The sequence below is a fragment of the Gorilla gorilla genome, chromosome 9 (assembly GCF_029281585.2).
Source record: "Gorilla gorilla gorilla isolate KB3781 chromosome 9, NHGRI_mGorGor1-v2.1_pri, whole genome shotgun sequence".
Taxonomy (NCBI): domain Eukaryota; kingdom Metazoa; phylum Chordata; class Mammalia; order Primates; family Hominidae; genus Gorilla; species Gorilla gorilla.
The window spans coordinates 147,697,533-147,769,621 of NC_073233.2; positions in this window are offsets into that span (position 1 = coordinate 147,697,533).

Consider the following 72,089-nt stretch of genomic DNA (forward strand, 5'->3'; position numbering starts at 1 on the left):
GATAGCGGTGTAGATATTTCCATGTTTATACAGATAGCAGTGTAGATATTTCCATGTTTATAGAGATAGTGCTGTAGATAATTTCAATTTTATACAGAAAGCAGTGTAGATATTTGCAAGTTCATACAGATAGAGGTGTAGATATTTCCACGTTTATACAGATGGTGGTGTAGATATTTCCATGTTCATACAGATGGCGGTGTAGATATTTCCATGTTTATAGGGATGGCGGTGTAGATATTTTCATGTTTACACAGATGGCGGTGTAGATATTTCCATGTTTACACAGATAGCGGTGTAGACATTTCCATGTTTACACAGATAGCGGTGTGGATATTTCCATGTTTATGCAGATAGCAGTGTAGATATTTCCATGTTTATTCAGATAGCGGTGTGGATATTTCCATGTTTATACAGATAGGTGGGCAGATATTTCCATGTTTATACAGATAGCGGTGAAGATATTTCCATCTTAATACAGATGGCGGTGTAGATATGTCCATATTCGTACAGACGGCGGTGTAGATATTTCCATGTTCATACAGATGGCGGTGCAGATATTTCGAAGTTTATAGAGATAGCGCTGTAGTTATTTCCATATTTATACAGAAAACTGTGTAGATATTTCCATGTATATTCACATAGCTGTGTAGATATTTCCATGTTCATGCAGATAGCGGTGAAGATATTTCCATGTTCATCCAGGTGCCGGTGTACATATATCCAAGTTCATACAGATGGCGGTGAAGATATTTCCATGTTCATACAGATGGCGGTGTAGATATTTCCATGTTTATGCAGATAGCGGTATAGATATTTCCATATTTATACAGATGGTGGTGTAGATATATCCATGTTTATTGAGATGGCGTTGTAGATATTTCCATGTTCGTATAAATGGCAGTGTAGATATTTCCATGTTCATACAGGTGGCGGTGTAGATATTTCCATGTTTATACAGATAGCAGTGTAGTTATTTACATGTTTATATAGATAGCTGTGTACATATTTCCAATGATATACAGATAGCTGTGTAGATATTTGCATGTTCATACAGATAGCGGTGTAGATATTTCCATGTTTGTACAGATAGCGGTGTAGATATTTCCATGTTCATACAAAGGGCGGTGTAGATATTTCCATGTTCATAGAGATGGCGGTGTAGATATTTCCAGGTTCATACAAATGGCGGTGTAGATATTTCCATGTTCATAGAGACGGCGGTGTCGATATTTCCATGTTTATACAGATAGCAGTGTAGTTATTTCCATGTTTATAGAGATAGCAGTGTGGATATTTCCATTGATGTACAGATAGCTGTGTAGATATTTGCCTGTTCATACAGATAGCGGTGTAGATATTTCCATGTTCATACAGATAGCGGTGTAGATATTTCCATGTTCATACAGATAGCGGTGTAGATATTTCCATATTCGTACAGATAGCGGTGTAGATATTTCCATGTTCATACAGATGGCGGTGTAGATATTTCCATGTTCATACAGATGGCGGTGTAGATATTTCCATGTTCATACAGATGGCGGTGTAGATATTTCCATGTTCATACAGAGAGCGGGGTAGATATTTCCATGTTCATACAGTTAGTGATGTATATATTTCCATGTTCATACAGATGGCGGTGTAGATATTTCCATGTTTATGCAGATGGCAGTATAGATATTTCCATGTTCGTACAGATGGCGCTGTAGATATTTCCATGTTCATAGAGATGGCGGTGTAGATATTTCCATGTTTATGCAGATAGCGGTATAGATATTTCCATATTTATACAGATGGTGGTGTAGATATATCCATGTTTATTGAGATGGCGTTGTAGATATTTCCATGTTCGTATAAATGGCAGTGTAGATATTTCCATGTTCATACAGGTGGCGGTGTAGATATTTCCATGTTTATACAGATAGCAGTGTAGTTATTTACATGTTTATATAGATAGCTGTGTACATATTTCCAATGATATACAGATAGCTGTGTAGATATTTGCATGTTCATACAGATAGCGGTGTAGATATTTCCATGTTTGTACAGATAGCGGTGTAGATATTTCCATGTTCATACAGATGGCGTTGTAGATATTTCCATGTTCATACAAAAGGCGGTTTAGATATTTCCATTTTCATAGAGATGGGGGTGTAGATATTTCCATGTTTATAGAGATAGCAATGTAGTTATTTCCATGTTTATAGAGATAGCGGTGTAGATATTTCCTTTGATATACAGATAGCTCTGTAAATATGTGCATGTTCATACAGATAGCGGTGTAGAGATTTCCATGTTTGTACAGATAGCGGTGTAGATAATTCCATGTTCATACAGATAGCAGTGTAGATATTTCCATGTTCATACAGATAGCGGTGTAGATAATTCCATGTTCATACAGATAGCGGTGTAGATATTTCCATGTTCAAACAGTTAGCGGTGTTGATATTTCCATGTTCATACAGATGGCGGTGTAGATATTTACATGTTCATACAGATGGCGGTGTAGATATTTCCATGTTGGTACAGATGGCGGTGTAGATATTTCCATGTTCATAGAGATGTCGGTGTAGACATTTCCATTTTTATGCAGATAGCGGTATAGATATTTCCATGTTTATACAGATGGTGGTGTAGGTATTTCCATGTTTATAGAGATGGCTTTCTAGATATTTGCATGTTTATTGAGATAGTGGTGTAGTTATTGCCAAGTTTATAGAGACATCGTTGTAGATATTTCCATGTTTATACAGATAGAGGTGTAGATATTTCCATCTTAATACAAATGGCGGTGTAGATATGTTCATGTTCGTACAGATGACGGTGTAGACATTTCCATGTTCATACAGATGGCGGTGTAGATATTTTGAAGTTTATAGAGATAGCACTGTAGTTATTTCCATACTTATAGAAAAACCTGTGTAGATATTTCCATGTATATTCAGATAGCTGTGTAGATATTTCCATGTTCATTCAGATAGCGGTGTAGATATTTCCATGTTCATCCAGATGCCGGTGTACATATATCCATGTTCATAGAGATGGCGATGAAGATATTTCCAAGTTCATACAGATGGCGTTGTAGATATTTCCATGTTCATACATATGCTGGTGTAGATATTTCCCTGTTCATAGAGATGGCGGTGTAGATATTTCCATGTTCATACAAATAGCGGCGTAGATATTTCCATGTTCATAGAGATGGCGGTGTAGATATTTCCATGTTTATACAGATAGCAGTGTAGTTATTTCCATGTTTATAGAGATAGCAGTGTAGATATTTCCACTGATATAAAGATAGCTGTGTAGATATTTGCATGTTCATACAGATAGCGGTGTGGATATTTCCATGTTCATACAGATAGCGGTGTAGATATTTCCATGTTCATACAGACAGCGGTGTAGATATTTCCATGTTCATACAGATAGCGGTGAAGATATTTCCATGTTCATACAGATAGCGGTGTAGATATTTCCATGTTCATACAGTTAGCGGTGTAGATATTTCCATGTTCATACAGATGGTGGTGTAGATATTTGCATTTTCATACAGATGGCGGTGTAGATATTTCCATGTTCGTACGGATGGCAGTGTAGATATTTCCATGTTCGTACAGACAGCGGTGTAGATATTTCCATGCTCATAGAGATGGCGGTGTAGATATTTCCATGTTTATGCAGATAGCGGTATAGATATTTCCATGTTAATAGAGATGGTGGTGTAGGTATTTCCTTGTTTATAGAGATGGCGGTCTAGATATTTCCATGTTTATAGAGATAGAGGTGTAGTTATTTCCAAGTTTATAGAGACAGCGTTGTAGATATTTCCATGTTTATACAGATAGCGGTGAAGATATTTCCATGTTTATACAGAGAGCGGTGCAGATATTTCCATTTTTGTACAGATAACAGTGTAGATATTTCCATGTTTATACAGATAGTGGTGTAGATAATTTCAATTTTATACAGATAGCGGTGTAGATATTTCCAAGTTCATACAGATAGCGGTGTAGATATTTCCACGTTTATAGTGATGGCGGTGTAGATATTTGCATGTTCATACAGATGGCGGTGTAGATATTTCCATGTTCGTACGGATGGCAGTGTAGATATTTCCATGTTCGTACAGACAGCGTTGTAGATATTTCCATGCTCATAGAGATGGCGGTGTAGATATTTCCATGTTTACACAGATAGCGGTGTAGACATTTCCATGTTTACACAGATATCGGTGTGGATATTTCCATGTTTATGCAGATAGCGGTGTAGATATTTCCATGTTTATACAGATAGCGGTGCGGATATTTCCATGTTTATACAAATGGGCAGATATTTCCATGTTTATACAGGTAGCGGTGTAGATATTTCCTTCTTAATACAGATGGCGGTGTAAATATGTCTATGTTGGTACAGATGGCGGTGTAGGTATTTCCATGTTCATACAGATGGCGGTGTAGATATTTCGAAGTTTATAGAGATAGCGCTGTAGTTATTTCCATATTTATTGAGAAATCTGTGTAGATATTTCCATGTATATGCAGATAGCTGTGTAGATATTTCCATGTTCATGCAGATAGCGGTGTAGATATTTCCATGTTCATCCAGATGCCGGTGTAGATATATCCATGTTCATACAAATAGCGGTGAAGATATTTCCATGTTCATACACATGGCGTTTTAGATATTTCCATGTTCATACAGATGGCGGTGTAGATATTTCCATGTTCATACAAATGGCGGTGTAGATAATTCCATGTTCATAGAGATGGCGGTGTAAATATTTCCATGTTTATACAGATAGCAGTGTAGTTATTTCCATGTTTATAGAGATAGTGGTGTAGATAATTTCAATTTTATACAGATAGCTGTGTAGATATTTCCATGTTCGTACAGATAGCGGTGTAGATGTTTCCATATTCGTACAGATAGCGGTGTAGATATTTCCATGTTCATACAGATAGCGGTGTAGATATTTCCCTGTTCATACAGTTAGCGGAGTAGATATTTCCATGTTCATACAGATGGCGGTGTAGATATTTACATGTTCATACAGATGGCGGTGTAGATATTTCCATGTTCGTACAGATGGCGGTGTAGATATTTCCATGTTCATAGAGATGGCGGTGTACATATTTCCATGTTTATGCAGATAGCGGTATAAATATTTCCATGTTTATACAGATGGTGGGGTAGGTATTTCCATGTTTATAGAGATGGCAGTCTAGATATTTCCATGTTTATAGAGATAGTGGTGTAGTTATTTCCAAGTTTATAGAGACAGCTTTGTAGATATTTCCATGTTTATACAGATAGCGGTGAAGATATTTTCATGTTTATACAGATAGCGGTGTAGATATTAACATGTTTATACAGATAGCGGTGTAGATATTTCCATGTTTATAGAGATAGTGGTGTAGATAATTCCAATTTTATACAGTTAGCAGTGCAGATATTTCCAAGTTCATACAGATAGCGGTGTAGATATTTCCACGTTTATAGAGATGGCGGTGTAGATATTTCCATGTTCATACAGATAGCGGTGTAGATATTTCAATGTTCATACAGATAGCGGTGTAGATATTTTCATGTCCATACAGTTAGCGGTGTAGATATTACCATGTTCATGCAGATGGCGGTGTAGATATTTCCATGCTCATAGAGATGGCGGTGTAGATATTTCCATGTTTACACAGATAGCGGTGTAGACATTTCCATGTTTACACAGATATCGGTGTGGATATTTCCATGTTTATGCAGATAGCGGTGTAGATATTTCCATGTTTATACAGATAGCGGTGCGGATATTTCCATGTTTATACAAATGGGCAGATATTTCCATGTTTATACAGGTAGCGGTGTAGATATTTCCTTCTTAATACAGATGGCGGTGTAAATATGTCTATGTTCGTACAGATGGCGGTGTAGGTATTTCCATGTTCATACAGATGGCGGTGTAGATATTTCGAAGTTTATAGAGATAGCGCTGTAGTTATTTCCATATTTATTGAGAAATCTGTGTAGATATTTCCATGTATATGCAGATAGCTGTGTAGATATTTCCATGTTCATGCAGATAGCGGTGTAGATATTTCCATGTTCATCCAGATGCCGGTGTAGATATATCCATGTTCATACAAATAGCGGTGAAGATATTTCCATGTTCATACACATGGCGTTTTAGATATTTCCATGTTCATACAGATGGCGGTGTAGATATTTCCATGTTCATACAAATGGCGGTGTAGATAATTCCATGTTCATAGAGATGGCGGTGTAAATATTTCCATGTTTATACAGATAGCAGTGTAGTTATTTCCATGTTTATAGAGATAGTGGTGTAGATAATTTCAATTTTATACAGATAGCTGTGTAGATATTTCCATGTTCGTACAGATAGCGGTGTAGATGTTTCCATATTCGTACAGATAGCGGTGTAGATATTTCCATGTTCATACAGATAGCGGTGTAGATATTTCCCTGTTCATACAGTTAGCGGAGTAGATATTTCCATGTTCATACAGATGGCGGTGTAGATATTTCCATGTTCGTACAGATGGCGGTGTAGATATTTCCATGTTCATAGAGATGGCGGTGTACATATTTCCATGTTTATGCAGATAGCGGTATAAATATTTCCATGTTTATACAGATGGTGGGGTAGGTATTTCCATGTTTATAGAGATGGCAGTCTAGATATTTCCATGTTTATAGAGATAGTGGTGTAGTTATTTCCAAGTTTATAGAGACAGCTTTGTAGATATTTCCATGTTTATACAGATAGCGGTGAAGATATTTTCATGTTTATACAGATAGCGGTGTAGATATTAACATGTTTATACAGATAGCGGTGTAGATATTTCCATGTTTATAGAGATAGTGGTGTAGATAATTCCAATTTTATACAGTTAGCAGTGCAGATATTTCCAAGTTCATACAGATAGCGGTGTAGATATTTCCACGTTTATAGAGATGGCGGTGTAGATATTTCCATGTTCATACAGATAGCGGTGTAGATATTTCAATGTTCATACAGATAGCGGTGTAGATATTTTCATGTCCATACAGTTAGCGGTGTAGATATTACCATGTTCATGCAGATGGCGGTGTAGAAATTTCCATGTTCATTCAGATGGCGGTGTAGATATTTTGAAGTTTATAGAGATAGCGCTGTAGTTATTTCCATATTTATAGAGAAATCTGTGTAGATATTTCCATGTATATGCAGATAGCTGTGTAGATATTTCCAAGTTCATGCAGATAGCGGTGTAGATATTTCCATGTTCATCCAGATGCCGGTGTAGATATATCCGTGTTCATACAGATGGCGGTGAAGATATATCCATGTTCATACAGATGGCGGTGTAGATATTTCCATGTTCATACAAATGGCGGTGTAGATATTTCCATGTTCATAGAGATGGCGGTGTAGATATTTCCATGTTCATACAAATTGTGGTGTAGGTATTTCCATGTTCATAGAGATGGCTGTGTAGATATTTCCATTTTTATACAGATAGCAGTGTAGATATTTCCATGTTTATAGAGATAGTGGTGTAGATAATTTCAATTTTATACAGATAGCTGTGTACATATTCGCATGTTCATACAGATAGCGGTGTAGATATTTCCATGTTCATACAGATAGCGGTGTAGATATTTCCACGTTTAGAGAGATGGTGGTGTAGATATTTCCATGTTCATACAGATATCGGTGTAGATATTTCCACGTTTAGAGAGATGGTGGTGTAGATATTTCCATGTTTATACAGATAGCAGTGTAGTTATTTCCATGTTTTTAGAGATAGCAGTGTAGATATTTCCATTGATATACAGATAGCTGTGTAGATATTTGCATGTTCATACAGATAGCGGTGTGGATATTTCCATGTTCATACAGAGAGCGGTGTAGATATTTCCATGTTCATACAGATAGCGGTGTAGATATTTCCATGTTCATACAGATAGCGGTGTAGATATTTCCATCTTCATACAGATAGCGGTGTAGATATTTCCATGTTCATACAGTTAGCGGTGTAGATATTTCCATGTTCATACAGATAGCGGTGTAGATATTTCCATGTTCATACAGATGGCGGTGTAGGTATTTCCATGTTCATACAGATAGCGGTGTAGATATTTCCATGTTCATACAGATGGCGGTGTAGATATTTCCATGTTCATACAGATAGCGGTGTAGATATTTCCATGTTCATGCAGATAGCGGTGTAGATATTTCCAAATTCATACCAATAGCAGTGTAGATATTTCCATGTCCATACAGTTAGCAGTGTAGATATTTCCATGTTTATACAGATAATTGGGCCGATATTTCCATGTGTATGCAGAAAGCGGTGTAGATATTTCCATCTTAATACAGATGGCGGTGAAGATATGTCCATGTTCGTATAGATGGCGCTGTACATATTTCCATGTTCATACAGATGGTGGTGTAGATATTTCGACATTTATAGAGATAGCGCTGTAGTTTTTTCCATATTTATAGAGAAATCTGTGTAGATATGTCCATGTATATGCAGATAACTGTGTAGATATTTCCATGTTCATGCAGATGCCGGTGTAGATATATCCATGTTCATACAGATGGCGGTGAAGATATTTCCATGTTCATACAGATGGCGGTGTAGATATTTCCATGTTCATACAAATGGCGGTGTAGGTATTTCCATGTTCATAGAGATGGCGGTGTAGATATTTCCATGTTCATACAAATGGCGGTGTAGTTATTTACATGTACATGGAGATGGCGGTGTAGATATTTCCATGTTTATACAGATAGTAGTGTAGTTATTTCCATGTTTATAGAGATAGCATTGTAGATATTTCCATTGATATACAGACAGCTGTGTAGATATTTGCATGTTCATACAGATAGCGGTGTAGATATTTCCATGTTCATACAGATAGCGGTGTAGATATTTGCATGTTTATAGAGATAGTGGTTTAGATAATTCCAAATTTATACTGATAGTAGTGTAGATATTTCCAAGTTCATACATATAGCGGTGTAGATATTTCCACGTTTATAGAGATGGCCGTGTAGATATTTCCATGTTCATACAGATTGCAGTGTAGATATTTCCATGTTCATAGAGGTGGCGGTGTAGATATTTCCCTGTTTATACAGATAGCAGTGTAGTTATTTCCTTGTTTATAGAGATAGCAGTGTAGATATTTCCATTGATATACACATAGCTGTGTAGATATTTGCATGTTCATACAGATAGCGGTGTAGATATTTCCATGTTCGTACAGATAGCAGTGTAGATATTTCCATGTTCATACAGATTGCGGTGTAGATATTTCCATGTTCATACAGATAACGGTGTAGGTATTTCCATGTTCATACAGATAGCGGTGTAGATATTTCCCTGTTCATACAGTTAGCGGAGTAGATATTTCCATGTTCATACAGATGGCGGTGTAGATATTTACAAGTTCATACAGATGGCGGTGTAGATATTTCCATGTTCGTACAGATGGCGGTGTAGATATTTCCATGTTCATAGAGATGGCGGTGTACATATTTCCATGTTTATGCAGATAGTGGTATAGATATTTCCATGTTTATACAGATAGCAGTGTAGTTATTTCCTTGTTTATAGAGATAGCAGTGTAGATATTTCCATTGATATAAAGATAGCTGTGTAGATATTTGCATGTTCATGCAGATAGCAGTATAGATATTTCCATGTTCGTATAGATAGCGGTGTAGATATTTCCATGTTCATACAGACAGCGGTGTAGATATTTCCATGTTCGTACAGATGGCGGTGTAGATATTTCCATGTTCATAGAGATGGCGGTGTACATATTTCCATGTTTATGCAGATACCGGTATAGATATTTCCATGTTTATACAGATGGTGGTGTAGGTATTTCCATGTTTATAGAGATGGCGGTCTAGATATTTCCATGTTTATAGAGATAGAGGTGTAGTTATTTCCAAGTTTATAGAGACAGCGTTGTAGATATTTCCATGTTTATACAGATAGCGGTGAAGATATTTCCATGTTTATACAGATAGCGGTGTAGATATTTCCATGTTTAAACAGATAACAGTGTAGATATTTCCATGTTTATAGAGATAGTGGTGTAGATAATTCCAATTTTATACAGATAGCAGTGCAGATATTTCCAAGTTCATACAGATAGCGGTGTAGATATTTCCACGTTTATAGAGATGGCGGTGTTGATATTTCCAGGTTCATATAGATGGCGGTGTAGATATTTCCATGTTTATAGAGATGGCGGTGTAGATATTTTCATGTTTACACAGATGGCGGTGAAGATATTTCCATGTTTACACAGAAAGCGGTGTAGACCTTTCCATGTTTACACAGATAGCGGTGTGGATATTTCCATGTTTATGCAGATAGCGGTGTAGATATTTCCATGCTTATACAGATAGCGGTGCGGATATTTCCATGTTTATACAGATGGGCAGATATTTGCATGTTTATACAGATAGCGGTGTAGATATTTCCATCTTAAAACAGATGGCGGTGTAGATATGTCCATATTCGTACAGATGGCGGTGTAGATATTTCCATGTTCATACAGATGGCGGTGTAGATATTTTGAAGTTTATAGAGATAACGCTGTAATTATTTCCATATTTATAGAGAAATCTGTGTAGATATTTCCATGTATATGCAGATAGCTGTGTAGAAATTTCCATGTTCATGCAGATAGCGGTGTAGATATTTCCATGTTCATCCAGATGCCGGTGTAGATATATCCGTGTTCATACAGATGGCGGTGAAGATATATCCATGTTCATACAGATGGCGGTGTAGATATTTCCATGTTCATACAAATGGCGGTGTAGATATTTCCATGTTCATAGAGATGGCGGTGTAGATATTTCCATGTTCATACAAATGGTGGTGTAGATATTTCCATGTTCATAGAGATGGCTGTGTAGATATTTCCATGTTTAGACAGATAGCAGTGTAGTTATTTCCATGTTTATAGAGATAGTGGTGTAGATAATATCAATTTTATACAGATAGCTGTGTACATATTTGCATGTTCATACAGATAGCGGTGTAGATATTTCCATGTTCATACAGATAGCGGTGTAGATATTTCCACGTTTATAGAGATGGAGGTGTAGATATTTCCATGTTTATAGAGATAGCAGTGTAGTTATTTCCCTGTTTATAGAGATAGCATTGTAGATGTTTCCATTTATATACAGATAGCTGTGTAGATATTTGCATGTTCATACAGATAGCGGTGTAGATATTTCCATGTTTATAGAGATAGTGGTGTAGATAATTCCAATTTTATACTGATAGCAGTGTAGATATTTCCAAGTTCATACAGATAGCGGTATAGATATTTCCACGTTTATAGAGATGGCGGTGTAGATATTTCCATATTCATACAGATGGCGGTGTAGATATTTCCATGTTCATACAGGTGGCGGTGTAGATATTTCCATGTTTATACAGATAGCAGTGTAGTTATTTCCTTGTTTATAGAGATAGCAGTGTAGATAATTCCATTGATATACAGATAGCTGTGTAGATATTTGCATGTTCATTCTGATAGCGGTGTAGATATTTCCATGTTCGTACAGATAGCGGTGTAGATATTTCCATGTTCATACAGATAGCGGTGTAGATATTTCCGTGTTCATACAGATAACGGTGTAGATATTTCCATGTTCATACAGATAGCGGTGTAGATATTTCCCTGTTCATACAGTTAGCGGAGTAGATATTTCCATGTTCATACAGATGGGGGTGTAGATATTTACATGTTCATACAGATGGCGGTGTAGATATTTCCATGTTCGTACAGATGGCGGTCTAGATATTTCCATGTTCATAGAGATGGCGGTGTACATATTTCCATGTTTATGCAGATAGCGGTATAGATATTTCCATGTTTATACAGATGGTGTTGTAGGTATTTCCATGTTTTTAGAGATGGCGGTCTAGATATTTCCATGTTTATAGAGATAGTGGTGTAGTTATTTCCAAGTTTATAGAGACAGCTTTGTAGATATTTCCATGTTTATACTGATAGCGGTGAAGATATTTCCATGTCTATACAGATAGCGGTGTAGATATTAACATGTTTATACAGATAGCGGTGTAGATATTTCCATGTTTATAGAGATAGTGGTGTGGATAATTCCAATTTTATACAGATAGCAGTGCAGATATTTCCAAGTTCATACAGATAGCGGTGTAGATATTTCCACGTTTATAGAGATGGCGGTGTAGATATTTCCATGTTCATACAGATGGCGGTGTAGATATTTCCATGTTTATAGAGATGGCAGTGTAGATATTTTCATGTTTACACAGATGGCGGTTTAGATATTTCCATGTTTACACAGATAGCGGTGTAGACATTTCCATGTTTACACAGATAGCGGTGTGGATATTTCCATGTTTATGCAGATAGCGGTGTAGATATTTCCATGCTTATACAGATAGCGGTGCGGATATTTCCATGTTTATACAGATGGGCAGATATTTCCATGTTTATACAGATAGCGGTGAAGATATTTCCATCTTAATACAGATGGCGTTGTAGATATGTCCATGTTCGTACAGATGGCGGTGTAGATATTTCCATGTTCATACAGATGGCGGTGTAGTTATTTTGAAGTTTATAGAGATAGCACTGTAGTTATTTCCATATTTATAGAGAAATCTGTGTAGATATTTCCATGTATATGCAGATAGCTGTGTAGATATTTCCATGTTCATGCACATAGCGGTTTAGATATTTCCATGTTCATCCAGATGCCGGTGTAGATATATCCATGTTCATACAGATGGCGGTGAAGATATATCCATGTTCATACAGATAGCGGTGTAGATATTTCCATGTTCATACAAATGGCGGTGTAGATATTTCCATGTTCATAGAGATGGCGGTGTAGATATTTCCATGTTCATACAAATGGCGGTGTAGATATTTCCATGTTCATAGAGATGGCGGTGTAGATATTTCCATGTTTATACAGATAGCAGTGTAGTTATTTACATGATTATAGAGATAGTGGTGTAGATAATTTCAATTTTATACAGATAGCTGTGTAGATATTTGCATGTTCATACAGATAGCGGTGTAGATATTTCCATGTTTATACAGATAGCAGTGTAGATATTTCCAAGTTTATAGAGATGGCGGTGTAGATATTTCCATGTTCATACAGATAGCGGTGTAGATATTTCCATGTTCATACAGATAGCGGTGTAGATATTTCCATGTCCATACAGTTAGAGGTGTAGATATTACCATGTTCATACAGATGGCGGTGTAGATATTTCCATGTTCTTGCAGACGGCGGTGTAGATATTTCCATGTTCGTGCGGATGGCAGTGTAGATATTTCCATGTTCATACAGGTGGCAGTGTAGATATTTCCATGTTTATACAGATAGCAGTGTAGTTATTTCCATGTTTACAGAGATAGCAGTGTAGATATTTCCATTGATATACAGATAGCTGTGTAGATATTTGCATGTTCATACAGATAGCGGTGTAGATATTTCCATGTTCGTAAAGATAGCGATGTAGATATTTCCATGTTCATACAGATAGCCGTGTAGATATTTCCATGTTCATACATATAACGGTGTAGATATTTCCATGTTCATACAGATAGCGGTGTAGATATTTCCATGTTCATACAGTTAGCGGTGTAGATATTTCCATGTTCATACAGATGGCGGTTTAGATATTTCCATGTTCATACAGATAGCGGTGTAGATATTTCCATGTTCATACAGGTAGCGGTGTAGATATTTCCATGTTCATGCAGATAGCGGTGTAGATATTTCCATGTTCATACCAATAGCGGTGTAGATATTTCCATGTCCATACAGTTAGCGTTGTAGATATTTCCATGTTCATACAGGTGGCGGTGTAGATATTTACATGTTCATACAGATGGCGGTGTAGATATTTCCATGTTCGTACAGATGGCGGTGTAGTTATTTCCATGTTCATAGAGATGGCGGTGTAGATATTTCCATGTTTATGCAGATAGCGGTATAGATATTTCCAAGTTTATACAGATGGTTGTGTAGATATTTCCATGTTTATAGAGATGGCGGTCTAGATATTCCCATGTTTATACAGATAGCGGTGAAGGTATTTCCATGTTCATACAGTTAGCGGTGTAGATATTTCCATGTTCATACAGATGGCGGTTTAGATATTTCCATGTTCATACAGATAGCGGTGTAGATATTTCCATGTTCATACAGGTAGCGGTGTAGATATTTCCATGTTCATGCAGATAGCGGTGTAGATATTTCCATGTTCATACCAATAGCGGTGTAGATATTTCCATGTCCATACAGTTAGCGTTGTAGATATTTCCATGTTCATACAGATGGCGGTGTAGATATTTTGAAGTTTATAGAGATAGCACTGTAGTTATTTCCATATTTATAGAGAAATCTGTGTAGATATTTCCATGTTCATGCAGATAGCGGTGTAGATATTTCCATGTTCATACCAATAGCGGTGTAGATATTTCCATGTCCATACAGTTAGCGTTGTAGATATTTCCATGTTCATACAGGTGGCGGTGTAGATATTTACATGTTCATACAGATGGCGGTGGAGATATTTCCATGTTCGTACAGATGGCGGTGTAGATATTTCCATGTTCATACAGATAGCGGTGTAGATATTTCCATGTTCATACACATAACGGTGTAGATATTTCCATGTTCATACAGATAGCGGTGTATATATTTCCATGTTCATACAGTTAGCGGTGTAGATATTTCCATGTTCATACAGATGGCGGTGTAGATATTTACATGTTCATACAGATGGCGGTGTAGATATTTCCATGTTCGTACAGATGACCGTGTAGATATTTCCATGTTCATAGAGATGGCGGTGTGGATATTTCCATGTTAATGCAGATAGCGGTATAGATATTTCCATGTTTATACAGATCGCGGTGTAGACATCTCCATGTTTATGCAGATAGCGGTGTGGATATTTCCATGTTTATGCAGATAGCGGTGTAGATATTTAAATGTTTATACAGATAGCGGTGCGGATATTTCCATGTTTATACAGATAGTTGGGCAGATATTTCCATGTTTATACAGATAGCAGTATAGATATTTCAATCTTAATACAGATGGCGGTGTAGATATGTCCATGTTCGTACAGATGGCGGTGTAGATATGTCCATGTTCGTACAGATGGCGGTGTAGATATTTCCATGTTCATACAGATGGCGGTGTAGATATTTCAAAGTTTATAGAGATAGCGCTGTAGTTATTTCCATATTTATAGAGAAATCTGTGTAGATATTTCCATGTATATGCAGATAGCTGTGTAGATATTTCCATGTTCATGCCGATAGCGGTGTAGATATTTCCATGTTCATTCTGATGCCGGTTTAGATATATCCATGTTCATACAGATGGCAGTGAAGATATATCCATGTTCATACAGATGGCGGTGTAGATATTTCCATGTTCATACAAATGGCGGTGTAGATATTTCCATGTTCATAGAGATGGCGGTGTAGATATTTCCATGTTCATACAGATGGCGGTGTAGATATTTCCATGTTCATAGAGATGGCGGTGTAGATATTTCTATGTTTATACAGATAGCAGTGTAGTTATTTCCATGTTTATAGAGATAGTGGTGTAGATATTTTCAATTTTATACAGATAGCTGTGTACATATTTGCATGTTCATACAGATAGCGGTGTAGATATTTCCATGTTCATACAGATAGCGGTGTAGATATTTCCACGTTTATAGAGATGGCGGTGTAGATATTTCCACGTTCATACAGATAGCGGTGTAGATATTTCCATGTTCATACAGATAGCGGTGTAGATATTTCCATGTCCATACATTTAGCGGTGTAGATATTACCATGTTCATACAGATGGCGGTGTAGAAATTTCCATGTTCATACAGATGGCGGTGTAGATATTTCGAAGTTTATAGAGATAGCACTGTGCTTATTTCCATACTTATAGAGAAATCTGTGTAGATATTTCCATGTATATTCTGATAGCTGTGTAGATATTTCCATGTTCATGCAGATAGCGGTATAGATATTTCCATGTTCATCCAGATGCCGGTGTACATATATCCATGTTCATACAATTGGCGATGAAGATATTTCCAAGTTCATACAGATGGCGTTGTAGATATTTCCATGTTCATACAAATGCCGGTGTAGTTATTTCCCTGTTCATAGAGATGGCGGTGTAGATATTTGCATGTTCATACAAATAGCGGTATAGATATTTCCGTGTTCATAGAGGTGGCGGTGTAGATATTTCCATGTTTATACAGATAGCAGTGTAGTTATTTCCATGTTTATAGAGATAGCAGTGTAGATATTTCCATTGATATACAGATAGCTGTGTAGATATTTGCATGTTCATACAGATAGCGGTGTAGATATTTCCATGTTCATACAGATAGCGGTGTAGATATTTCCATGTTCATACAGATAGCGGTGTAGATATTTCCATGTTCATACAGATAGCGATGTAGATGTTTCCATGTCCATACAGTTAGCGGTGTAGATATTTCCATGTTCATACAGATGGCGGTGTAGATATTTCCATGTTCATACAGATAGCCGTGTAGATATTTCCATGTTCATACAGATGGCAGTGTAGATATTTCCATGTTCATACAGATGGCGGTGTAGACATTTCCATGTTCATACAGATGGCGGTGTAGATATTTCCATGTTCATACAGATAGCGGTGTAGATATTTCCATGTTCATGCAGATAGCGGTGTAGATATTTCCATGTTCATACCGATAGCATTGTAGGTATTTCCATGTCCATACAGATAGCGGTGTAGATATTTCCATGTTTATACAGATAGTTGGGCCGATATTTCCGTGTGTATACAGATAGCGGTGTAGATATTTCCATCTTAATACAGATGGCGGTGTAGATATGTCCATGTTCGTACAGATGGCGTTGTACATATTTCCATGTTCATACAGATGGTGGTGTACATATTTCGAAGTTTATAGAGATAGCGCTGTAGTTATTTCCATATTTATAGAGAAATCTGTGTAGATATTTCCATGTATATGCAGATAACTGTGTTGATATTTCCATGTTCATTCAGATAGCGGTGTAGATATTTCCATGTTCATCCAGATGCTGGTGTAGATATATCCATGTTCATACAGATGGCGGTGAATATATTTCCATGTTCATACAGATGGCGGTGTAGATATTTCCATGTTCATACAAATGGCGGTGTAGGTATTTCCATGTTCATAGAGATGGCGGTGTAGATATTTCCATGTTCATGTAAATGGCGGTGTAGATATTTACATGTACATAGAGATGGCGTTGTGGATATTTCCATGTTTATACAGATAGCAGTGTAGTTATTTCCATGTTTATAGAGATAGCATTGTAGATATTTCCATTGATATACAGATAGCTGTGTAGATATTTGCATGTTCAGACAGATAGCGGTGTAGATATTTCCATGTTCATACACATAGCAGTGTAGATATTTCTATGTTTATAGAGATAGTGGTGTAGATAATTCCAATTTTATACTGATAGCAGTGTAGATATTTCCAAGTTCATACAGATAGCAGTGTAGATATTTCCACGTTTATAGAGATGGCAGTGTAGATATTTCCATGTTCATACAGATTGCGGTGTACATATTTCCATGTTCATACAGGTGGCGGTGTAGATATTTCCCTGTTGATACAGATAGCAGTGTAGTTATTTCCTTGTTTATAGAGATAGCAGTGTAGATATTTCCATTGATATACAGATAGCTGTGTAGATATTTGCATGTTCATACAGATAGCGGTGTAGATATTTCCATGTTCGGACAGATAGCAGTGTAGATGTTTCCATGTTCGTACAGATAACGGTGTAGATATTTCCATGTTCATACAGATAACGGTGTAGATATTTCCATGTTCATACAGATAGCGGTGTAGATATTTCCATGTTCATAGAGATGGCGGTGTACATATTTCCATGTTTATGAAGATAGCGGTATAGATATTTCCATGTTTGTACAGATGGTGGTGTTGGTATTTCCATGTTTATAGAGATGGCGGTCTAGATATTTCCATCTTTATAGAGATAGTGGTGTAGTTATTTCCAAGTTTATAGAGACAGCGTTGTAGACATTTCCATGTTTATGCAGATAGCGGTGAAGATATTTCCATGTTTATACAGATAGCGGTGTAGATATTTCCATGTTTATACAGATAGCGGTGTAGATATTTCCATGTTTATAGAGATAGCGGTGTAGATAATTCCAATTTTATACAGATAGCAGTGCAGATATTTCCAAGTTCATACAGATAGCGGTGTAGATATTTCCACGTTTATAGAGATGGCGGTGTAGATATTTCCATGTTCATACAGATGGCGGTGTAGATATTTCCATGTTTATAGAGATGGAGGTGTAGATATTTTCATGTTTACACAGATGGCGGTGTAGATATTTCCATGTTTACACAGATAGCGGTGCAGACATTTCCATGTTTACACAGATATCGGTGTGGATATTTCCATGTTTCTGCAGATAGCGGTGTAGATATTTCTATGCTTATACGTATAACGGTGCGGATATTTCCATGTTTATACAGATGGGCAGATATTTCCATGTTTATACAGATTGCGGTGTAGATATTTCCATCTTAATACAGATGGCGGTGTAGATATGTCCATGTTCGTACAGATGGCGGTGTAGATATTTCCATGTTCATACAGATGGTGGTGTAGATATTTTGAAGTTTATAGAGATAGCGCTGTAGTTATTTCCATATTTATAGAGAAATCTGTGTAGATATTTCCATGTATATGCAGATAGCAGTGTAGATATTTCCATGTTCATGCAGATAGCGGTGTAGATAATTCCATGTTCATCCAGATGCCGGTGTAGATATATCCATGTTCATACAGATGGCGGTGAAGATATATCCATGTTCATACAGATGGCTTTGTAGATATTTCCATGTTCATACAAATGGCGGTGTAGATATTTCCATGTTCATAGAGATGGCGGTGTAGATATTTCCATGTTCATACAAATGGCGGTGTAGATATTTCCATGTTCATAGAGATGGCGGTGTAGATATTTCCATGTTTGTACAGATAGCAGTATAGTTATTTCCATCTTTACAGAGATAGTGGTGTAGATAATTTCAATTTTTTACAGATAGCTGTGTACATATTTGCATGTTCATACAGATAGCGGTGTAGACATTTCCATGTTCATACAGATAGCGGTGTATATATTTCCATGTTTATAGAGATGGCGGTGTAGATATATCCATGTTCATACAGATAGCGGTGTAGATATTTCCCTGTTCATACAGATGGCGGTGTAGATATTTCCATGTTTGTACAGATGGCAGTGTAGATATTTCCATGTTCATACAGGTGGCGGGGTAGATATTTCCATGTTTATACAGATAGCAGTGCAGTTATTTCCATGTTTATAGAGATAGCAGTGTAGATATTTCCATTGATATACAGATAGCTGTGTAGATATTTGCATGTTCATACAGATAGCGGTGTAGATATTTCCATGTTCATAAAGATAGCGATGTAGATATTTCCATGTTCATACAGATAGCGCTGCAGCTATTTCCATGTTCATACAGATAACGGTGTAGATATTTCCATGTTCATACAGATAGCGGAGTAGATATTTCCATGTTCATACAGTTAGCAGTGTAGATATTTCCATGTTCATACAGATGGCGGTTTAGACATTTCCATGTTCATACAGATAGCGGTGTAGATATTTCCAGGTTCATACAGGTAGCGGTGTAGATATATCCATGTTCATGCAGATAGCGGTGTAGATATTTCCATGTTCATACAGTTAGCAGTGTAGATATTTCCATGTTCATACAGATGGCGGTTTAGACATTTCCATGTTCATACAGATAGCGGTGTAGATATTTCCAGGTTCATACAGGTAGCGGTGTAGATATATCCATGTTCATGCAGATAGCGGTGTAGATATTTCCATGTTCATACCAATAGCGGTGTAGATATTTCCATGTCCATACAGTTAGCGTTGTAGATATTGCCATGTTCATACAGGTGGCGGTGTAGATATTTACATGTTCATACAGATGGCGGTGTAGATATTTCCATGTTCGTACAAATGGCGGTGTAGTTATTTCCATGTTCATAGAGATGGCGGTGTAGATATTTCCATATTTATGCAGATAGCGGTATAGATATTTCCATGTTTATACAGATGGTGGTGTAGATATTTCCATGTTTATAGAGATGGCGGTCTAGACATTCCCATGTTTATACAGATAGCGGTGAAGTTATTTCCATGTTTATACAGATAGCGGTGTAGATATTTCCATGTTTATACAGATAGCAGTGTAGATATTTCCATGTTAATAGAGATAGTGGTGTAGATAATTTCAATTTTATACCGGGTGCAGTGTAGATATTTCCAAGTTCATGCAGATAGCGATGTAGATATTTCCACGTTTATAGAGATGGCGGTGTAGATATTTCCATGTTCATACAGATGGCGGTGTAGATATTTCCATGTTCATACAAATGGCGGTGTAGATATTTCCATGTTCATAGAGATGGCGGTGTAGATATTTCCGTGTTCATACAAATGGTGGTGTATATATTTCCATGTTCATAGAGATGGGGGTGTAGATATTTCCATGTTTATACAGATAGCAATGTAGTTATTTCCATGTTTATAGAGATAGCGGTGTAGATATTTCCATTGATATACAGATTGCTCTGTAGATATGTGCATGTTCATACAGATAGCGGTGTAGATATTTCCATGTTCGTACAGATAGCGGTGTAGGTATTTGCATGTTCATACAGATAGCAGTGTAGATATTTCCATGTTCATACAGATAACGGTGTAGATATTTCCATGTTCATACAGATAGCGGTGTAGATATTTCCATTGATATACAGATTGCTCTGTAGATATGTGCATGTTCATACAGATAGCAGTGTAGATATTTCCATGTTCATACAGGTAACGGTGTAGATATTTCCATGTTCATACAGATAGCGGTGTAGATATTTCCATGTTCATACAGTTAGCGGTGCAGATATTTCCATGTTCATACAGATGGCGGTGTAGATATGTACATGTTCATACAGATGGCGGTGTAGATATTTCCATGTTCGTACAGATGGCGGTGTAGATATTTCCATGTTCATAGAGATGGCGGTGTAGATATTTCCATGTTTATGCAGATAGCGGGATAGATATTTCCATGTTTGTACAGATGGTGGTGTAGGTATTTCCATGTTTATAGAGATGGCGGTCTAGATATTTGCATGTTTATAGAGATAGTGGTGGAGTTATTGCCAAGTTTATAGAGACAGCGTTGCAGATATTTCCATGTTTATACAGATAGCGGTGAAGATATTTCCCTGTTTATACAGATAGCAGTGTAGTTATTTCCTTGTTTATAGAGATAGCAGTGTAGATATTTCCATTGATATACAGATAGCTGTGTAGATATTTGCATGTTCATACAGATAGCGGTGTAGATATTTCCATGTTCGGACAGATAGCAGTGTAGATATTTCCATGTTCATACAGATAGCGGTGTAGATATTTCCATGTTCATACAGATAGCGGTGTAGATATTTCCATGTTCATACAGATAGCGGTGTAGATATTTCCATGTTCATAGAGATGGAGGTGTACATATTTCCATGTTTATGCAGATAGCGTTATAGATATTTCCATGTTTGTACAGATGGTGGTGTAGGTATTTCCATGTTTATAGAGATGGCGGTCTAGATATTTCCATCTTTGTAGAGATAGTGGTGTAGTTATTTCCAAGTTTATAGAGACAGCGTTGTAGACATTTCCATGTTTATACAGATAGCGGTGAAGATATTTCCATGTTTATACAGATAGCGGTGTAGATATTTCCATGTTTATACAGATAGCGGTGTAGATATTTCCATGTTTATAGAGATAGTGGTGTAGATAATTCCAATTTTATACAGATAGCAGTGCAGATATTTCCAAGTTCATACAGAAAGCGGTGTAGATATTTCCACGTTTATAGAGATGGCGGTGTAGATATTTCCATGTTCATACAGATGGCGGTGTAGATATTTCCATGTTTATAGAGATGGCGGTGTAGATATTTTCATGTTTACACAGATGGCGGTGTAGATATTTCCATGTTTACACAGATAGCGGTGTGGATATTTCCATGTTTATGCAGATAGCGGTGTAGATATTTCTATGCTTATACGGATAGCGGTGCGGATATTTCCATGTTTATACAGATGGGCAGATATTTCCATGTTTATACAGATTGCGGTGTAGATATTTCCATCTTAATACAGATGGCGGTGTAGATATGTCCATGTTCGTACAGATGGCGGTGTAGATATTTCCATGTTCATACAGATGGCGGTGTAGATATTTTGAAGTTTATAGAGATAGCGCTGTAGTTATTTCCATATTTATAGAGAAATCTGTGTAGATATTTCCATGTATATGCAGATAGCAGTGTAGATATTTCCATGTTCATGCAGATAGCGGTGTAGATAATTCCATGTTCATCCAGATGCCGGTGTAGATATATCCATGTTCATACAGATGGCGGTGAAGATATATCCATGTTCATACAGATGGCGTTGTAGATATTTCCATGTTCATACAAATGGCGGTGTAGATATTTCCACGTTCATAGAGATGGCGGTGTAGATATTTCATGTTCATACAAATGGCGGTGTAGATATTTCCATGTTCATAGAGATGGCGGTGTAGATATTTCCATGTTTGTACAGATAGCAGTATAGTTATTTCCATGTTTACAGAGATAGTGGTGTAGATAATTTCAATTTTTTACAGATAGCTGTGTACATATTTGCATGTTCAAACAGATAGCGGTGTAGATATTTCCATGTTCATACAGATAGCGGTGTAGATATTACCACGTTTATAGAGATGGCGGTGTAGATATTTCCATGTTCATACAGATAGCGGTGTAGATATTTCCATGTTCATACAGATAGCGGTGTTGATATTTCCATGTCCATACAGTTTGCGGTGTAGATATTACCATGTTCATACAGATGGCGGTGTAGATATTTCCCTGTTCATACAGATGGCGGTGTAGATATTTCCATGTTCGTACAGATGGCAGTGTAGATATTTCCATGTTCATACAGGTGGCGGGGTAGATATTTCCATGTTTATACAGATAGCAGTGCAGTTATTTCCATGTTTATAGAGATAGCAGTGTAGATATTTCCACTGATATACAGATAGCTGTGTAAATATTTGCATGTTCATACAGATAGCGGTGTAGATATTTCCATGTTCGTAAAGATAGCGATGTAGATATTTCCATGTTCATACAGATAGCGGTGCAGATATTTCCATGTTCATACAGATAACGGTGTAGATATTTCCATGTTCATACAGATAGCGGTGAAGATATATCCATGTTCATACAGTTAGTAGTGTAGATATTTCCATGTTCATACAGATGGCGGTTTAGACATTTCCATGTTCATACAGATAGCGGTGTAGATATTTCTAGGTTCATCCAGGTAGCGGTGTAGATATATCCATGTTCATGCAGATAGCGGTGTAGATATTTCCATGTTCATACCAATAGCGGTGTAGATATTTCCATGTCCATACAGTTAGCGTTGTAGATATTTCCATGTTCATACAGGTGGCGGTGTAGATATTTACATGTTCATACAGATGGCGGTGTAGATATTTCCATGTTCGTACAAATGGCGGTGTAGTTATTTCCATGCTCATAGAGATGTCGGTGTGGATATTTCCATATTTATGCAGATAGCGGTATAGATATTTCCATGTTTATACAGATGGTGGTGTAGATATTTCCATGTTTATAGAGATGGCGGTCTAGACATTCCCATGTTTATACAGATAGCAGTGAAGTTATTTCCATGTTTATACAGATAGCGGTGTAGATATTTCCATGTTTATACAGATAGCAGTGTAGATATTTCCATGTTTATAGAGATAGTGGTGTAGATAATTTCAATTTTATACCGGGTGCAGTGTAGATATTTCCAAGTTCATGCAGATAGCGATATAGATATTTCCACGTTTATAGAGATGGCGGTGTAGATATTTCCATGTTCATACAGATGGCGGTGTAGATATTTCCATGTTCATACAAATGGCGGTGTAGATATTTCCATGTTCATAGAGATGGCGGTGTAGATATTTCCGTGTTCATACAAATGGCGGTGTATATATTTCCATGTTCATAGAGATGGGGGTGTAGATATTTCCATGTTTATACAGATAGCAATGTAGTTATTTCCATGTTTATAGAGATAGCGGTGTAGATATTTCCATTGATATACAGATTGCTCTGTAGATATGTGCATGTTCATACAGATAGCGGTGTAGATATTTCCATGTTCGTACAGATAGCGGTGTAGGTATTTGCATGTTCATACAGATAGCAGTGTAGATATTTCCATGTTCATACAGATAACGGTGTAGATATTTCCATGTTCATACAGATAGCGGTGTAGATATTTCCATGTTCATACAGTTAGCGGTGCAGATATTTCCATGTTCATACAGATGGCGGTGTAGATATTTCCATGTTCATACAGTTAGCGGTGCAGATATTTCCATGTTCATACAGATGGCGGTGTAGATATGTACATGTTCATACAGATGGCGGTGTAGATATTTCCATGTTCGTACAGATGGCGGTGTAGATATTTCCATGTTCATAGAGATGGCGGTGTAGATATTTCCATGTTTATGCAGATAGCGGTATAGATATTTCCATGTTTATACAGATCGCGGTGTAGACATCTCCATGTTTATGCAGATAGCGGTGTGGACATTTCCATGTTTATGCAGATAGCGGTGTAGATATTTAAATGTTTATACAGATAGCGGTGCGGATATTTCCATGTTTATACAGATAGTTGGGCAGATATTTCCATGTTTATACAGATAGCGGTGTAGATATTTCAATCTTAATACAGATGGCGGTGTAGATATGTCCATGTTCGTACAGATGGCGGTGTAGATATGTCCATGTTCGTACAGATGGCGGTGTAGATATTTCCATGTTCATACAGATGGCGGTGTAGATATTTCAAAGTTTATAGAGATAGCGCTGTAGTTATTTCCATATTTATAGAGAAATCTGTGTAGATATTTCCATGTATATGCAGATAGCTGTGTAGATATTTCCATGTTCATGCCGATAGCGGTGTAGATATTTCCATGTTCATTCTGATGCCGGTTTAGATATATCCATGTTCATACAGATGGCAGTGAAGATATATCCATGTTCATACAGATGGCGGTGTAGATATTTCCATGTTCATACAAATGGCGGTGTAGATATTTCCATGTTCATAGAGATGGCGGTGTAGATATTTCCATGTTCATACAGATGGCGGTGTAGATATTTCCATGTTCATAGAGATGGCGGTGTAGATATTTCTATGTTTATACAGATAGCAGTGTAGTTATTTCCATGTTTATAGAGATAGTGGTGTAGATATTTTCAATTTTATACAGATAGCTGTGTACATATTTGCATGTTCATACAGATAGCGGTGTAGATATTTCCATGTTCATACAGATAGCGGTGTAGATATTTCCACGTTTATAGAGATGGCGGTGTAGATATTTCCACGTTCATACAGATAGCGGTGTAGATATTTCCATGTTCATACAGATAGCGGTGTAGATATTTCCATGTCCATACATTTAGCGGTGTAGATATTACCATGTTCATACAGATGGCGGTGTAGAAATTTCCATGTTCATACAGATGGCGGTGTAGATATTTCGAAGTTTATAGAGATAGCACTGTGCTTATTTCCATACTTATAGAGAAATCTGTGTAGATATTTCCATGTATATTCTGATAGCTGTGTAGATATTTCCATGTTCATGCAGATAGCGGTATAGATATTTCCATGTTCATCCAGATGCCGGTGTACATATATCCATGTTCATACAATTGGCGATGAAGATATTTCCAAGTTCATACAGATGGCGTTGTAGATATTTCCATTTTCATACAAATGCCGGTGTAGTTATTTCCCTGTTCATAGAGATGGCGGTGTAGATATTTGCATGTTCATACAAATAGCGGTATAGATATTTCCGTGTTCATAGAGGTGGCGGTGTAGATATTTCCATGTTTATACAGATAGCAGTGTAGTTATTTCCATGATTATAGAGATAGCAGTGTAGATATTTCCATTGATATACAGATAGCTGTGTAGATATTTGCATGTTCATACAGATAGCGGTGTAGATATTTCCATGTTCATACAGATGGGGGTGTAGATATTTACATGTTCATACAGATGGCGGTGTAGATATTTCCATGTTCGTACAGATGGCGGTCTAGATATTTCCATGTTCATAGAGATGGCGGTGTACATATTTCCATGTTTATGCAGATAGCGGTATAGATATTTCCATGTTTATACAGATGGTGTTGTAGGTATTTCCATGTTTTTAGAGATGGCGGTCTAGATATTTCCATGTTTATAGAGATAGTGGTGTAGTTATTTCCAAGTTTATAGAGACAGCTTTGTAGATATTTCCATGTTTATACTGATAGCGGTGAAGATATTTCCATGTTTATACAGATAGCGGTGTAGATATTAACATGTTTATACAGATAGCGGTGTAGATATTTCCATGTTTATAGAGATAGTGGTGTGGATAATTCCAATTTTATACAGATAGCAGTGCAGATATTTCCAAGTTCATACAGATAGCGGTGTAGATATTTCCACGTTTATAGAGATGGCGGTGTAGATATTTCCATGTTCATACAGATGGCGGTGTAGATATTTCCATGTTTATAGAGATGGCAGTGTAGATATTTTCATGTTTACACAGATGGCGGTGTAGATATTTCCATGTTTACACAGATAGCGGTGTGGATATTTCCATGTTTATGCAGATAGCGGTGTAGATATTTCTATGCTTATACGGATAGCGGTGCGGATATTTCCATGTTTATACAGATGGGCAGATATTTCCATGTTTATACAGATTGCGGTGTAGATATTTCCATCTTAATACAGATGGCGGTGTAGATATGTCCATGTTCGTACAGATGGCGGTGTAGATATTTCCATGTTCATACAGATGGCGGTGTAGATATTTTGAAGTTTATAGAGATAGCGCTGTAGTTATTTCCATATTTATAGAGAAATCTGTGTAGATATTTCCATGTATATGCAGATAGCAGTGTAGATATTTCCATGTTCATGCAGATAGCGGTGTAGATAATTCCATGTTCATCCAGATGCCGGTGTAGATATATCCATGTTCATACAGATGGCGGTGAAGATATATCCATGTTCATACAGATGGCGTTGTAGATATTTCCATGTTCATACAAATGGCGGTGTAGATATTTCCACGTTCATAGAGATGGCGGTGTAGATATTTCCATGTTCATACAAATGGCGGTGTAGATATTTCCATGTTCATAGAGATGGCGGTGTAGATATTTCCATGTTTGTACAGATAGCAGTATAGTTATTTCCATGTTTACAGAGATAGTGGTGTAGATAATTTCAATTTTTTACAGATAGCTGTGTACATATTTGCATGTTCAAACAGATAGCGGTGTAGATATTTCCATGTTCATACAGATAGCGGTGTAGATATTACCACGTTTATAGAGATGGCGGTGTAGATATTTCCATGTTCATACAGATAGCGGTGTAGATATTTCCATGTTCATACAGATAGCGGTGTTGATATTTCCATGTCCATACAGTTTGCGGTGTAGATATTACCATGTTCATACAGATGGCGGTGTAGATATTTCCCTGTTCATACAGATGGCGGTGTAGATATTTCCATGTTCGTACAGATGGCAGTGTAGATATTTCCATGTTCATACAGGTGGCGGGGTAGATATTTCCATGTTTATACAGATAGCAGTGCAGTTATTTCCATGTTTATAGAGATAGCAGTGTAGATATTTCCACTGATATACAGATAGCTGTGTAAATATTTGCATGTTCATACAGATAGCGGTGTAGATATTTCCATGTTCGTAAAGATAGCGATGTAGATATTTCCATGTTCATACAGATAGCGGTGCAGATATTTCCATGTTCATACAGATAACGGTGTAGATATTTCCATGTTCATACAGATAGCGGTGAAGATATATCCATGTTCATACAGTTAGTAGTGTAGATATTTCCATGTTCATACAGATGGCGGTTTAGACATTTCCATGTTCATACAGATAGCGGTGTAGATATTTCTAGGTTCATCCAGGTAGCGGTGTAGATATATCCATGTTCATGCAGATAGCGGTGTAGATATTTCCATGTTCATACCAATAGCGGTGTAGATATTTCCATGTCCATACAGTTAGCGTTGTAGATATTTCCATGTTCATACAGGTGGCGGTGTAGATATTTACATGTTCATACAGATGGCGGTGTAGATATTTCCATGTTCGTACAAATGGCGGTGTAGTTATTTCCATGCTCATAGAGATGTCGGTGTGGATATTTCCATATTTATGCAGATAGCGGTATAGATATTTCCATGTTTATACAGATGGTGGTGTAGATATTTCCATGTTTATAGAGATGGCGGTCTAGACATTCCCATGTTTATACAGATAGCAGTGAAGTTATTTCCATGTTTATACAGATAGCGGTGTAGATATTTCCATGTTTATACAGATAGCAGTGTAGATATTTCCATGTTTATAGAGATAGTGGTGTAGATAATTTCAATTTTATACCGGGTGCAGTGTAGATATTTCCAAGTTCATGCAGATAGCGATATAGATATTTCCACGTTTATAGAGATGGCGGTGTAGATATTTCCATGTTCATACAGATGGCGGTGTAGATATTTCCATGTTTATGCAGATAGCGGTATAGATATTTCCATATTTATACAGATGGTGGTGTAGATATATCCATGTTTATTGAGATGGCGTTGTAGATATTTCCATGTTCGTATAAATGGCAGTGTAGATATTTCCATGTTCATACAGGTGGCGGTGTAGATATTTCCATGTTTATACAGATAGCAGTGTAGTTATTTACATGTTTATATAGATAGCTGTGTACATATTTCCAATGATATACAGATAGCTGTGTAGATATTTGCATGTTCATACAGATAGCGGTGTAGATATTTCCATGTTTGTACAGATAGCGGTGTAGATATTTCCATGTTCATACAGATGGCGTTGTAGATATTTCCATGTTCATACAAAAGGCGGTTTAGATATTTCCATTTTCATAGAGATGGGGGTGTAGATATTTCCATGTTTATAGAGATAGCAATGTAGTTATTTCCATGTTTATAGAGATAGCGGTGTAGATATTTCCTTTGATATACAGATAGCTCTGTAAATATGTGCATGTTCATACAGATAGCGGTGTAGAGATTTCCATGTTTGTACAGATAGCGGTGTAGATAATTCCATGTTCATACAGATAGCAGTGTAGATATTTCCATGTTCATACAGATAGCGGTGTAGATAATTCCATGTTCATACAGATAGCGGTGTAGATATTTCCATGTTCAAACAGTTAGCGGTGTTGATATTTCCATGTTCATACAGATGGCGGTGTAGATATTTACATGTTCATACAGATGGCGGTGTAGATATTTCCATGTTGGTACAGATGGCGGTGTAGATATTTCCATGTTCATAGAGATGTCGGTGTAGACATTTCCATTTTTATGCAGATAGCGGTATAGATATTTCCATGTTTATACAGATGGTGGTGTAGGTATTTCCATGTTTATAGAGATGGCTTTCTAGATATTTGCATGTTTATTGAGATAGTGGTGTAGTTATTGCCAAGTTTATAGAGACATCGTTGTAGATATTTCCATGTTTATACAGATAGCGGTGTAGATATTTCCATCTTAATACAAATGGCGGTGTAGATATGTTCATGTTCGTACAGATGACGGTGTAGACATTTCCATGTTCATACAGATGGCGGTGTAGATATTTTGAAGTTTATAGAGATAGCACTGTAGTTATTTCCATACTTATAGAAAAACCTGTGTAGATATTTCCATGTATATTCAGATAGCTGTGTAGATATTTCCATGTTCATTCAGATAGCGGTGTAGATATTTCCATGTTCATCCAGATGCCGGTGTACATATATCCATGTTCATAGAGATGGCGATGAAGATATTTCCAAGTTCATACAGATGGCGTTGTAGATATTTCCATGTTCATACATATGCTGGTGTAGATATTTCCCTGTTCATAGAGATGGCGGTGTAGATATTTCCATGTTCATACAAATAGCGGCGTAGATATTTCCATGTTCATAGAGATGGCGGTGTAGATATTTCCATGTTTATACAGATAGCAGTGTAGTTATTTCCATGTTTATAGAGATAGCAGTGTAGATATTTCCACTGATATAAAGATAGCTGTGTAGATATTTGCATGTTCATACAGATAGCGGTGTGGATATTTCCATGTTCATACAGATAGCGGTGTAGATATTTCCATGTTCATACAGACAGCGGTGTAGATATTTCCATGTTCATACAGATAGCGGTGAAGATATTTCCATGTTCATACAGATAGCGGTGTAGATATTTCCATGTTCATACAGTTAGCGGTGTAGATATTTCCATGTTCATACAGATGGTGGTGTAGATATTTGCATTTTCATACAGATGGCGGTGTAGATATTTCCATGTTCGTACGGATGGCAGTGTAGATATTTCCATGTTCGTACAGACAGCGGTGTAGATATTTCCATGCTCATAGAGATGGCGGTGTAGATATTTCCATGTTTATGCAGATAGCGGTATAGATATTTCCATGTTAATAGAGATGGTGGTGTAGGTATTTCCTTGTTTATAGAGATGGCGGTCTAGATATTTCCATGTTTATAGAGATAGAGGTGTAGTTATTTCCAAGTTTATAGAGACAGCGTTGTAGATATTTCCATGTTTATACAGATAGCGGTGAAGATATTTCCATGTTTATACAGAGAGCGGTGCAGATATTTCCATTTTTGTACAGATAACAGTGTAGATATTTCCATGTTTATACAGATAGTGGTGTAGATAATTTCAATTTTATACAGATAGCGGTGTAGATATTTCCAAGTTCATACAGATAGCGGTGTAGATATTTCCACGTTTATAGTGATGGCGGTGTAGATATTTGCATGTTCATACAGATGGCGGTGTAGATATTTCCATGTTCGTACGGATGGCAGTGTAGATATTTCCATGTTCGTACAGACAGCGGTGTAGATATTTCCATGCTCATAGAGATGGCGGTGTAGATATTTCCATGTTTACACAGATAGCGGTGTAGACATTTCCATGTTTACACAGATATCGGTGTGGATATTTCCATGTTTATGCAGATAGCGGTGTAGATATTTCCATGTTTATACAGATAGCGGTGCGGATATTTCCATGTTTATACAAATGGGCAGATATTTCCATGTTTATACAGGTAGCGGTGTAGATATTTCCTTCTTAATACAGATGGCGGTGTAAATATGTCTATGTTCGTACAGATGGCGGTGTAGGTATTTCCATGTTCATACAGATGGCGGTGTAGATATTTCGAAGTTTATAGAGATAGCGCTGTAGTTATTTCCATATTTATTGAGAAATCTGTGTAGATATTTCCATGTATATGCAGATAGCTGTGTAGATATTTCCATGTTCATGCAGATAGCGGTGTAGATATTTCCATGTTCATCCAGATGCCGGTGTAGATATATCCATGTTCATACAAATAGCGGTGAAGATATTTCCATGTTCATACACATGGCGTTTTAGATATTTCCATGTTCATACAGATGGCGGTGTAGATATTTCCATGTTCATACAAATGGCGGTGTAGATAATTCCATGTTCATAGAGATGGCGGTGTAAATATTTCCATGTTTATACAGATAGCAGTGTAGTTATTTCCATGTTTATAGAGATAGTGGTGTAGATAATTTCAATTTTATACAGATAGCTGTGTAGATATTTCCATGTTCGTACAGATAGCGGTGTAGATGTTTCCATATTCGTACAGATAGCGGTGTAGATATTTCCATGTTCATACAGATAGCGGTGTAGATATTTCCCTGTTCATACAGTTAGCGGAGTAGATATTTCCATGTTCATACAGATGGCGGTGTAGATATTTACATGTTCATACAGATGGCGGTGTAGATATTTCCATGTTCGTACAGATGGCGGTGTAGATATTTCCATGTTCATAGAGATGGCGGTGTACATATTTCCATGTTTATGCAGATAGCGGTATAAATATTTCCATGTTTATACAGATGGTGGGGTAGTTATTTCCATGTTTATAGAGATGGCAGTCTAGATATTTCCATGTTTATAGAGATAGTGGTGTAGTTATTTCCAAGTTTATAGAGACAGCTTTGTAGATATTTCCATGTTTATACAGATAGCGGTGAAGATATTTTCATGTTTATACAGATAGCGGTGTAGATATTAACATGTTTATACAGATAGCGGTGTAGATATTTCCATGTTTATAGAGATAGTGGTGTAGATAATTCCAATTTTATACAGTTAGCAGTGCAGATATTTCCAAGTTCATACAGATAGCGGTGTAGATATTTCCACGTTTATAGAGATGGCGGTGTAGATATTTCCATGTTCATACAGATAGCGGTGTAGATATTTCAATGTTCATACAGATAGCGGTGTAGATATTTTCATGTCCATACAGTTAGCGGTGTAGATATTACCATGTTCATGCAGATGGCGGTGTAGATATTTCCATGCTCATAGAGATGGCGGTGTAGATATTTCCATGTTTACACAGATAGCGGTGTAGACATTTCCATGTTTACACAGATATCGGTGTGGATATTTCCATGTTTATGCAGATAGCGGTGTAGATATTTCCATGTTTATACAGATAGCGGTGCGGATATTTCCATGTTTATACAAATGGGCAGATATTTCCATGTTTATACAGGTAGCGGTGTAGATATTTCCTTCTTAATACAGATGGCGGTGTAAATATGTCTATGTTCGTACAGATGGCGGTGTAGGTATTTCCATGTTCATACAGATGGCGGTGTAGATATTTCGAAGTTTATAGAGATAGCGCTGTAGTTATTTCCATTTTTATTGAGAAATCTGTGTAGATATTTCCATGTATATGCAGATAGCTGTGTAGATATTTCCATGTTCATGCAGATAGCGGTGTAGATATTTCCATGTTCATCCAGATGCCGGTGTAGATATATCCATGTTCATACAAATAGCGGTGAAGATATTTCCATGTTCATACACATGGCGTTTTAGATATTTCCATGTTCATACAGATGGCGGTGTAGATATTTCCATGTTCATACAAATGGCGGTGTAGATAATTCCATGTTCATAGAGATGGCGGTGTAAATATTTCCATGTTTATACAGATAGCAGTGTAGTTATTTCCATGTTTATAGAGATAGTGGTGTAGATAATTTCAATTTTATACAGATAGCTGTGTAGATATTTCCATGTTCGTACAGATAGCGGTGTAGATGTTTCCATATTCGTACAGATAGCGGTGTAGATATTTCCATGTTCATACAGATAGCGGTGTAGATATTTCCCTGTTCATACAGTTAGCGGAGTAGATATTTCCATGTTCATACAGATGGCGGTGTAGATATTTACATGTTCATACAGATGGCGGTGTAGATATTTCCATGTTCGTACAGATGGCGGTGTAGATATTTCCATGTTCATAGAGATGGCGGTGTACATATTTCCATGTTTATGCAGATAGCGGTATAAATATTTCCATGTTTATACAGATGGTGGGGTAGGTATTTCCATGTTTATAGAGATGGCAGTCTAGATATTTCCATGTTTATAGAGATAGTGGTGTAGTTATTTCCAAGTTTATAGAGACAGCTTTGTAGATATTTCCATGTTTATACAGATAGCGGTGAAGATATTTTCATGTTTATACAGATAGCGGTGTAGATATTAACATGTTTATACAGATAGCGGTGTAGATATTTCCATGTTTATAGAGATAGTGGTGTAGATAATTCCAATTTTATACAGTTAGCAGTGCAGATATTTCCAAGTTCATACAGATAGCGGTGTAGATATTTCCACGTTTATAGAGATGGCGGTGTAGATATTTCCATGTTCATACAGATAGCGGTGTAGATATTTCAATGTTCATACAGATGGTGGTGTAGATATTTTCATGTCCATACAGTTAGCGGTGTAGATATTACCATGTTCATGCAGATGGCGGTGTAGAAATTTCCATGTTCATTCAGATGGCGGTGTAGATATTTTGAAGTTTATAGAGATAGCGCTGTAGTTATTTCCATATTTATAGAGAAATCTGTGTAGATATTTCCATGTATATGCAGATAGCTGTGTAGATATTTCCAAGTTCATGCAGATAGCGGTGTAGATATTTCCATGTTCATCCAGATGCCGGTGTAGATATATCCGTGTTCATACAGATGGCGGTGAAGATATATCCATGTTCATACAGATGGCGGTGTAGATATTTCCATGCTCATACAAATGGCGGTGTAGATATTTCCATGTTCATAGAGATGGCGGTGTAGATATTTCCATGTTCATACAAATTGTGGTGTAGGTATTTCCATGTTCATAGAGATGGCTGTGTAGATATTTCCATTTTTATACAGATAGCAGTGTAGATATTTCCATGTTTATAGAGATAGTGGTGTAGATAATTTCAATTTTATACAGATAGCTGTGTACATATTCGCATGTTCATACAGATAGCGGTGTAGATATTTCCATGTTCATACAGATAGCGGTGTAGATATTTCCACGTTTAGAGAGATGGTGGTGTAGATATTTCCATGTTCATACAGATATCGGTGTAGATATTTCCACGTTTAGAGAGATGGTGGTGTAGATATTTCCATGTTTATACAGATAGCAGTGTAGTTATTTCCATGTTTTTAGAGATAGCAGTGTAGATATTTCCATTGATATACAGATAGCTGTGTAGATATTTGCATGTTCATACAGATAGCGGTGTGGATATTTCCATGTTCATACAGAGAGCGGTGTAGATATTTCCATGTTCATACAGATAGCGGTGTAGATATTTCCATGTTCATACAGATAGCGGTGTAGATATTTCCATCTTCATACAGATAGCGGTGTAGATATTTCCATGTTCATACAGTTAGCGGTGTAGATATTTCCATGTTCATACAGATAGCGGTGTAGATATTTCCATGTTCATACAGATGGCGGTGTAGGTATTTCCATGTTCATACAGATAGCGGTGTAGATATTTCCATGTTCATACAGAAGGCGGTGTAGATATTTCCATGTTCATACAGATAGCGGTGTAGATATTTCCATGTTCATGCAGATAGCGGTGTAGATATTTCCAAATTCATACCAATAGCAGTGTAGATATTTCCATGTCCATACAGTTAGCAGTGTAGATATTTCCATGTTTATACAGATAATTGGGCCGATATTTCCATGTGTATGCAGAAAGCGGTGTAGATATTTCCATCTTAATACAGATGGCGGTGAAGATATGTCCATGTTCGTATAGATGGCGCTGTACATATTTCCATGTTCATACAGATGGTGGTGTAGATATTTCGACATTTATAGAGATAGCGCTGTAGTTTTTTCCATATTTATAGAGAAATCTGTGTAGATATGTCCATGTATATGCAGATAACTGTGTAGATATTTCCATGTTCATGCAGATGCCGGTGTAGATATATCCATGTTCATACAGATGGCGGTGAAGATATTTCCATGTTCATACAGATGGCGGTGTAGATATTTCCATGTTCATACAAATGGCGGTGTAGGTATTTCCATGTTCATAGAGATGGCGGTGTAGATATTTCCATGTTCATACAAATGGCGGTGTAGTTATTTACATGTACATGGAGATGGCGGTGTAGATATTTCCATGTTTATACAGATAGTAGTGTAGTTATTTCCATGTTTATAGAGATAGCATTGTAGATATTTCCATTGATATACAGACAGCTGTGTAGATATTTGCATGTTCATACAGATAGCGGTGTAGATATTTCCATGTTCATACAGATAGCGGTGTAGGTATTTGCATGTTTATAGAGATAGTGGTTTAGATAATTCCAAATTTATACTGATAGTAGTGTAGATATTTCCAAGTTCATACATATAGCGGTGTAGATATTTCCACGTTTATAGAGATGGCCGTGTAGATATTTCCATGTTCATACAGATTGCAGTGTAGATATTTCTATGTTCATAGAGGTGGCGGTGTAGATATTTCCCTGTTTATACAGATAGCAGTGTAGTTATTTCCTTGTTTATAGAGATAGCAGTGTAGATATTTCCATTGATATACACATAGCTGTGTAGATATTTGCATGTTCATACAGATAGCGGTGTAGATATTTCCATGTTCGTACAGATAGCAGTGTAGATATTTCCATGTTCATACAGATTGCGGTGTAGATATTTCCATGTTCATACAGATAACGGTGTAGGTATTTCCATGTTCATACAGATAGCGGTGTAGATATTTCCCTGTTCATACAGTTAGCGGAGTAGATATTTCCATGTTCATACAGATGGCGGTGTAGATATTTACAAGTTCATACAGATGGCGGTGTAGATATTTCCATGTTCGTACAGATGGCGGTGTAGATATTTCCATGTTCATAGAGATGGCGGTGTACATATTTCCATGTTTATGCAGATAGTGGTATAGATATTTCCATGTTTATACAGATAGCAGTGTAGTTATTTCCTTGTTTATAGAGATAGCAGTGTAGATATTTCCATTGATATAAAGATAGCTGTGTAGATATTTGCATGTTCATGCAGATAGCAGTATAGATATTTCCATGTTCGTATAGATAGCGGTGTAGATATTTCCATGTTCATACAGACAGCGGTGTAGATATTTCCATGTTCGTACAGATGGCGGTGTAGATATTTCCATGTTCATAGAGATGGCGGTGTACATATTTCCATGTTTATGCAGATACCGGTATAGATATTTCCATGTTTATACAGATGGTGGTGTAGGTATTTCCATGTTTATAGAGATGGCGGTCTAGATATTTCCATGTTTATAGAGATAGAGGTGTAGTTATTTCCAAGTTTATAGAGACAGCGTTGTAGATATTTCCATGTTTATACAGATAGCGGTGAAGATATTTCCATGTTTATACAGATAGCGGTGTAGATATTTCCATGTTTAAACAGATAACAGTGTAGATATTTCCATGTTTATAGAGATAGTGGTGTAGATAATTCCAATTTTATACAGATAGCAGTGCAGATATTTCCAAGTTCATACAGATAGCGGTGTAGATATTTCCACGTTTATAGAGATGGCGGTGTTGATATTTCCAGGTTCATATAGATGGCGGTGTAGATATTTCCATGTTTATAGAGATGGCGGTGTAGATATTTTCATGTTTACACAGATGGCGGTGAAGATATTTCCATGTTTACACAGAAAGCGGTGTAGACCTTTCCATGTTTACACAGATAGCGGTGTGGATATTTCCATGTTTATGCAGATAGCGGTGTAGATATTTCCATGCTTATACAGATAGCGGTGCGGATATTTCCATGTTTATACAGATGGGCAGATATTTGCATGTTTATACAGATAGCGGTGTAGATATTTCCATCTTAAAACAGATGGCGGTGTAGATATGTCCATATTCGTACAGATGGCGGTGTAGATATTTCCATGTTCATACAGATGGCGGTGTAGATATTTTGAAGTTTATAGAGATAACGCTGTAATTATTTCCATATTTATAGAGAAATCTGTGTAGATATTTCCATGTATATGCAGATAGCTGTGTAGAAATTTCCATGTTCATGCAGATAGCGGTGTAGATATTTCCATGTTCATCCAGATGCCGGTGTAGATATATCCGTGTTCATACAGATGGTGGTGAAGATATATCCATGTTCATACAGATGGCGGTGTAGATATTTCCATGTTCATACAAATGGCGGTGTAGATATTTCCATGTTCATAGAGATGGCGGTGTAGATATTTCCATGTTCATACAAATGGTGGTGTAGATATTTCCATGTTCATAGAGATGGCTGTGTAGATATTTCCATGTTTAGACAGATAGCAGTGTAGTTATTTCCATGTTTATAGAGATAGTGGTGTAGATAATATCAATTTTATACAGATAGCTGTGTACATATTTGCATGTTCATACAGATAGCGGTGTAGATATTTCCATGTTCATACAGATAGCGGTGTAGATATTTCCACGTTTATAGAGATGGAGGTGTAGATATTTCCATGTTTATAGAGATAGCAGTGTAGTTATTTCCCTGTTTATAGAGATAGCATTGTAGATGTTTCCATTTATATACAGATAGCTGTGTAGATATTTGCATGTTCATACAGATAGCGGTGTAGATATTTCCATGTTTATAGAGATAGTGGTGTAGATAATTCCAATTTTATACTGATAGCAGTGTAGATATTTCCAAGTTCATACAGATAGCGGTATAGATATTTCCACGTTTATAGAGATGGCGGTGTAGATATTTCCATATTCATACAGATGGCGGTGTAGATATTTCCATGTTCATACAGGTGGCGGTGTAGATATTTCCATGTTTATACAGATAGCAGTGTAGTTATTTCCTTGTTTATAGAGATAGCAGTGTAGATAATTCCATTGATATACAGATAGCTGTGTAGATATTTGCATGTTCATTCTGATAGCGGTGTAGATATTTCCATGTTCGTACAGATAGCGGTGTAGATATTTCCATGTTCATACAGATAGCGGTGTAGATATTTCCGTGTTCATACAGATAACGGTGTAGATATTTCCATGTTCATACAGATAGCGGTGTAGATATTTCCCTGTTCATACAGTTAGCGGAGTAGATATTTCCATGTTCATACAGATGGGGGTGTAGATATTTACATGTTCATACAGATGGCGGTGTAGATATTTCCATGTTCGTACAGATGGCGGTCTAGATATTTCCATGTTCATAGAGATGGCGGTGTACATATTTCCATGTTTATGCAGATAGCGGTATAGATATTTCCATGTTTATACAGATGGTGTTGTAGGTATTTCCATGTTTTTAGAGATGGCGGTCTAGATATTTCCATGTTTATAGAGATAGTGGTGTAGTTATTTCCAAGTTTATAGAGACAGCTTTGTAGATATTTCCATGTTTATACTGATAGCGGTGAAGATATTTCCATGTCTATACAGATAGCGGTGTAGATATTAACATGTTTATACAGATAGCGGTGTAGATATTTCCATGTTTATAGAGATAGTGGTGTGGATAATTCCAATTTTATACAGATAGCAGTGCAGATATTTCCAAGTTCATACAGATAGCGGTGTAGATATTTCCACGTTTATAGAGATGGCGGTGTAGATATTTCCATGTTCATACAGATGGCGGTGTAGATATTTCCATGTTTATAGAGATGGCAGTGTAGATATTTTCATGTTTACACAGATGGCGGTTTAGATATTTCCATGTTTACACAGATAGCGGTGTAGACATTTCCATGTTTACACAGATAGCGGTGTGGATATTTCCATGTTTATGCAGATAGCGGTGTAGATATTTCCATGCTTATACAGATAGCGGTGCGGATATTTCCATGTTTATACAGATGGGCAGATATTTCCATGTTTATACAGATAGCGGTGAAGATATTTCCATCTTAATACAGATGGCGTTGTAGATATGTCCATGTTCGTACAGATGGCGGTGTAGATATTTCCATGTTCATACAGATGGCGGTGTAGTTATTTTGAAGTTTATAGAGATAGCACTGTAGTTATTTCCATATTTATAGAGAAATCTGTGTAGATATTTCCATGTATATGCAGATAGCTGTGTAGATATTTCCATGTTCATGCACATAGCGGTTTAGATATTTCCATGTTCATCCAGATGCCGGTGTAGATATATCCATGTTCATACAGATGGCGGTGAAGATATATCCATGTTCATACAGATAGCGGTGTAGATATTTCCATGTTCATACAAATGGCGGTGTAGATATTTCCATGTTCATAGAGATGGCGGTGTAGATATTTCCATGTTCATACAAATGGCGGTGTAGATATTTCCATGTTCATAGAGATGGCGGTGTAGATATTTCCATGTTTATACAGATAGCAGTGTAGTTATTTACATGATTATAGAGATAGTGGTGTAGATAATTTCAATTTTATACAGATAGCTGTGTAGATATTTGCATGTTCATACAGATAGCGGTGTAGATATTTCCATGTTTATACAGATAGCAGTGTAGATATTTCCAAGTTTATAGAGATGGCGGTGTAGATATTTCCATGTTCATACAGATAGCGGTGTAGATATTTCCATGTTCATACAGATAGCGGTGTAGATATTTCCATGTCCATACAGTTAGAGGTGTAGATATTACCATGTTCATACAGATGGCGGTGTAGATATTTCCATGTTCTTGCAGACGGCGGTGTAGATATTTCCATGTTCGTGCGGATGGCAGTGTAGATATTTCCATGTTCATACAGGTGGCAGTGTAGATATTTCCATGTTTATACAGATAGCAGTGTAGTTATTTCCATGTTTACAGAGATAGCAGTGTAGATATTTCCATTGATATACAGATAGCTGTGTAGATATTTGCATGTTCATACAGATAGCGGTGTAGATATTTCCATGTTCGTAAAGATAGCGATGTAGATATTTCCATGTTCATACAGATAGCCGTGTAGATATTTCCATGTTCATACATATAACGGTGTAGATATTTCCATGTTCATACAGATAGCGGTGTAGATATTTCCATGTTCATACAGTTAGCGGTGTAGATATTTCCATGTTCATACAGATGGCGGTTTAGATATTTCCATGTTCATACAGATAGCGGTGTAGATATTTCCATGTTCATACAGGTAGCGGTGTAGATATTTCCATGTTCATGCAGATAGCGGTGTAGATATTTCCATGTTCATACCAATAGCGGTGTAGATATTTCCATGTCCATACAGTTAGCGTTGTAGATATTTCCATGTTCATACAGGTGGCGGTGTAGATATTTACATGTTCATACAGATGGCGGTGTAGATATTTCCATGTTCGTACAGATGGCGGTGTAGTTATTTCCATGTTCATAGAGATGGCGGTGTAGATATTTCCATGTTTATGCAGATAGCGGTATAGATATTTCCAAGTTTATACAGATGGTTGTGTAGATATTTCCATGTTTATAGAGATGGCGGTCTAGATATTCCCATGTTTATACAGATAGCGGTGAAGGTATTTCCATGTTCATACAGTTAGCGGTGTAGATATTTCCATGTTCATACAGATGGCGGTTTAGATATTTCCATGTTCATACAGATAGCGGTGTAGATATTTCCATGTTCATACAGGTAGCGGTGTAGATATTTCCATGTTCATGCAGATAGCGGTGTAGATATTTCCATGTTCATACCAATAGCGGTGTAGATATTTCCATGTCCATACAGTTAGCGTTGTAGATATTTCCATGTTCATACAGATGGCGGTGTAGATATTTTGAAGTTTATAGAGATAGCACTGTAGTTATTTCCATATTTATAGAGAAATCTGTGTAGATATTTCCATGTTCATGCAGATAGCGGTGTAGATATTTCCATGTTCATACCAATAGCGGTGTAGATATTTCCATGTCCATACAGTTAGCGTTGTAGATATTTCCATGTTCATACAGGTGGCGGTGTAGATATTTACATGTTCATACAGATGGCGGTGGAGATATTTCCATGTTCGTACAGATGGCGGTGTAGATATTTCCATGTTCATACAGATAGCGGTGTAGATATTTCCATGTTCATACACATAACGGTGTAGATATTTCCATGTTCATACAGATAGCGGTGTATATATTTCCATGTTCATACAGTTAGCGGTGTAGATATTTCCATGTTCATACAGATGGCGGTGTAGATATTTACATGTTCATACAGATGGCGGTGTAGATATTTCCATGTTCGTACAGATGACCGTGTAGATATTTCCATGTTCATAGAGATGGCGGTGTGGATATTTCCATGTTAATGCAGATAGCGGTATAGATATTTCCATGTTTATACAGATCGCGGTGTAGACATCCCCATGTTTATGCAGATAGCGGTGTGGATATTTCCATGTTTATGCAGATAGCGGTGTAGATATTTAAATGTTTATACAGATAGCGGTGCGGATATTTCCATGTTTATACAGATAGTTGGGCAGATATTTCCATGTTTATACAGATAGCAGTATAGATATTTCAATCTTAATACAGATGGCGGTGTAGATATGTCCATGTTCGTACAGATGGCGGTGTAGATATGTCCATGTTCGTACAGATGGCGGTGTAGATATTTCCATGTTCATACAGATGGCGGTGTAGATATTTCAAAGTTTATAGAGATAGCGCTGTAGTTATTTCCATATTTATAGAGAAATCTGTGTAGATATTTCCATGTATATGCAGATAGCTGTGTAGATATTTCCATGTTCATGCCGATAGCGGTGTAGATATTTCCATGTTCATTCTGATGCCGGTTTAGATATATCCATGTTCATACAGATGGCAGTGAAGATATATCCATGTTCATACAGATGGCGGTGTAGATATTTCCATGTTCATACAAATGGCGGTGTAGATATTTCCATATTCATAGAGATGGCGGTGTAGATATTTCCATGTTCATACAGATGGCGGTGTAGATATTTCCATGTTCATAGAGATGGCGGTGTAGATATTTCTATGTTTATACAGATAGCAGTGTAGTTATTTCCATGTTTATAGAGATAGTGGTGTAGATATTTTCAATTTTATACAGATAGCTGTGTACATATTTGCATGTTCATACAGATAGCGGTGTAGATATTTCCATGTTCATACAGATAGCGGTGTAGATATTTCCACGTTTATAGAGATGGCGGTGTAGATATTTCCACGTTCATACAGATAGCGGTGTAGATATTTCCATGTTCATACAGATAGCGGTGTAGATATTTCCATGTCCATACATTTAGCGGTGTAGATATTACCATGTTCATACAGATGGCGGTGTAGAAATTTCCATGTTCATACAGATGGCGGTGTAGATATTTCGAAGTTTATAGAGATAGCACTGTGCTTATTTCCATACTTATAGAGAAATCTGTGTAGATATTTCCATGTATATTCTGATAGCTGTGTAGATATTTCCATGTTCATGCAGATAGCGGTATAGATATTTCCATGTTCATCCAGATGCCGGTGTACATATATCCATGTTCATACAATTGGCGATGAAGATATTTCCAAGTTCATACAGATGGCGTTGTAGATATTTCCATGTTCATACAAATGCCGGTGTAGTTATTTCCCTGTTCATAGAGATGGCGGTGTAGATATTTGCATGTTCATACAAATAGCGGTATAGATATTTCCGTGTTCATAGAGGTGGCGGTGTAGATATTTCCATGTTTATACAGATAGCAGTGTAGTTATTTCCATGTTTATAGAGATAGCAGTGTAGATATTTCCATTGATATACAGATAGCTGTGTAGATATTTGCATGTTCATACAGATAGCGGTGTAGATATTTCCATGTTCATACAGATAGCGGTGTAGATATTTCCATGTTCATACAGATAGCGGTGTAGATATTTCCATGTTCATACAGATAGCGATGTAGATGTTTCCATGTCCATACAGTTAGCGGTGTAGATATTTCCATGTTCATACAGATGGCGGTGTAGATATTTCCATGTTCATACAGATAGCCGTGTAGATATTTCCATGTGCATACAGATGGCAGTGTAGATATTTCCATGTTCATACAGATGGCGGTGTAGACATTTCCATGTTCATACAGATGGCGGTGTAGATATTTCCATGTTCATACAGATAGCGGTGTAGATATTTCCATGTTCATGCAGATAGCGGTGTAGATATTTCCATGTTCATACCGATAGCATTGTAGGTATTTCCATGTCCATACAGTTAGCGGTGTAGATATTTCCATGTTTATACAGATAGTTGGGCCGATATTTCCGTGTGTATACAGATAGCGGTGTAGATATTTCCATCTTAATACAGATGGCGGTGTAGATATGTCCATGTTCGTACAGATGGCGTTGTACATATTTCCATGTTCATACAGATGGTGGTGTACATATTTCGAAGTTTATAGAGATAGCGCTGTAGTTATTTCCATATTTATAGAGAAATCTGTGTAGATATTTCCATGTATATGCAGATAACTGTGTTGATATTTCCATGTTCATTCAGATAGCGGTGTAGATATTTCCATGTTCATCCAGATGCTGGTGTAGATATATCCATGTTCATACAGATGGCGGTGAATATATTTCCATGTTCATACAGATGGCGGTGTAGATATTTCCATGTTCATACAAATGGTGGTGTAGGTATTTCCATGTTCATAGAGATGGCGGTGTAGATATTTCCATGTTCATGCAAATGGCGGTGTAGATATTTACATGTACATAGAGATGGCGTTGTGGATATTTCCATGTTTATACAGATAGCAGTGTAGTTATTTCCATGTTTATAGAGATAGCATTGTAGATATTTCCATTGATATACAGATAGCTGTGTAGATATTTGCATGTTCAGACAGATAGCGGTGTAGATATTTCCATGTTCATACACATAGCAGTGTAGATATTTCTATGTTTATAGAGATAGTGGTGTAGATAATTCCAATTTTATACTGATAGCAGTGTAGATATTTCCAAGTTCATACAGATAGCGGTGTAGATATTTCCACGTTTATAGAGATGGCAGTGTAGATATTTCCATGTTCATACAGATTGCGGTGTACATATTTCCATGTTCATACAGGTGGCGGTGTAGATATTTCCCTGTTGATACAGATAGCAGTGTAGTTATTTCCTTGTTTATAGAGATAGCAGTGTAGATATTTCCATTGATATACAGATAGCTGTGTAGATATTTGCATGTTCATACAGATAGCGGTGTAGATATTTCCATGTTCGGACAGATAGCAGTGTAGATGTTTCCATGTTCGTACAGATAACGGTGTAGATATTTCCATGTTCATACAGATAACGGTGTAGATATTTCCATGTTCATACAGATAGCGGTGTAGATATTTCCATGTTCATAGAGATGGCGGTGTACATATTTCCATGTTTATGAAGATAGCGGTATAGATATTTCCATGTTTGTACAGATGGTGGTGTTGGTATTTCCATGTTTATAGAGATGGCGGTCTAGATATTTCCATCTTTATAGAGATAGTGGTGTAGTTATTTCCAAGTTTATAGAGACAGCGTTGTAGACATTTCCATGTTTATGCAGATAGCGGTGAAGATATTTCCATGTTTATACAGATAGCGGTGTAGATATTTCCATGTTTATACAGATAGCGGTGTAGATATTTCCATGTTTATAGAGATAGCGGTGTAGATAATTCCAATTTTATACAGATAGCAGTGCAGATATTTCCAAGTTCATACAGATAGCGGTGTAGATATTTCCACGTTTATAGAGATGGCGGTGTAGATATTTCCATGTTCATACAGATGGCGGTGTAGATATTTCCATGTTTATAGAGATGGAGGTGTAGATATTTTCATGTTTACACAGATGGCGGTGTAGATATTTCCATGTTTACACAGATAGCGGTGCAGACATTTCCATGTTTACACAGATATCGGTGTGGATATTTCCATGTTTCTGCAGATAGCGGTGTAGATATTTCTATGCTTATACGTATAACGGTGCGGATATTTCCATGTTTATACAGATGGGCAGATATTTCCATGTTTATACAGATTGCGGTGTAGATATTTCCATCTTAATACAGATGGCGGTGTAGATATGTCCATGTTCGTACAGATGGCGGTGTAGATATTTCCATGTTCATACAGATGGTGGTGTAGATATTTTGAAGTTTATAGAGATAGCGCTGTAGTTATTTCCATATTTATAGAGAAATCTGTGTAGATATTTCCATGTATATGCAGATAGCAGTGTAGATATTTCCATGTTCATGCAGATAGCGGTGTAGATAATTCCATGTTCATCCAGATGCCGGTGTAGATATATCCATGTTCATACAGATGGCGGTGAAGATATATCCATGTTCATACAGATGGCTTTGTAGATATTTCCATGTTCATACAAATGGCGGTGTAGATATTTCCATGTTCATAGAGATGGCGGTGTAGATATTTCCATGTTCATACAAATGGCGGTGTAGATATTTCCATGTTCATAGAGATGGCGGTGTAGATATTTCCATGTTTGTACAGATAGCAGTATAGTTATTTCCATCTTTACAGAGATAGTGGTGTAGATAATTTCAATTTTTTACAGATAGCTGTGTACATATTTGCATGTTCATACAGATAGCGGTGTAGACATTTCCATGTTCATACAGATAGCGGTGTATATATTTCCATGTTTATAGAGATGGCGGTGTAGATATATCCATGTTCATACAGATAGCGGTGTAGATATTTCCCTGTTCATACAGATGGCGGTGTAGATATTTCCATGTTTGTACAGATGGCAGTGTAGATATTTCCATGTTCATACAGGTGGCGGGGTAGATATTTCCATGTTTATACAGATAGCAGTGCAGTTATTTCCATGTTTATAGAGATAGCAGTGTAGATATTTCCATTGATATACAGATAGCTGTGTAGATATTTGCATGTTCATACAGATAGCGGTGTAGATATTTCCATGTTCATAAAGATAGCGATGTAGATATTTCCATGTTCATACAGATAGCGCTGCAGCTATTTCCATGTTCATACAGATAACGGTGTAGATATTTCCATGTTCATACAGATAGCGGTGTAGATATTTCCATGTTCATACAGTTAGCAGTGTAGATATTTCCATGTTCATACAGATGGCGGTTTAGACATTTCCATGTTCATACAGATAGCGGTGTAGATATTTCCAGGTTCATACAGGTAGCGGTGTAGATATATCCATGTTCATGCAGATAGCGGTGTAGATATTTCCATGTTCATACAGTTAGCAGTGTAGATATTTCCATGTTCATACAGATGGCGGTTTAGACATTTCCATGTTCATACAGATAGCGGTGTAGATATTTCCAGGTTCATACAGGTAGCGGTGTAGATATATCCATGTTCATGCAGATAGCGGTGTAGATATTTCCATGTTCATACCAATAGCGGTGTAGATATTTCCATGTCCATACAGTTAGCGTTGTAGATATTGCCATGTTCATACAGGTGGCGGTGTAGATATTTACATGTTCATACAGATGGCGGTGTAGATATTTCCATGTTCGTACAAATGGCGGTGTAGTTATTTCCATGTTCATAGAGATGGCGGTGTAGATATTTCCATATTTATGCAGATAGCGGTATAGATATTTCCATGTTTATACAGATGGTGGTGTAGATATTTCCATGTTTATAGAGATGGCGGTCTAGACATTCCCATGTTTATACAGATAGCGGTGAAGTTATTTCCATGTTTATACAGATAGCGGTGTAGATATTTCCATGTTTATACACATAGCAGTGTAGATATTTCCATGTTAATAGAGATAGTGGTGTAGATAATTTCAATTTTATACCGGGTGCAGTGTAGATATTTCCAAGTTCATGCAGATAGCGATGTAGATATTTCCACGTTTATAGAGATGGCGGTGTAGATATTTCCATGTTCATACAGATGGCGGTGTAGATATTTCCATGTTCATACAAATGGCGGTGTAGATATTTCCATGTTCATAGAGATGGCGGTGTAGATATTTCCGTGTTCATACAAATGGTGGTGTATATATTTCCATGTTCATAGAGATGGGGGTGTAGATATTTCCATGTTTATACAGATAGCAATGTAGTTATTTCCATGTTTATAGAGATAGCGGTGTAGATATTTCCATTGATATACAGATTGCTCTGTAGATATGTGCATGTTCATACAGATAGCGGTGTAGATATTTCCATGTTCGTACAGATAGCGGTGTAGGTATTTGCATGTTCATACAGATAGCAGTGTAGATATTTCCATGTTCATACAGATAACGGTGTAGATATTTCCATGTTCATACAGATAGCGGTGTAGATATTTCCATTGATATACAGATTGCTCTGTAGATATGTGCATGTTCATACAGATAGCAGTGTAGATATTTCCATGTTCATACAGGTAACGGTGTAGATATTTCCATGTTCATACAGATAGCGGTGTAGATATTTCCATGTTCATACAGTTAGCGGTGCAGATATTTCCATGTTCATACAGATGGCGGTGTAGATATGTACATGTTCATACAGATGGCGGTGTAGATATTTCCATGTTCGTACAGATGGCGGTGTAGATATTTCCATGTTCATAGAGATGGCGGTGTAGATATTTCCATGTTTATGCAGATAGCGGGATAGATATTTCCATGTTTGTACAGATGGTGGTGTAGGTATTTCCATGTTTATAGAGATGGCGGTCTAGATATTTGCATGTTTATAGAGATAGTTGTGGAGTTATTGCCAAGTTTATAGAGACAGCGTTGCAGATATTTCCATGTTTATACAGATAGCGGTGAAGATATTTCCCTGTTTATACAGATAGCAGTGTAGTTATTTCCTTGTTTATAGAGATAGCAGTGTAGATATTTCCATTGATATACAGATAGCTGTGTAGATATTTGCATGTTCATACAGATAGCGGTGTAGATATTTCCATGTTCGGACAGATAGCAGTGTAGATATTTCCATGTTCATACAGATAGCGGTGTAGATATTTCCATGTTCATACAGATAGCGGTGTAGATATTTCCATGTTCATACAGATAGCGGTGTAGATATTTCCATGTTCATAGAGATGGAGGTGTACATATTTCCATGTTTATGCAGATAGCGTTATAGATATTTCCATGTTTGTACAGATGGTGGTGTAGGTATTTCCATGTTTATAGAGATGGCGGTCTAGATATTTCCATCTTTGTAGAGATAGTGGTGTAGTTATTTCCAAGTTTATAGAGACAGCGTTGTAGACATTTCCATGTTTATACAGATAGCGGTGAAGATATTTCCATGTTTATACAGATAGCGGTGTAGATATTTCCATGTTTATACAGATAGCGGTGTAGATATTTCCATGTTTATAGAGATAGTGGTGTAGATAATTCCAATTTTATACAGATAGCAGTGCAGATATTTCCAAGTTCATACAGAAAGCGGTGTAGATATTTCCACGTTTGTAGAGATGGCGGTGTAGATATTTCCATGTTCATACAGATGGCGGTGTAGATATTTCCATGTTTATAGAGATGGCGGTGTAGATATTTTCATGTTTACACAGATGGCGGTGTAGATATTTCCATGTTTACACAGATAGCGGTGTGGATATTTCCATGTTTATGCAGATAGCGGTGTAGATATTTCTATGCTTATACGGATAGCGGTGCGGATATTTCCATGTTTATACAGATGGGCAGATATTTCCATGTTTATACAGATTGCGGTGTAGATATTTCCATCTTAATACAGATGGCGGTGTAGATATGTCCATGTTCGTACAGATGGCGGTGTAGATATTTCCATGTTCATACAGATGGCGGTGTAGATATTTTGAAGTTTATAGAGATAGCGCTGTAGTTATTTCCATATTTATAGAGAAATCTGTGTAGATATTTCCATGTATATGCAGATAGCAGTGTAGATATTTCCATGTTCATGCAGATAGCGGTGTAGATAATTCCATGTTCATCCAGATGCCGGTGTAGATATATCCATGTTCATACAGATGGCGGTGAAGATATATCCATGTTCATACAGATGGCGTTGTAGATATTTCCATGTTCATACAAATGGCGGTGTAGATATTTCCACGTTCATAGAGATGGCGGTGTAGATATTTCCATGTTCATACAAATGGCGGTGTAGATATTTCCATGTTCATAGAGATGGCGGTGTAGATATTTCCATGTTTGTACAGATAGCAGTATAGTTATTTCCATGTTTACAGAGATAGTGGTGTAGATAATTTCAATTTTTTACAGATAGCTGTGTACATATTTGCATGTTCAAACAGATAGCGGTGTAGATATTTCCATGTTCATACAGATAGCGGTGTAGATATTACCACGTTTATAGAGATGGCGGTGTAGATATTTCCATGTTCATACAGATAGCGGTGTAGATATTTCCATGTTCATACAGATAGCGGTGTTGATATTTCCATGTCCATACAGTTTGCGGTGTAGATATTACCATGTTCATACAGATGGCGGTGTAGATATTTCCCTGTTCATACAGATGGCGGTGTAGATATTTCCATGTTCGTACAGATGGCAGTGTAGATATTTCCATGTTCATACAGGTGGCGGGGTAGATATTTCCATGTTTATACAGATAGCAGTGCAGTTATTTCCATGTTTATAGAGATAGCAGTGTAGATATTTCCACTGATATACAGATAGCTGTGTAAATATTTGCATGTTCATACAGATAGCGGTGTAGATATTTCCATGTTCGTAAAGATAGCGATGTAGATATTTCCATGTTCATACAGATAGCGGTGCAGATATTTCCATGTTCATACAGATAACGGTGTAGATATTTCCATGTTCATACAGATAGCGGTGAAGATATATCCATGTTCATACAGTTAGTAGTGTAGATATTTCCATGTTCATACAGATGGCGGTTTAGACATTTCCATGTTCATACAGATAGCGGTGTAGATATTTCTAGGTTCATCCAGGTAGCGGTGTAGATATATCCATGTTCATGCAGATAGCGGTGTAGATATTTCCATGTTCATACCAATAGCGGTGTAGATATTTCCATGTCCATACAGTTAGCGTTGTAGATATTTCCATGTTCATACAGGTGGCGGTGTAGATATTTACATGTTCATACAGATGGCGGTGTAGATATTTCCATGTTCGTACAAATGGCGGTGTAGTTATTTCCATGCTCATAGAGATGTCGGTGTGGATATTTCCATATTTATGCAGATAGCGGTATAGATATTTCCATGTTTATACAGATGGTGGTGTAGATATTTCCATGTTTATAGAGATGGCGGTCTAGACATTCCCATGTTTATACAGATAGCAGTGAAGTTATTTCCATGTTTATACAGATAGCGGTGTAGATATTTCCATGTTTATACAGATAGCAGTGTAGATATTTCCATGTTTATAGAGATAGTGGTGTAGATAATTTCAATTTTATACCGGGTGCAGTGTAGATATTTCCAAGTTCATGCAGATAGCGATATAGATATTTCCACGTTTATAGAGATGGCGGTGTAGATATTTCCATGTTCATACAGATGGCGGTGTAGATATTTCCATGTTCATACAAATGGCGGTGTAGATATTTCCATGTTCATAGAGATGGCGGTGTAGATATTTCCGTGTTCATACAAATGGCGGTGTATATATTTCCATGTTCATAGAGATGGGGGTGTAGATATTTCCATGTTTATACAGATAGCAATGTAGTTATTTCCATGTTTATAGAGATAGCGGTGTAGATATTTCCATTGATATACAGATTGCTCTGTAGATATGTGCATGTTCATACAGATAGCGGTGTAGATATTTCCATGTTCGTACAGATAGCGGTGTAGGTATTTGCATGTTCATACAGATAGCAGTGTAGATATTTCCATGTTCATACAGATAACGGTGTAGATATTTCCATGTTCATACAGATAGCGGTGTAGATATTTCCATGTTCATACAGTTAGCGGTGCAGATATTTCCATGTTCATACAGATGGCGGTGTAGATATTTCCATGTTCATACAGTTAGCGGTGCAGATATTTCCATGTTCATACAGATGGCGGTGTAGATATGTACATGTTCATACAGATGGCGGTGTAGATATTTCCATGTTCGTACAGATGGCGGTGTAGATATTTCCATGTTCATAGAGATGGCGGTGTAGATATTTCCATGTTTATGCAGATAGCGGTATAGATATTTCCATGTTTATACAGATCGCGGTGTAGACATCTCCATGTTTATGCAGATAGCGGTGTGGACATTTCCATGTTTATGCAGATAGCGGTGTAGATATTTAAATGTTTATACAGATAGCGGTGCGGATATTTCCATGTTTATACAGATAGTTGGGCAGATATTTCCATGTTTATACAGATAGCGGTGTAGATATTTCAATCTTAATACAGATGGCGGTGTAGATATGTCCATGTTCGTACAGATGGCGGTGTAGATATGTCCATGTTCGTACAGATGGCGGTGTAGATATTTCCATGTTCATACAGATGGCGGTGTAGATATTTCAAAGTTTATAGAGATAGCGCTGTAGTTATTTCCATATTTATAGAGAAATCTGTGTAGATATTTCCATGTATATGCAGATAGCTGTGTAGATATTTCCATGTTCATGCCGATAGCGGTGTAGATATTTCCATGTTCATTCTGATGCCGGTTTAGATATATCCATGTTCATACAGATGGCAGTGAAGATATATCCATGTTCATACAGATGGCGGTGTAGATATTTCCATGTTCATACAAATGGCGGTGTAGATATTTCCATGTTCATAGAGATGGCGGTGTAGATATTTCCATGTTCATACAGATGGCGGTGTAGATATTTCCATGTTCATAGAGATGGCGGTGTAGATATTTCTATGTTTATACAGATAGCAGTGTAGTTATTTCCATGTTTATAGAGATAGTGGTGTAGATATTTTCAATTTTATACAGATAGCTGTGTACATATTTGCATGTTCATACAGATAGTGGTGTAGATATTTCCATGTTCATACAGATAGCGGTGTAGATATTTCCACGTTTATAGAGATGGCGGTGTAGATATTTCCACGTTCATACAGATAGCGGTGTAGATATTTCCATGTTCATACAGATAGCGGTGTAGATATTTCCATGTCCATACATTTAGCGGTGTAGATATTACCATGTTCATACAGATGGCGGTGTAGAAATTTCCATGTTCATACAGATGGCGGTGTAGATATTTCGAAGTTTATAGAGATAGCACTGTGCTTATTTCCATACTTATAGAGAAATCTGTGTAGATATTTCCATGTATATTCTGATAGCTGTGTAGATATTTCCATGTTCATGCAGATAGCGGTATAGATATTTCCATGTTCATCCAGATGCCGGTGTACATATATCCATGTTCATACAATTGGCGATGAAGATATTTCCAAGTTCATACAGATGGCTTTGTAGATATTTCCATTTTCATACAAATGCCGGTGTAGTTATTTCCCTGTTCATAGAGATGGCGGTGTAGATATTTGCATGTTCATACAAATAGCGGTATAGATATTTCCGTGTTCATAGAGGTGGCGGTGTAGATATTTCCATGTTTATACAGATAGCAGTGTAGTTATTTCCATGATTATAGAGATAGCAGTGTAGATATTTCCATTGATATACAGATAGCTGTGTAGATATTTGCATGTTCATACAGATAGCGGTGTAGATATTTCCATGTTCATACAGATGGGGGTGTAGATATTTACATGTTCATACAGATGGCGGTGTAGATATTTCCATGTTCGTACAGATGGCGGTCTAGATATTTCCATGTTCATAGAGATGGCGGTGTACATATTTCCATGTTTATGCAGATAGCGGTATAGATATTTCCATGTTTATACAGATGGTGTTGTAGGTATTTCCATGTTTTTAGAGATGGCGGTCTAGATATTTCCATGTTTATAGAGATAGTGGTGTAGTTAGTTCCAAGTTTATAGAGACAGCTTTGTAGATATTTCCATGTTTATACTGATAGCGGTGAAGATATTTCCATGTTTATACAGATAGCGGTGTAGATATTAACATGTTTATACAGATAGCGGTGTAGATATTTCCATGTTTATAGAGATAGTGGTGTGGATAATTCCAATTTTATACAGATAGCAGTGCAGATATTTCCAAGTTCATACAGATAGCGGTGTAGATATTTCCACGTTTATAGAGATGGCGGTGTAGATATTTCCATGTTCATACAGATGGCGGTGTAGATATTTCCATGTTTATAGAGATGGCAGTGTAGATATTTTCATGTTTACACAGATGGCGGTGTAGATATTTCCATGTTTACACAGATAGCGGTGTGGATATTTCCATGTTTATGCAGATAGCGGTGTAGATATTTCTATGCTTATACGGATAGCGGTGCGGATATTTCCATGTTTATACAGATGGGCAGATATTTCCATGTTTATACAGATTGCGGTGTAGATATTTCCATCTTAATACAGATGGCGGTGTAGATATGTCCATGTTCGTACAGATGGCGGTGTAGATATTTCCATGTTCATACAGATGGCGGTGTAGATATTTTGAAGTTTATAGAGATAGCGCTGTAGTTATTTCCATATTTATAGAGAAATCTGTGTAGATATTTCCATGTATATGCAGATAGCAGTGTAGATATTTCCATGTTCATGCAGATAGCGGTGTAGATAATTCCATGTTCATCCAGATGCCGGTGTAGATATATCCATGTTCATACAGATGGCGGTGAAGATATATCCATGTTCATACAGATGGCGTTGTAGATATTTCCATGTTCATACAAATGGCGGTGTAGATATTTCCACGTTCATAGAGATGGCGGTGTAGATATTTCCATGTTCATACAAATGGCGGTGTAGATATTTCCATGTTCATAGAGAAGGCGGTGTAGATATTTCCATGTTTGTACAGATAGCAGTATAGTTATTTCCATGTTTACAGAGATAGTGGTGTAGATAATTTCAATTTTTTACAGATAGCTGTGTACATATTTGCATGTTCAAACAGATAGCGGTGTAGATATTTCCATGTTCATACAGATAGCGGTGTAGATATTACCACGTTTATAGAGATGGCGGTGTAGATATTTCCATGTTCATACAGATAGCGGTGTAGATATTTCCATGTTCATACAGATAGCGGTGTTGATATTTCCATGTCCATACAGTTTGCGGTGTAGATATTACCATGTTCATACAGATGGCGGTGTAGATATTTCCCTGTTCATACAGATGGCGGTGTAGATATTTCCATGTTCGTACAGATGGCAGTGTAGATATTTCCATGTTCATACAGGTGGCGGGGTAGATATTTCCATGTTTATACAGATAGCAGTGCAGTTATTTCCATGTTTATAGAGATAGCAGTGTAGATATTTCCACTGATATACAGATAGCTGTGTAAATATTTGCATGTTCATACAGATAGCGGTGTAGATATTTCCATGTTCGTAAAGATAGCGATGTAGATATTTCCATGTTCATACAGATAGCGGTGCAGATATTTCCATGTTCATACAGATAACGGTGTAGATATTTCCATGTTCATACAGATAGCGGTGAAGATATATCCATGTTCATACAGTTAGTAGTGTAGATATTTCCATGTTCATACAGATGGCGGTTTAGACATTTCCATGTTCATACAGATAGCGGTGTAGATATTTCTAGGTTCATCCAGGTAGCGGTGTAGATATATCCATGTTCATGCAGATAGCGGTGTAGATATTTCCATGTTCATACCAATAGCGGTGTAGATATTTCCATGTCCATACAGTTAGCGTTGTAGATATTTCCATGTTCATACAGGTGGCGGTGTAGATATTTACATGTTCATACAGATGGCGGTGTAGATATTTCCATGTTCGTACAAATGGCGGTGTAGTTATTTCCATGCTCATAGAGATGTCGGTGTGGATATTTCCATATTTATGCAGATAGCGGTATAGATATTTCCATGTTTATACAGATGGTGGTGTAGATATTTCCATGTTTATAGAGATGGCGGTCTAGACATTCCCATGTTTATACAGATAGCAGTGAAGTTATTTCCATGTTTATACAGATAGCGGTGTAGATATTTCCATGTTTATACAGATAGCAGTGTAGATATTTCCATGTTTATAGAGATAGTGGTGTAGATAATTTCAATTTTATACCGGGTGCAGTGTAGATATTTCCAAGTTCATGCAGATAGCGATATAGATATTTCCACGTTTATAGAGATGGCGGTGTAGATATTTCCATGTTCATACAGATGGCGGTGTAGATATTTCCATGTTCATACAAATGGCGGTGTAGATATTTCCATGTTCATAGAGATGGCGGTGTAGATATTTCCGTGTTCATACAAATGGCGGTGTATATATTTCCATGTTCATAGAGATGGGGGTGTAGATATTTCCATGTTTATACAGATAGCAATGTAGTTATTTCCATGTTTATAGAGATAGCGGTGTAGATATTTCCATTGATATACAGATTGCTCTGTAGATATGTGCATGTTCATACAGATAGCGGTGTAGATATTTCCATGTTCGTACAGATAGCGGTGTAGGTATTTGCATGTTCATACAGATAGCAGTGTAGATATTTCCATGTTCATACAGATAACGGTGTAGATATTTCCATGTTCATACAGATAGCGGTGTAGATATTTCCATGTTCATACAGTTAGCGGTGCAGATATTTCCATGTTCATACAGATGGCGGTGTAGATATTTCCATGTTCATACAGTTAGCGGTGCAGATATTTCCATGTTCATACAGATGGCGGTGTAGATATGTACATGTTCATACAGATGGCGGTGTAGATATTTCCATGTTCGTACAGATGGCGGTGTAGATATTTCCATGTTCATAGAGATGGCGGTGTAGATATTTCCATGTTTATGCAGATAGCGGTATAGATATTTCCATGTTTATACAGATCGCGGTGTAGACATCTCCATGTTTATGCAGATAGCGGTGTGGACATTTCCATGTTTATGCAGATAGCGGTGTAGATATTTAAATGTTTATACAGATAGCGGTGCGGATATTTCCATGTTTATACAGATAGTTGGGCAGATATTTCCATGTTTATACAGATAGCGGTGTAGATATTTCAATCTTAATACAGATGGCGGTGTAGATATGTCCATGTTCGTACAGATGGCGGTGTAGATATGTCCATGTTCGTACAGATGGCGGTGTAGATATTTCCATGTTCATACAGATGGCGGTGTAGATATTTCAAAGTTTATAGAGATAGCGCTGTAGTTATTTCCATATTTATAGAGAAATCTGTGTAGATATTTCCATGTATATGCAGATAGCTGTGTAGATATTTCCATGTTCATGCCGATAGCGGTGTAGATATTTCCATGTTCATTCTGATGCCGGTTTAGATATATCCATGTTCATACAGATGGCAGTGAAGATATATCCATGTTCATACAGATGGCGGTGTAGATATTTCCATGTTCATACAAATGGCGGTGTAGATATTTCCATGTTCATAGAGATGGCGGTGTAGATATTTCCATGTTCATACAGATGGCGTTGTAGATATTTCCATGTTCATAGAGATGGCGGTGTAGATATTTCTATGTTTATACAGATAGCAGTGTAGTTATTTCCATGTTTATAGAGATAGTGGTGTAGATATTTTCAATTTTATACAGATAGCTGTGTACATATTTGCATGTTCATACAGATAGCGGTGTAGATATTTCCATGTTCATACAGATAGCGGTGTAGATATTTCCACGTTTATAGAGATGGCGGTGTAGATATTTCCACGTTCATACAGATAGCGGTGTAGATATTTCCATGTTCATACAGATAGCGGTGTAGATATTTCCATGTCCATACATTTAGCGGTGTAGATATTACCATGTTCATACAGATGGCGGTGTAGAAATTTCCATGTTCATACAGATGGCGGTGTAGATATTTCGAAGTTTATAGAGATAGCACTGTGCTTATTTCCATACTTATAGAGAAATCTGTGTAGATATTTCCATGTATATTCTGATAGCTGTGTAGATATTTCCATGTTCATGCAGATAGCGGTATAGATATTTCCATGTTCATCCAGATGCCGGTGTACATATATCCATGTTCATACAATTGGCGATGAAGATATTTCCAAGTTCATACAGATGGCGTTGTAGATATTTCCATTTTCATACAAATGCCGGTGTAGTTATTTCCCTGTTCATAGAGATGGCGGTGTAGATATTTGCATGTTCATACAAATAGCGGTATAGATATTTCCGTGTTCATAGAGGTGGCGGTGTAGATATTTCCATGTTTATACAGATAGCAGTGTAGTTATTTCCATGATTATAGAGATAGCAGTGTAGATATTTCCATTGATATACAGATAGCTGTGTAGACATTTGCATGTTCATACAGATAGCGGTGTAGATATTTCCATGTTCATACAGATGGGGGTGTAGATATTTACATGTTCATACAGATGGCGGTTTAGATATTTCCATGTTCGTACAGATGGCGGTCTAGATATTTCCATGTTCATAGAGATGGAGGTGTACATATTTCCATGTTTATGCAGATAGCGGTATAGATATTTCCATGTTTATACAGATGGTGTTGTAGGTATTTCCATGTTTTTAGAGATGGCGGTCTAGATATTTCCATGTTTATAGAGATAGTGGTGTAGTTATTTCCAAGTTTATAGAGACAGCTTTGTAGATATTTCCATGTTTATACTGATAGCGGTGAAGATATTTCCATGTTTATACAGATAGCGGTGTAGATATTAACATGTTTATACAGATAGCGGTGTAGATATTTCCATGTTTATAGAGATAGTGGTGTGGATAATTCCAATTTTATACAGATAGCAGTGCAGATATTTCCAAGTTCATACAGATAGCGGTGTAGATATTTCCACGTTTATAGAGATGGCGGTGTAGATATTTCCATGTTCATACAGATGGCGGTGTAGATATTTCCATGTTTATAGAGATGGCAGTGTAGATATTTTCATGTTTACACAGATGGCGGTTTAGATATTTCCATGTTTACACAGATAGCGGTGTAGACATTTCCATGTTTACACAGATAGCGGTGTGGATATTTCCATGTTTATGCAGATAGCAGTGTAGATATTTCCATGCTTATACAGATAGCGGTGCGGATATTTCCATGTTTATACAGATGGGCAGATATTTCCATGTTTATACAGATAGCGGTGAAGATATTTCCATCTTAATACAGATGGCGTTGTAGATATGTCCATGTTCGTACAGATGGCGGTGTAGATATTTCCATGTTCATACAGATGGCGGTGTAGTTATTTTGAAGTTTATAGAGATAGCACTGTAGTTATTTCCATATTTATAGAGAAATCTGTGTAGATATTTCCATGTATATGCAGATAGCTGTGTAGATATTTCCATGTTCATGCACATAGCGGTGTAGATATTTCCATGTTCATCCAGATGCCGGTGTAGATATATCCATGTTCATACAGATGGCGGTGAAGATATATCCATGTTCATACAGATAGCGGTGTAGATATTTCCATGTTCATACAAATGGCGGTGTAGATATTTCCATGTTCATAGAGATGGCGGTGTAGATATTTCCATGTTCATACAAATGGCGGTGTAGATATTTCCATGTTCATAGAGATGGCGGTGTAGATATTTCCATGTTTATACAGATAGCAGTGTAGTTATTTACATGATTATAGAGATAGTGGTGTAGATAATTTCAATTTTATACAGATAGCTGTGTAGATATTTGCATGTTCATACAGATAGCGGTGTAGATATTTCCATGTTTATACAGATAGCAGTGTAGATATTTCCAAGTTTATAGAGATGGCGGTGTAGATATTTCCATGTTCATACAGATAGTGGTGTAGATATTTCCATGTTCATACAGATAGCGGTGTAGATATTTCCATGTCCATACAGTTAGAGGTGTAGATATTACCATGTTCATACAGATGGCGGTGTAGATATTTCCATGTTCTTGCAGACGGCGGTTTAGATATTTCCATGTTCGTGCGGATGGCAGTGTAGATATTTCCATGTTCATACAGGTGGCAGTGTAGATATTTCCATGTTTATACAGATAGCAGTGTAGTTATTTCCATGTTTACAGAGATAGCAGTGTAGATATTTCCATTGATATACAGATAGCTGTGTAGATATTTGCATGTTCATACAGATAGCGGTGTAGATATTTCCATGTTCGTAAAGATAGCGATGTAGATATTTCCATGTACATACAGATAGCCGTGTAGATATTTCCATGTTCATACATATAACGGTGTAGATATTTCCATGTTCATACAGATAGCGGTGTAGATATTTCCATGTTCATACAGTTAGCGGTGTAGATATTTCCATGTTCATACAGATGGCGGTTTAGATATTTCCATGTTCATACAGATAGCGGTGTAGATATTTCCATGTTCATACAGGTAGCGGTGTAGATATTTCCATGTTCATGCAGATAGCGGTGTAGATATTTCCATGTTCATACCAATAGCGGTGTAGATATTTCCATGTCCATACAGTTAGCGTTGTAGATATTTCCATGTTCATACAGGTGGCGGTGTAGATATTTACATGTTCATACAGATGGCGGTGTAGATATTTCCATGTTCGTACAGATGGCGGTGTAGTTATTTCCATGTTCATAGAGATGGCGGTGTAGATATTTCCATGTTTATGCAGATAGCGGTATAGATATTTCCAAGTTTATACAGATGGTTGTGTAGATATTTCCATGTTTATAGAGATGGCGGTCTAGATATTCCCATGTTTATACAGATAGCGGTGAAGGTATTTCCATGTTCATACAGTTAGCGGTGTAGATATTTCCATGTTCATACAGATGGCGGTTTAGATATTTCCATGTTCATACAGATAGCGGTGTAGATATTTCCATGTTCATACAGGTAGCGGTGTAGATATTTCCATGTTCATGCAGATAGCGGTGTAGATATTTCCATGTTCATACCAATAGCGGTGTAGATATTTCCACGTCCATACAGTTAGCGTTGTAGATATTTCCATGTTCATACAGATGGCGGTGTAGATATTTTGAAGTTTATAGAGATAGCACTGTAGTTATTTCCATATTTATAGAGAAATCTGTGTAGATATTTCCATGTTCATGCAGATAGCGGTGTAGATATTTCCATGTTCATACCAATAGCGGTGTAGATATTTCCATGTCCATACAGTTAGCGTTGTAGATATTTCCATGTTCATACAGGTGGCGGTGGAGATATTTCCATGTTCGTACAGATGGCGGTGTAGATATTTCCATGTTCATACAGATAGCGGTGTAGATATTTCCATGTTCATACACATAACGGTGTAGATATTTCCATGTTCATACAGATAGCGGTGTATATATTTCCATGTTCATACAGTTAGCGGTGTAGATATTTCCATGTTCATACAGATGGCGGTGTAGATATTTACATGTTCATACAGATGGCGGGGTAGATATTTCCATGTTCGTACAGATGACCGTGTAGATATTTCCATGTTCATAGAGATGGCGGTGTGGATATTTCCATGTTAATGCAGATAGCGGTATAGATATTTCCATGTTTATACAGATCGCGGTGTAGACATCTCCATGTTTATGCAGATAGCGGTGTGGATATTTCCATGTTTATGCAGATAGCGGTGTAGATATTTAAATGTTTATACAGATAGCGGTGCGGATATTTCCATGTTTATACAGATAGTTGGGCAGATATTTCCATGTTTATACAGATAGCGGTGTAGATATTTCAATCTTAATACAGATGGCGGTGTAGATATGTCCATGTTCGTACAGATGGCGGTGTAGATATGTCCATGTTCGTACAGATGGCGGTGTAGATATTTCCATGTTCATACAGATGGCGGTGTAGATATTTCAAAGTTTATAGAGATAGCGCTGTAGTTATTTCCATATTTATAGAGAAATCTGTGTAGATATTTCCATGTATATGCAGATAGCTGTGTAGATATTTCCATGTTCATGCCGATAGCGGTGTAGATATTTCCATGTTCATTCTGATGCCGGTTTAGATATATCCATGTTCATACAGATGGCAGTGAAGATATTTCCATGTTCATACAGATGGCGGTGTAGATATTTCCATGTTCATAGAGATGGCGGTGTAGATATTTCTATGTTTATACAGATAGCAGTGTAGTTATTTCCATGTTTATAGAGATAGTGGTGTAGATATTTTCAATTTTATACAGATAGCTGTGTACATAATTGCATGTTCATACAGATAGCGGTGTAGATATTTCCATGTTCATACAGATAGCGGTGTAGATATTTCCACGTTTATAGAGATGGCGGTGTAGATATTTCCACGTTCATACAGATAGCGGTGTAGATATTTCCATGTTCATACAGATAGCGGTGTAGATATTTCCATGTCCATACATTTAGTGGTGTAGATATTACCATGTTCATACAGATGGCGGTGTAGAAATTTCCATGTTCATACAGATGGCGGTGTAGATATTTCGAAGTTTATAGAGATAGCACTGTGGTTATTTCCATACTTATAGAGAAATCTGTGTAGATATTTCCATGTATATTCTGATAGCTGTGTAGATATTTCCATGTTCATGCAGATAGCGGTATAGATATTTCCATGTTCATCCAGATGCCGGTGTACATATATCCATGTTCATACAATTGGCGATGAAGATATTTCCAAGTTCATACAGATGGCGTTGTAGATATTTCCATGTTCATACAAATGCCGGTGTAGTTATTTCCCTGTTCATAGAGATGGCGGTGTAGATATTTGCATGTTCATACAAATAGCGGTATAGATATTTCCGTGTTCATAGAGGTGGCGGTGTAGATATTTCCATGTTTATACAGATAGCAGTGTAGTTATTTCCATGTTTATAGAGATAGCAGTGTAGATATTTCCATTGATATACAGATAGCTGTGTAGATATTTGCATGTTCATACAGATAGCGGTGTAGATATTTCCATGTTCATACAGATAGCGGTGTAGATATTTCCATGTTCATACAGATAGCGGTGTAGATATTTCCATGTTCATACAGATAGCGATGTAGATGTTTCCATGTCCATACAGTTAGCGGTGTAGATATTTCCATGTTCATACAGATGGCGGTGTAGATATTTCCATGTTCATACAGATAGCCGTGTAGATATTTCCATGTTCATACAGATGGCAGTGTAGATATTTCCATGTTCATACAGATGGCGGTGTAGACATTTCCATGTTCATACAGATGGCGGTGTAGATATTTCCATGTTCATACAGATAGCGGTGTAGATATTTCCATGTTCATGCAGATAGCGGTGTAGATATTTCCATGTTCATACCGATAGCATTGTAGGTATTTCCATGTCCATACAGTTAGCGGTGTAGATATTTCCATGTTTATACAGATAGTTGGGCCGATATTTCCGTGTGTATACAGATAGCGGTGTAGATATTTCCATCTTAATACAGATGGCGGTGTAGATATGTCCATGTTCGTACAGATGGCGTTGTACATATTTCCATGTTCATACAGATGGTGGTGTACATATTTCGAAGTTTATAGAGATAGCGCTGTAGTTATTTCCATATTTATAGAGAAATCTGTGTAGATATTTCCATGTATATGCAGATAACTGTGTTGATATTTCCATGTTCATTCAGATAGCGGTGTAGATATTTCCATGTTCATCCAGATGCCGGTGTAGATATATCCATGTTCATACAGATGGCGGTGAATATATTTCCATGTTCATACAGATGGCGGTGTAGATATTTCCATGTTCATACAAATGGCGGTGTAGGTATTTCCATGTTCATAGAGATGGCGGTGTAGATATTTCCATGTTCATGCAAATGGCGGTGTAGATATTTACATGTACATAGAGATGGCGTTGTGGATATTTCCATGTTTATACAGATAGCAGTGTAGTTATTTCCATGTTTATAGAGATAGCATTGTAGATATTTCCATTGATATACAGATAGCTGTGTAGATATTTGCATGTTCAGATAGATAGCGGTGTAGATATTTCCATGTTCATACACATAGCAGTGTAGATATTTCTATGTTTATAGAGATAGTGGTGTAGATAATTCCAATTTTATACTGATAGCAGTGTAGATATTTCCAAGTTCATACAGATAGCGGTGTAGATATTTCCACGTTTATAGAGATGGCAGTGTAGATATTTCCATGTTCATACAGATTGCGGTGTACATATTTCCATGTTCATACAGGTGGCGGTGTAGATATTTCCCTGTTGATACAGATAGCAGTGTAGTTATTTCCTTGTTTATAGAGATAGCAGTGTAGATATTTCCATTGATATACAGATAGCTGTGTAGATATTTGCATGTTCATACAGATAGCGGTGTAGATATTTCCATGTTCGGACAGATAGCAGTGTAGATGTTTCCATGTTCGTACAGATAACGGTGTAGATATTTCCATGTTCATACAGATAACGGTGTAGATATTTCCATGTTCATACAGATAGCGGTGTAGATATTTCCATGTTCATAGAGATGGCGGTGTACATATTTCCATGTTTATGAAGATAGCGGTATAGATATTTCCATGTTTGTACAGATGGTGGTGTTGGTATTTCCATGTTTATAGAGATGGCGGTCTAGATATTTCCATCTTTATAGAGATAGTGGTGTAGTTATTTCCAAGTTTATAGAGACAGCGTTGTAGACATTTCCATGTTTATGCAGATAGCGGTGAAGATATTTCCATGTTTATACAGATAGCGGTGTAGATATTTCCATGTTTATACAGATAGCGGTGTAGATATTTCCATGTTTATAGAGATAGTGGTGTAGATAATTCCAATTTTATACAGATAGCAGTGCAGATATTTCCAAGTTCATACAGATAGCGGTGTAGATATTTCCACGTTTATAGAGATGGCGGTGTAGATATTTCCATGTTCATACAGATGGCGGTGTAGATATTTCCATGTTTATAGAGATGGAGGTGTAGATATTTTCATGTTTACACAGATGGCGGTTTAGATATTTCCATGTTTACACAGATAGCGGTGCAGACATTTCCATGTTTACACAGATATCGGTGTGGATATTTCCATGTTTCTGCAGATAGCGGTGTAGATATTTCTATGCTTATACGTATAACGGTGCGGATATTTCCATGTTTATACAGATGGTCAGATATTTCCATGTTTATACAGATTGCGGTGTAGATATTTCCATCTTAATACAGATGGCGGTGTAGATATGTCCATGTTCGTACAGATGGCGGTGTAGATATTTCCATGTTCATACAGATGGCGGTGTAGATATTTTGAAGTTTATAGAGATAGCGCTGTAGTTATTTCCATATTTATAGAGAAATCTGTGTAGATATTTCCATGTATATGCAGATAGCAGTGTAGATATTTCCATGTTCATGCAGATAGCGGTGTAGATAATTCCATGTTCATCCAGATGCCGGTGTAGATATATCCATGTTCATACAGATGGCGGTGAAGATATATCCATGTTCATACAGATGGCGGTGTAGATATTTCCATGTTCATACAAATGGCGGTGTAGATATTTCCATGTTCATAGAGATGGCGGTGTAGATATTTCCATGTTTGTACAGATAGCAGTATAGTTATTTCCATCTTTACAGAGATAGTGGTGTAGATAATTTCAATTTTTTACAGATAGCTGTGTACATATTTGCATGTTCATACAGATAGCGGTGTAGACATTTCCATGTTCATACAGATAGCGGTGTATATATTTCCATGTTTATAGAGATGGCGGTGTAGATATATCCATGTTCATACAGATAGCGGTGTAGATATTTCCCTGTTCATACAGATGGCGGTGTAGATATTTCCATGTTTGTACAGATGGCAGTGTAGATATTTCCATGTTCATACAGGTGGCGGGGTAGATATTTCCATGTTTATACAGATAGCAGTGCAGTTATTTCCATGTTTATAGAGATAGCAGTGTAGCTATTTCCATTGATATACAGATAGCTGTGTAGATATTTGCATGTTCATACAGATAGCGGTGTAGATATTTCCATGTTCATAAAGATAGCGATGTAGATATTTCCATGTTCATACAGATAGCGCTGCAGCTATTTCCATGTTCATACAGATAACGGTGTAGATATTTCCATGTTCATACAGATAGCGGTGTAGATATTTCCATGTTCATACAGTTAGCAGTGTAGATATTTCCATGTTCATACAGATGGCGGTTTAGACATTTCCATGTTCATACAGATAGCGGTGTAGATATTTCCAGGTTCATACAGGTAGCGGTGTAGATATATCCATGTTCATGCAGATAGCGGTGTAGATATTTCCATGTTCATACAGTTAGCAGTGTAGATATTTCCATGTTCATACAGATGGCGGTTTAGACATTTCCATGTTCATACAGATAGCGGTGTAGATATTTCCAGGTTCATACAGGTAGCGGTGTAGATATATCCATGTTCATGCAGATAGCGGTGTAGATATTTCCATGTTCATACCAATAGCGGTGTAGATATTTCCATGTCCATACAGTTAGCGTTGTAGATATTGCCATGTTCATACAGGTGGCGGTGTAGATATTTACATGTTCATACAGATGGCGGTGTAGATATTTCCATGTTCGTACAAATGGCGGTGTAGTTATTTCCATGTTCATAGAGATGGCGGTGTAGATATTTCCATATTTATGCAGATAGCGGTATAGATATTTCCATGTTTATACAGATGGTGGTGTAGATATTTCCATGTTTATAGAGATGGCGGTCTAGACATTCCCATGTTTATACAGATAGCGGTGAAGTTATTTCCATGTTTATACAGATAGCGGTGTAGATATTTCCATGTTTATACAGATAGCAGTGTAGATATTTCCATGTTAATAGAGATAGTGGTGTAGATAATTTCAATTTTATACCGGGTGCAGTGTAGATATTTCCAAGTTCATGCAGATAGCGATGTAGATATTTCCACGTTTATAGAGATGGCGGTGTAGATATTTCCATGTTCATACAGATGGCGGTGTAGATATTTCCATGTTCATACAAATGGCGGTGTATATATTTCCATGTTCATAGAGATGGCGGTGTAGATATTTCCGTGTTCACACAAATGGTGGTGTATATATTTCCATGTTCATAGAGATGGGGGTGTAGATATTTCCATGTTTATACAGATAGCAATGTAGTTATTTCCATGTTTATAGAGATAGCGGTGTAGATATTTCCATTGATATACAGATTGCTCTGTAGATATGTGCATGTTCATACAGATAGCGGTGTAGATATTTCCATGTTCGTACAGATAGCGGTGTAGGTATTTGCATGTTCATACAGATAGCAGTGTAGATATTTCCATGTTCATACAGATAACGGTGTAGATATTTCCATGTTCATACAGATAGCGGTGTAGATATTTCCATTGATATACAGATTGCTCTGTAGATATGTGCATGTTCATACAGGTAGCAGTGTAGATATTTCCATGTTCATACAGGTAACGGTGTAGATATTTCCATGTTCATACAGATAGCGGTGTAGATATTTCCATGTTCATACAGTTAGCGGTGCAGATATTTCCATGTTCATACAGATGGCGGTGTAGATATGTACATGTTCATACAGATGGCGGTGTAGATATTTCCATGTTCGTACAGATGGCGGTGTAGATATTTCCATGTTCATAGAGATGGCGGTGTAGATATTTCCATGTTTATGCAGATAGCGGGATAGATATTTCCATGTTTATACAGATGGTGGTGTAGGTATTTCCATGTTTATAGAGATGGCGGTCTAGATATTTGCATGTTTATAGAGATAGTGGTGGAGTTATTGCCAAGTTTATAGAGACAGCGTTGCAGATATTTCCATGTTTATACAGATAGCGGTGAAGATATTTCCCTGTTTATACAGATAGCAGTGTAGTTATTTCCTTGTTTATAGAGATAGCAGTGTAGATATTTCCATTGATATACAGATAGCTGTGTAGATATTTGCATGTTCATACAGATAGCGGTGTAGATATTTCCACGTTTAGAGAGATGGTGGTGTAGATATTTCCATGTTCATACAGATATCGGTGTAGATATTTCCACGTTTAGAGAGATGGTGGTGTAGATATTTCCATGTTTATACAGATAGCAGTGTAGTTATTTCCATGTTTTTAGAGATAGCAGTGTAGATATTTCCATTGATATACAGATAGCTGTGTAGATATTTGCATGTTCATACAGATAGCGGTGTGGATATTTCCATGTTCATACAGAGAGCGGTGTAGATATTTCCATGTTCATACAGATAGAGGTGTAGATATTTCCATGTTCATACAGATAGCGGTGTAGATATTTCCATCTTCATACAGATAGCGGTGTAGATATTTCCATGTTCATACAGTTAGCGGTGTAGATATTTCCATGTTCATACAGATAGCGGTGTAGATATTTCCATGTTCATACAGATGGCGGTGTAGGTATTTCCATGTTCATACAGATAGCGGTGTAGATATTTCCATGTTCATACAGATGGCGGTGTAGATATTTCCATGTTCATACAGATAGCGGTGTAGATATTTCCATGTTCATGCAGATAGCGGTGTAGATATTTCCAAATTCATACCAATAGCAGTGTAGATATTTCCATGTCCATACAGTTAGCGGTGTAGATATTTCCATGTTTATACAGATAATTGGGCCGATATTTCCATGTGTATGCAGATAGCGGTGTAGATATTTCCATCTTAATACAGATGGCTGTGAAGATATGTCCATGTTCGTATAGATGGCGCTGTACATATTTCCATGTTCATACAGATGGTGGTGTAGATATTTCGACATTTATAGAGATAGCGCTGTAGTTTTTTCCATATTTATAGAGAAATCTGTGTAGATATGTCCATGTATATGCAGATAACTGTGTAGATATTTCCATGTTCATGCAGATGCCGGTGTAGATATATCCATGTTCATACAGATGGCGGTGAAGATATTTCCATGTTCATACAGATGGCGGTGTAGATATTTCCATGTTCATACAAATGGCGGTGTAGGTATTTCCATGTTCATAGAGATGGCGGTGTAGATATTTCCATGTTCATACAAATGGCGGTGTAGTTATTTACATGTACATGGAGATGGCGGTGTAGATATTTCCATGTTTATACAGATAGTAGTGTAGTTATTTCCATGTTTATAGAGATAGCATTGTAGATATTTCCATTGATATACAGAGAGCTGTGTAGATATTTGCATGTTCATACAGATAGCGGTGTAGATATTTCCATGTTCATACAGATAGCGGTGTAGATATTTGCATGTTTATAGAGATAGTGGTTTAGATAATTCCAAATTTATACTGATAGCAGTGTAGATATTTCCAAGTTCATACATATAGCGGTGTAGATATTTCCACGTTTATAGAGATGGCCGTGTAAATATTTCCATGTTCATACAGATTGCAGTGTAGATATTTCCATGTTCATAGAGGTGGCGGTGTAGATATTTCCCTGTTTATACAGATAGCAGTGTAGTTATTTCCTTGTTTATAGAGATAGCAGTGTAGATATTTCCATTGATATACACATAGCTGTGTAGATATTTGCATGTTCATACAGATAGCGGTGTAGATATTTCCATGTTCGTACAGATAGCAGTGTAGATATTTCCATGTTCATACAGATTGCGGTGTAGATATTTCCATGTTCATACAGATAACGGTGTAGGTATTTCCATGTTCATACAGATAGCGGTGTAGATATTTCCCTGTTCATACAGTTAGCGGAGTAGATATTTCCATGTTCATACAGATGGCGGTGTAGATATTTACAAGTTCATACAGATGGCGGTGTAGATATTTCCATGTTCGTACAGATGGCGGTGTAGATATTTCCATGTTCATAGAGATGGCGGAGTACATATTTCCATGTTTATGCAGATAGCGGTATAGATATTTCCATGTTTATACAGATAGCAGTGTAGTTATTTCCTTGTTTATAGAGATAGCAGTGTAGATATTTCCATTGATATAAAGATAGCTGTGTAGATATTTGCATGTTCATGCAGATAGCAGTATAGATATTTCCATGTTCGTATAGATAGCGGTGTAGATATTTCCATGTTCATACAGACAGCGGTGTAGATATTTCCATGTTCGTACAGATGGCGGTGTAGATATTTCCATGTTCATAGAGATGGCGGTGTACATATTTCCATGTTTATGCAGATACCGGTATAGATATTTCCATGTTTATACAGATGGTGGTGTAGGTATTTCCATGTTTATAGAGATGGCGGTCTAGATATTTCCATGTTTATAGAGATAGAGGTGTAGTTATTTCCAAGTTTATAGAGACAGCGTTGTAGATATTTCCATGTTTATACAGATAGCGGTGAAGATATTTCCATGTTTATACAGATAGCGGTGTAGATATTTCCATGTTTAAACAGATAACAGTGTAGATATTTCCATGTTTATAGAGATAGTGGTGTAGATAATTCCAATTTTATACAGATAGCAGTGCAGATATTTCCAAGTTCATACAGATAGCGGTGTAGATATTTCCACGTTTATAGAGATGGCGGTGTTGATATTTCCAGGTTCATATAGATGGCGGTGTAGATATTTCCATGTTTATAGAGATGGCGGTGTAGATATTTTCATGTTTACACAGATGGCGGTGAAGATATTTCCATGTTTACACAGAAAGCGGTGTTGACATTTCCATGTTTACACAGATAGCGGTGTGGATATTTCCATGTTTATGCAGATAGCGGTGTAGATATTTCCATGCTTATACAGATAGCGGTGCGGATATTTCCATGTTTATACAGATGGGCAGATATTTGCATGTTTATACAAATAGCGGTGTAGATATTTCCATCTTAAAACAGATGGCGGTGTAGATATGTCCATATTCGTACAGATGGCGGTGTAGATATTTCCATGTTCATACAGATGGCGGTGTAGATATTTTGAAGTTTATAGAGATAACGCTGTAATTATTTCCATATTTATAGAGAAATCTGTGTAGATATTTCCATGTATATGCAGATAGCTGTGTAGAAATTTCCATGTTCATGCAGATAGCGGTGTAGATATTTCCATGTTCATCCAGATGCCGGTGTAGATATATCCGTGTTCATACAGATGGCGGTGAAGATATATCCATGTTCATACAGATGGCGGTGTAGATATTTCCATGTTCATACAAATGGCGGTGTAGATATTTCCATGTTCATAGAGATGGCGGTGTAGATATTTCCATGTTCATACAAATGGTGGTGTAGATATTTCCATGTTCATAGAGATGGCTGTGTAGATATTTCCATGTTTAGACAGATAGCAGTGTAGTTATTTCCATGTTTATAGAGATAGTGGTGTAGATAATATCAATTTTATACAGATAGCTGTGTACATATTTGCATGTTCATACAGATAGCGGTGTAGATATTTCCATGTTCATACAGATAGCGGTGTAGATATTTCCACGTTTATAGAGATGGAGGTGTAGATATTTCCATGTTTATAGAGATAGCAGTGTAGTTATTTCCCTGTTTATAGAGATAGCATTGTAGATGTTTCCATTTATATACAGATAGCTGTGTAGATATTTGCATGTTCATACAGATAGCGGTGTAGATATTTCCATGTTTATAGAGATAGTGGTGTAGATAATTCCAATTTTATACTGATAGCAGTGTAGATATTTCCAAGTTCATACAGACAGCGGTATAGATATTTCCACGTTTATAGAGATGGCGGTGTAGATATTTCCATATTCATACAGATGGCGGTGTAGATATTTCCATGTTCATACAGGTGGCGGTGTAGATATTTCCATGTTTATACAGATAGCAGTGTAGTTATTTCCTTGTTTATAGAGATAGCAGTGTAGATAATTCCATTGATATACAGATAGCTGTGTAGATATTTGCATGTTCATTCTGATAGCGGTGTAGATATTTCCATGTTCGTACAGATAGCGGTGTAGATATTTCCATGTTCATACAGATAGCGGTGTAGATATTTCCGTGTTCATACAGATAACGGTGTAGATATTTCCATGTTCATACAGATAGCGGTGTAGATATTTCCCTGTTCATACAGTTAGCGGAGTAGATATTTCCATGTTCATACAGATGGGGGTGTAGATATTTACATGTTCATACAGATGGCGGTGTAGATATTTCCATGTTCGTACAGATGGCGGTCTAGATATTTCCATGTTCATA